This window comes from Arachis stenosperma, chromosome 8 (assembly GCF_014773155.1).
Source record: "Arachis stenosperma cultivar V10309 chromosome 8, arast.V10309.gnm1.PFL2, whole genome shotgun sequence".
Lineage (NCBI taxonomy): Eukaryota > Viridiplantae > Streptophyta > Magnoliopsida > Fabales > Fabaceae > Arachis > Arachis stenosperma.
The window spans coordinates 31,915,035-31,987,123 of NC_080384.1; the positions used below are offsets into that span (position 1 = coordinate 31,915,035).

Here is a 72,089-nt window from a genome sequence, read left to right on the forward strand (position 1 = left end):
ATAATCGGTTCAAATAATTTAAAATTATCTTATTTAATATTTATTTATTATAGAAAGCATTAAACAAAATCAAAAATAACAAATTTTGATTATTTTTCATTAATATTTTTTAATTATTAAACATCTCATCTATTCTATCTATTCTATTATGAATAATTCTCCACATACAATCATTTTTTTATACAAGTCTTTACAAGTCCTTTATATTAACGCGTTTCGAACCGTTACTGTACGTTTTCACTACACTTTCTTCTTCTTCTTGGTGCACGTTCTTCTTCCTCTTCCTCTTCTTCTTCTTCTTTTCTTTCGTTTCTTGCATTCTCTTTCTCCTTTTTCATTTACGTGCTTTTCTCTCTATTTTCTTTCTTCGTTATTCTCGATTTCCATTGTTTTTTGACATCAAGCTCTGAAATCGTTTTTGAAGAAGAAGAAGCAGCAGAAGAAGAGGAGGAGAAAGAGAAAGATTTCTGAATTATGCATAAAGTGTACTTCAACAAATTTTAGGTGTATTTCTTAAATCCTTTGGGTGTAGTTTTGTAATCATTTGGATGTATTTCTGTAATCCTTTGAGTGTATTTCTATAATTGTTTGGGTGAATTCCTGTAACCGTTTGGGTGTATTTTTGTAATTCTTTGGATGTATTTCTGTAATCGTTTGGGTGTATTTCTGAAGTTCCATTATCTTCAAATTTGGCAAGAAATTCGTTTTCATGGAGGAAGAAGAAGAGTCGTTCATAATGCATGGTGAGTAGCGCGCTTTGGAAACAGGAAGTGGTTGAATAACATGCGTTTATTTACTCTTGAATGTGGGAGTGTAATGCGTGTGTTTTGTTGGGCTTGTGCCAACTTGTAAGACTTATAAGCCAAAAAGACTTGTATGTGTAGCAAGCCTCTTCTATTATATAAAAATTGAATTTTTGGCACTTAATAATAAAGCTGACATGACATACTCTTGAGAGTGTTTTCTAGTTTATTTCTTTAATTCATTAAATACAATTCATTACAATAACTTAATTATATCAACTAATTGATTTGATTAGATATTTAAGTATCACACAATTTAATATTATGTATATCAATTAATTGAATATAATTGTTAGAGTATAATTAGGATTAATTAGATCAATTAGCATTATTCAACATATCTGAATATTTATTATAGGATATTACATTTTTATTATTTCGATTCTCTTATCACCTATAAATACATTTCTATATTGTATCATTCTACACAACTTGAATACTCACAAATAATTTTTTTATTGCTCCCTCTTCCCTTTCTAACATGGAATCAGAGTCATGGTATTCTCCTTGAGAAGAATAAGTTAATTTTCTTCTGGTAAAATGACCATACTTTTCATACTTTTCTTCTGTGCCATTTTTTTCCTTTGCTTTTGTCAATGCATTGATTCTTTTCTGACCTCACCGATTAACGCATCCACTACTTACTTATTCTCATGGAAAAACCATATGTTTTTCATCACCTTCTGATAGTTTGTTATCTTTTCGCACTTTGTCACTTTTCAACAGTTTTCAGGCAGTTCGTCATCTTTTTAGCAGTTTTTTGGCAGTTGACCACTCTTGCGGCAGTTCCGTCTGCATTCTATTCCGACAGTTCCGTCTGTGTTTTCTTCCAGCAATTTCATTTGCGCTTCCTTCCGGCAGTTTCGTCTGCATTTCCTTGTGGCAGCTCCATCTGCGCTTCCTTCCAGTAGTTCTGTCTGCACTTTCTTCCGATAGTTCTGTCTATGCTTTCTTCAGGCAGTTTTGTGTGCATCCGTTCTATCAGTTTATGCATTTTTTTATTTAGTTGTTTCAAATAAGTTTCAAACTCAAATTGTCACTTGAGTTTGAAGAGGGATGTTAGAGTATAATTATGATCAATAAGATCAATTAGCATTATTTAATATATCTGAATATTTATTATAGGACATTACGTCTTTATTATTTCGATTCTCTTAGCACCTATAAATTTTCTTTTATATTGTATCATTCTACACAACTTGAATACACACAAACCTTTTCTCTATTACTCTCTCTCTCTCTCTTACCCTTTTTAATAATAATAAATACAATTTAATTTAGTTAAAAATTCATTGTTTTATAGTCTTTTATATATATATATATGATAGAATAAAATTGTAAAAATAATTTTTTTTATCATTTTGGATATTTTAACTCTTTTTTTTTTTACGTATAATTTTGTTTTGCGTTAACTTTGTTTATCTAATGATAAAATATACTTATGTTAATTCTATCATATAATAGTTTATTTTTCTTCTATGTATTTTGATTTGTATAGTTATTATTGATTTTGTTATTTTTGTTTTCTTGAATTGTTCTTTATTTTTTTATGACTTAATAATTTAAATAAAAAAGCAAAGAAAGCAAAAAAACGATGGCCAAAGGCGGAGGCTAAAAATCTAAAACAGCAACATCATTTTTCAGCATTATTATTATTAATACGAAGAACTTTATTATTTCTTTTCTAACATTCTTTAATATAAGCTTCGTTTCTTTTTTATTATTATTATAAATACTTTTATTATTTTTTTCTCTAATTATAAATCTCTTTATAATAATTTTTTGATAGAATATTTTTTTGGTCTAATAGATTTTTTCCCTATTTTTTGTAAAAAATAATTTATATTAGGAAAAAAAGAAGATACAAATTAAATTTTAAAATTTAAATTTAAATAAGATGTGCAAAGGATAACTATTGAATTCATTTGGTAGATTTAAACTCTTTATATTATCGTCATTAAAAATTTCAAATACTATTATAAAATTCTAGATATTCTTTATCTTATTATTTTTAAATTATACATTATACCGTGTATTTGAAGAGTTTCATCTTTTTTGAAATAAGTGTGACATTATATTCTTTTTTGGATACAAAAGGATAATGAAGTTGAAGTGAGTAACAAAATTGATTATATAATTTTTAGAATTTCTAGCACAATTAAAAAAAATTAGTTTTAAAATAAACTTTTACTCTATTTTTTATCTTTTATTTGATTTTTTTATAATTTTTTCTTAATTTTCTTAATTAATTATGATTGTAATAATTTATCACAAATTTATATTTTGTAGAGAAAATTTATCAATCATAAAATACAGAAGACTTAACCAAAAAATTTAAAAAATATTGATTAATCACAAAATAAAAAAGTATAAATTGTACTTTAATTATGTTGTAAAATATAAATTGGGGCTATTTAAAATTAGTTTTTTACCATTAATGTTAATTTAAATTATAATAAAGTAAAAAGTAAAAATTATATATAATAATTTAATTTAATTATTTATACTATCAAAATTATTTTTTATTATATCCCATTTATTTTTATTCATTGGTGATCTTTAATTGTCTATTTTAAATAAAAATTTCAATGGATTGAATTGATTTTTTTCAAATTAGTAATATAATTATTGTGACATTTGCTTTACTCAATAATATTTTTTAATTTATTTTTAATCTGATTAATTATCTCTTTCTTATTTTATGTTAATTTAACTAATTAAAGTTAATAAATTTTAGTTATTTTAATTCTTGCAACTTTTTATTCTAATAATATATTTCAATTAATGTATTAATTCAATTTTAATATTTATATGTCATTAATAATAATAGTCTCATTTTAAAGTGTCGTTTTATCCCCAATATATATATAATATGTCTAATTGTAGAAAATTTACTATTTTTTTATACGATTGAATTAGACATATTTATATTCAATTTATTTGATTACTTAATTAGAATTAATTATATTAAAAGATCAGATTAAGATTATGATAGACTAATTAGATCGTTATTAATTAATTATATTAAAAGATTAAGATTATGATAGATTATCATCATTTTATTACTTTTTATTTTGATATTAATTCAGATATTTAGTTTTTTTATTATTGTTTTTATTCTCCTTATTATATGTGTTTATTCTCATAAATCTTACTAAATTAAACAAGGTACTGTATATCTTCTTTTTATTCTTCTTTTATATACACATAAAATTTATTAAATTATTTCACTTCCATCTAATAATTTTGTTTTTCTTCTATTTATATTTTTTTCTTTAATATTTTATTAGTTCTTATTTTTCTAAATTTTACTTTAATTTATGTATTTATTCTTATTACACCTAACATTTTTTTATTTATGTGTAATATACATTCTTATATATATTATAGAAATATGATTTGATTCTATTAACTTGCAATTTTTTTTTCAAAAAATCTAAAGCTAAAGCACAAAAATATATTTATAAGATATTTTATTTTTTTAACTAAAAAATATAATATTTTTTGTTATATTTGTTGAAATCCTAAATTAAATATGAATACTTATTTTTGAAATAGAATAAATTTATTTTAAATTTTTTACATTTAAAAATAATATTCTATCAATATTAGAATTATTTAGATAGATAAGTAATAGTGAATATAATATTATTTAGGATGGATAGAATTAAGTACATCTTTTTATTGAAAATATGAATTTAAAAATATTATATTCAATTCTCAATAATCAACCTCTTATTGAACCATTATATGTTCAAAATATTTTTGAAAAAATGAAATAATTTTAGGTAAATAATTTTTTGTAAAAAATTAATTAATTCAAGATATTTATTGTCGTTGATTAAAATAGTAAATTGAAATGATAATTTAATATTTTTATACTCTTAAAATATTATTTATTTATTTTTCTAGTATTTTTTATCATCCAATGATCATATTAATATAATTTAATTCAATAAAATTATTTATCATCATTTGATTGAATAAAAATTTTATTTTATCTTAAAATTTTAGAATTTCTCAACCTCAAGATCATCCATATTAAATCATTAAAAAATATAACTGAGAGCGTGGAAGCGTCCCTTCATTCAAAAGCATGATTGAAATCAGAGAGCTTGACTCTTGTGATTCTTTGATTTTCGTCAACCAAAATCATCTATATTTCTGATATGGCTAAATCACAACTTCACTGTGGAAAAAGAGCTACGGAGATGAGTTTGATGTGTTGGAGACCAAAATCCTGAAGTTATTATTTATATTTGAGTGTGACACTCATTAAACCCTAAACCTCAAATAAAATAGTATCTATGGTTTTAATCTCACTTATCCAAATCAAAAGTAATAATGACTTATTTAATTCAATATTTATGACAATAAATGAGATCATCGTTATATAAGCCATTTAATGTGAAATTACTTAATTTTGATTATAATTAATATATGTATTTTTCATAAATATAATAAAAATAATAATTTCTTAACAATCTTCCACTTAGACTATACATATATATTTTCCTGAGATAATCACATCTTATAAATTTTATGCGCACATCTGAATATTTTCTTGATTACTTTAATAATCTGGTCTGTCTTATATATTAGTTATGAAAATTTTTCTAATTACTTTAATAATTTGTTCATTTAAAAATAGACAAATTTTCTGTCGATAATTATTTTTTATGAAAAAATACTAATTTTTCTGACAGAATTATTGACAGATTCTTTTTTTCATCTGTAATTCATGCTAATTCATTTTTCTTTGTTTCCGATGAAAATTTTCTCGCAAAATCTATCTGTATTTCCATAGGATAAAATCTGTCGAAAATATTCGTCTGTAATAAGTAGTTTTCTAATAGTGTATTAATATCCATTGCTTCTCGAACCTGCATATTCTTTATTATTGTTCTTTTCTTCTCTTTCTTTCTGAGTTAATTATGTCGTAATCATTATGTAATTTCGGTTTATTTCTGAGTTAATTGTGTCGCAGTCAATTATGTAATTTCGGTTTATTTCTAAGTTAATTGCATCGTAATCAGTATATAATTTTGGTTTATTTTTTAGTGAATTAAGGTGCATTTGGACTTGTTGTCCTGCACAATTCAAAAGTCTTTCTCAAGACAACTCAAAAGTCTTTCTCCTCACCTTCTACTGCAATAACAACAATAACAACAGCAATAAAATAATGATGATGAGGAGAAAATACGCAAAGAAAAAGAAAGAGAAGGAGAAGGAGAAGGAACGCAAAGAAAAAGAAGACGACCACTAACGATAATGTGAACATAAATGACTTGGTTGTAAGAATAAGGTCAAAAAACGTTAATAAGCCATGGTGACCAATTATTTACACAAATCCTTTAAAGGCAAATCTGGTTCATATATCAACCAAACCACATTTATATGTAGTTCGAATCACCTAAGCTCGAACTGCGTTTACATATAATTCGAATCATGCTGATTCGAATTATATAATAACTCACATGCACATATAATTCGAACTCACCTGGTTCGAATTACACACCAACAGTAATTCGATCAAGATTGATTCGATTTACTCAAGAACATGTAATTCGAATTACATGATGTACAGTTCGAATAATAATAATAATAATAATAATAATAATAATAATAATAATAATTTGAATTAAACCAATTCGAATAATAATAATAATAATAATAATAATAATAATAATAATAATAATAATAATAAGAATGTTTAAACATACTTTATTATATTAGGTTAGATAAAAATTAAATTATTTAAATAAATAATTCGGTGTTTAAAAGTCAAGTATTAGAATAATTTTTTGGGAAGTATTTATCATATTATAAATTCATAATTATGTAAATATGTGAAGGATTTATTTTTTAAATTACGTTTTTAAATTAAATGGCTTTTAATATTATTAGATTGTCTTATTTTTAAATTGGTCAATTCATTTTATATTTATATATTGTAATTATTTATTTTGTAATGAGTATAACTAAAATTTTAATAACAATTAATGTATTCGTTACTAACCTATCACATAATAAAAAATTTTAAACTTTATAAAATGCAATTTTTTTCATAGACTAGTATTATCGAACTAATTGAATTCGATTTAGTATTGGCTCCATATAGATATAATAGTTGGTGTATTAAAATAATTACATGGATTAGATTTATGCTATGAAATTTACATTCAATTAATATTTATAATTTTTTTATACTTTACTACAAAAAAATTGTATTTTATAAAGTTTAAAAGTTTTTATTATGTGATAAGTTAGTAACGAGTACATTACAAACTTTTATAGTACTCATAGTAACAATGTTTAATTTAATAATTATTAAAATTTTAGTTGTACTCGTTACAAATAAATAATTACAATATATAAATATAAAATGAATTGACCAATTTAAAAATAAGACAATCTAATAATATTGAAAGCCATTTAATTTAAAAACGTAATTTAAAAAATAAATTCTTCACATACTTACATAATTATGAATTTATAATATGATAAATACTTCCCAAAAAATTATTCTAATACTTGACTTTTAAACACCGAATTATTTATTTAAATAGTTTAATTTTTATCTAACCTAATATAATAAAATATGTTTAAACCTTATTATTATTATTATTATTATTATTATTATTATTATTATTATTATTATTATTATTATTATTATTATTCGAACTGTACATCATGTAATTCGAATAAACTTACTTCGAATTATATGGGACGCGGTCTTCTTAAATAAATCGAATCAATCTGGTTCGAATTACTGTTGGTGTGTAATTCAAATCAGGTGAGTTCGAATTATATGTGCATGTGAGTTAGGGTAAATCACAATAATAAACTAAGGGGATCAAAATTTTACACAAATCCCCAAACCAAAATCTGTTTCGTGAATCAACCAATGCACATTTATATGTAGTTCGAATCATTAGGATATTACAAATTTTTACGAATTTGTAATATATGGTGATTCGAATCACCATATAATTTAGGAGTACTATAAAAATTTGTAATATATGGTTGACTTAGGTTATTATAGAAATACTTTACATAGTCAATAATAATTTAGATCTTAAAGAAAAAATATTTTTATCATGTATTTACCTAAATCACTAGAATATTACAAACTTTTATAGTACTTATAACATTTTTTAAGCCATTTTTTAAAAATTTTTTTGTATTAGAATAAAATATATTTTTTAATTGTTTTGTATGGAATAAAATATTTTCTTTCATTTCTAAATTATTATTGACTATGTAGAGTATTTTATTTAAAATTTGAGTACATGGATATATTTACCTAAGATATTAGAACATTACAAATTTGTATAGTACTCCTAACATTTTTTAAGCCCTTTTTTAAATTGTTTTGCATAGGATAAAATATTTTTTGTAGTATAATTTAAATAAATTTATTAAAAAATATTCATGAGCTATTAAAAATAGACAAAAGAGTATTGTATGGAATTCGAATTGATAAATCACAAATATTTTAAAGAAGTCTCGTAATTAAATATTTTGTTAGCTTTTTTTAATGTATGAAATAAAATATATTTTTTTAATTTTTAAATTATTAATTTTTTAATAAAATTTTTTTAATAAATTATTAATTTTTTAACAGCATAGAAATTACTATGTGTGTAATTCAAACCAAACTGGTTCGAATTAGTGTGTGCGTGTGTGTTGTGTATAATTCGAACCTATTTGGTTCGAATTATGTAGAAATGGAGTTCGAATCAAGTTGGTTCGAACTACATATAAATGTGCATTGGTGGATTCACGAAGCAGATTTTGGTTTGGCGGATTTGTGTAAAATTTTGCTCCCCTTGGTTTATTATTGTGATTTACCCTGTGAGTTATTATATAATTCGAATCAGCATAATTCGAATTATATGTAAAGGCAGTTCGAGTTTAGGTGATTCGAACATATAAATGTGGTTTGGTTGATACATAAAACAGATTTGTTTTTGGCGGATTTGTGTAAATAATTGGTCACCGTGGCTTATTAATGTTTTTTGTCCTAAGAATAATATATAGGATTTTTTTAATGAGAGTAATTTTTGTTGATGTTAAATTTTTTTTATTGAACTTAGATAGCAATATTGTTTGGATGTATAACAAATATGTATTTTTTAATTAGACATTTCATTTCTTCCTAAACTCAACATAGTGCATGACCTACCATTTATTACTTCAATTTTTAACCCCTAAGCTTTTATGAGTGATGAAGTGATAAGAACAAACTCTACTCGTTCTGTTAGCAATAAAAACACACACCTTAAATATGCTGAAATTATGTAGTTACTGTTTTGACTTTTTCATGTGTTTGTTATAATTTGTTAGAAATAATACTAAATTAGCTGGACATGTATAATGGAAAACTTGGAAATGAAGTGAAAAACCGGAAAATATGAAGAAAATTAAATGAATATATAGGACAAAAGTACTTTGGTTCATGAGTGAAACATTAAAGATCCGTATTGTATGAGGGTTTAATTCATAATTATTACTTGGTCAAGTTAGTTGTACTTCGTATCAGAACCCAACTATTCTATACGTGTTTGAGTCTCAGTCTCCTATACGGCTATACCTAATTAGTCTTCAAAATCGTTGACTAACGTACCCTATTTTCACTAGGGTTTTAATTAACTAATTACCTTCGATTTTTTTTTTAACAATGCGCTTAGAAAAATATATTTAAACTAGTTTTTCTAATTATTAATGAAAAAATATTTTCTTATTAATATTCAGTATTTAGTCATCATCTTTGTAAAAACTGTTTATGACCAAAATTATACCTATATTTCAATGGTTACTTCATAGTTGAGTTTGAGATGTCCAATGATTAAGAACTGAACTATAATCAAGAACCATAAACCACGAGAAAAATAAAATCAGTGACAAAAAACTTTAATAATGGGGCAAAAAAATTGTGTATGTATACTAATCAGTATTACATAATTAAGGGGGCTTAATATACAACTAGACTACAATAAAATACCCCATTGTAAGTTTATCGTTATCGGAAGACTTGTATCTTTCATGAAATCTTATTAATTGAACTTCTAATGAGATTTTATAAATCATGCTTAAATTTAGTAATTTCGTAATATATTAAATAATTTAATTAAACATATTAAATTATCTAATAATTATCTATTCATCTAATTAGTAAAAGAGTGGTATGCACTAAAAATAGAAAAGGAATAAGAAAAAGAGATTGAAAAGGAGGAAAAGATAGTTATAAAAAGTGAAAAGCTAAGAGAAGTGTTGAGTCTCAAGTCTGAATTACCCTGTTTTGTTGCCGAGTCCAAATGCATCATTTACTATGACTTCACTCTCTCTCTTCTTATATTCTTCCATTTCCCATTGAACTTCAATTCATGGCTGTGGACTCTCCATTGATTCAGATCCATTCACCGCAACCACCTTATGGATAACACCACTCTCACCACCACCACCACCGCCACCACCACCAATTCACTTAAGCCCTTCCAAGTCAACCTCACCTGCTCCCTCCACCACCATGACAAGAGACCTCTCATTGATGAACACGACTTCTTCTCTGCCTCTGCCTCTGCCTCTGCCCCTCCTCCTCATCACCACCACCACAACACCATGAATTCTGATATCTTGGATTCCAAAGTAAACGTAAGTATCATGCATACCAATACCGTGTCTTTACTTCTGAATTACGCATCCCAACCTTCTCAATTTTCATTCATTCTTTCAGACTGGTCTGAATCTTCTTACTACCAACACGAGCAGCGATCAGTCCGTTGTTGACGATGACATCTCACCGAATTCACACCAGAAAAGACCCGTCCCTGATCAGACGGTTGTTATTCTGGCGGAGCTGGAGCGAACGAAGGCGGAGAATCAACGGTTGAGAGAGAGGCTTGATCGTGTAACCGCGGAATACAAGGCCCTGCAGATGCAAGTGGTGGCTTTGATGCAACAACACAAGCCAGAGGAGGAGGAGGAGAAGAAGCAAGACGCAGCGCCAAGACAGTTCATGGATCTTGGATTGGCCACTAACGGTGCTGAGACGGGGGAGGAGGCTTCGCTTTCTTCGTCGGAGAGGTCGAAGTCTCCAGAGAGGAAGAATGGAAGCAGTGATGATCACGAAAAGAATAGCAGAGAGGATAGTCCCTTGGCTCCAAGAAATGTTGATCAAGCTGAAGCCACTATGAGAAAAGCTAGAGTCTCTGTTAGAGCTAGATCAGAGGCTCCAATGGTATGTCAAATTAGTTATGTTATTGCAAAAGAGGGTCGTGTGTTAAAAACATAATGAAACATGTATCTCAAATTATGTGTCAGATGACGGATGGATGCCAATGGAGGAAATATGGGCAGAAGATGGCAAAAGGAAACCCATGTCCAAGAGCATACTACAGATGCACCATGGCTGCAGGTTGCCCTGTTAGAAAACAGGTACTTTTAATCATTTTTTTCAAAGTAAAAACCTAAAAAAATGTTTGTTAGGTGATTACACCTTATGTACTTCTATTACAAAAATTAATTACAATGAAATATTTGATTGGATGGGATATGATTTGTACAGGTACAAAGGTGTGCTGAGGACAGAACAATACTAGTAACAACATATGAAGGGAATCACAACCACCCTCTGCCACCAGCAGCAATGGCAATGGCACAAACAACATCTTCAGCAGCAAGAATGCTTCTCTCGGGATCAATGTCAAGCAGTGATGGCCTTATGAATGCTAACTTCCTAACAAGGACACTCCTTCCTTGCTCCTCAAGCATGGCCACAATCTCAGCCTCAGCACCATTCCCAACTGTCACTTTGGACCTCACTCACTCCCCTAACCCTTTGCAATTCCCAAACCACCAAAACCACTTCCAATTACCATTCCCTCCTCACTCATCCCCTTCTTCATTGCTGCCTCACATCTTTGGCCACGCTCTTTATAACCACTCTAAGTTCTCAGGCCTTCAACTCTCTCAGGATGCTGATCCTTCTTCTCAGCCTCCCCCGCCGCCTCCGCAGCTCGCGGATTCAGTTAGTGCTGCCACTGCTGCCATTGCAGCTGATCCTAACTTCACTGCTGCTTTGGCAGCTGCTATTACTTCCATTATTGGAGGTGCACAACACCAAAACAATAATGGCAACACCAACAATAGCACTGTTGCTAATAATGGCAACAACACTAGTACTCCCAACAACAATACCAATGGAAGCAATAATAATATCAACAGTTCCAATTTCTCATCAGAGAACTAGTTAATCACACTTTCAACTTTTTTTTATTTTAATTTTGATTTTATTTATTTCTCCTTATATTTGGGAACACATATATTGAGTTTTGGTTGTTACTTTTTTTTTGTTAAGTTCGGTTGAGGGGTATATTATTGTTAGAGAAATAGTTTATATCCTTTTATTATGTCTTACTATAAGCTCAAAATTTGTATTTAAAAAAACAAAAATGTCATAAAGGATGAGAAAAAGAAAAATAAAATTGTAATAGAGTAATATTGTTTTGTCTTTGTGTTTGTTTGTTTGTGATTTTGTAAGGTAAATGCTGAGTATGCAAAGAGAGAGAGGGAATTGTAGATACGTGTACCAAATGGCAAAAGAAAAGAAAAGAAAGGGAAATTGGGGATTCAAGAAAATGGTGTTAGAGTGGTTGAAATACAGTACGAGACATTTTGAGACGCGTTAGTTGATGGGCTATTGATATGAAAATATCTATATTATGAAGATAAGAATTAAAAATAATTTCATAATTTAATATATTTAATTAAATTATTTAATATATATATTTTAACTATTATTTTTATATGATTTTTTTTTTTATGTGAGTAGCATAGAAATTATTGTGTTGTATTGTGTGACAAAAAGGATGAGTAGTGAAAAGGGACATGTTCAAGTTGTTTTTGGCCATTCATGGACCCATCACTTGGCATGCAACTAAGTGAAGATATTTGCCTTTTTCAACACTCTCCTTCTAAATATGTTTCTTTTTTTTCTTTGATTTTAATGTTGTATTCTTCCTTTTGCTGAAAATATAGAAATATTCAATATTAACTTTGTCAAGTAATAACAAAGGCTTTTTTAGTAGTATCAGATTTAAGTTTTAGATATTAAAAATAAAATAAAATAAAAATCTATATTATAAGAAAAATGACAAAATAATTATCTTTTGAACCTTCTTTCTGTTGGCGGCGACGGCTGCATGTGAAGGAGACACAGTAATTCTACAAATCTCTAGACATGTCAAGTTCTGGAAACATAATTAATGCTCTTCCAGTTTCACATTGATGTTAGGCCTAGCTTTTAATTTTCACAAGTTGTTCAACCAAAAAATGTTAATTATTATTATAATAAATATAAAACTATATATTGGAATACATATATTTTTAAGGGTAAAAGATAAATAGATATTTGGCCTTTTAAAACGAAGACATTTTCGTCTTTTAAAATTGAAAAATACATTTCGATCTCTCACGTTTTAAAACGGCTGACAATTATACCCCTTCGTCTATTTTGGATCAAAAACGGCAACAGAGCCAGCTGACATAGAGGAGTAGAGAATGACGTGTCCGTTTCACTTGCTGAAGTGGATTGAGACAAATTATTAGTGGACAAATCCGTCCCTTAAGTCCAAAATGACGCCGTAAACATGAGTGAGCCCTATTTCATCAAAATGCAAGGTGGAAGCCATGGTCGCTGCTTGTGCGATCGTCCATGACGAGTGAGGGGGTTCTTCATGCACAAGACCTGGAAACACTTTGGGAGGTGTGGCTCATGCTAAGTCCCTCAGTCGCCATAGTCTCTGTCGTCGCTATGCCATCTCAGTCGCCGCTCGCTTTTTGTTATGAAACCACTCATCCCAAGAGCCTCTCTTGGGTTTGCTTGATTTTCTATTCTTTTTCACTTTTGGGGTTCTCCAAAGATCGAACTCTTGACCTTTCGGACATAGAGCTCTGATACCATGTTATGAAACCACTCATCCCAAAAGCTTAAGCTGATAGGAGAAGGTAACATTAATAGTTATATCTCTAACACTTTTCCTCTATCTCTGTGTGCCTCTCTGGTTCGTTTCTTTCTTCCTCTTAATTTGTCGTAGGTATTTTCTTTTTTGTTATGGTTTCTCTTGATCTTATCGTAGTGTTCACGGAAATGATAAATTGATGCGTTTGGTCAATGTATTTTTTCTTGACATGGCTGCGTATAACATGCTTGATGAAATGTCCCAATAACAATTAGGTTCTTTCTGTTATGTGTTTTGGTCCTTTATTTGCTACTAAATTGCACCATTAGTTGAAAGGTGTATTTACTTATTCTCTCTCGATTGTTTATGGTGATTATTGATTATTGTATGGACTTTTCTTTTGTTATGTGAGTGGGTGAATTAATAAGAGTAGTGTTTTATTATGAGGTTGAAGAAAGAGGATTGAGAATTGGGATTAGATCATAAATTGTATGTTCACATTTAACTTGTGAATAATTGTTTCTGTGTTAATTTCAGGTTCTCGAGGAGATCGATCTTTAATTTTGGCGGTTCTAAAAGATAGATTCGACGAAATATTTGTGTGAGTGGACAATATTTTTATGGTTATTTTTAATGTATTTCTTAGTGTCTAATAATCTGGCCTCTATTGTAGCTGCCAAGATGGGACAACCCAAAATCCCAGCTGCTGCCTCTAAATTCAGACTCAAGTAGACAATCAGAAGGCTCCGAACAAGTACAAATCCACCTTCAAATTCATCACCAAGTCCACTCCCAGATAACCCCAAACTCAAAGCACCAGTACCAGTGTGGCACCATCAAAAGAGACCTTCAAAGTAGTTGGCAGTGAGACCACAAGAATTTTTAATTTCATCCCAACTCCTGGATCCAACAATTAGAAGAACTGAACACTACTAAATAAATTTCTATTTTTTGTCCTAGTCTTTAGTATGAACTGAATAACATTGTCTATTTATCGTAGTTTGACAAACTTATTTACATGCCAACCAGATGTTTTGTTATTTTGTGACAAACATATGCTGTTATGTTTTGGATTAAGACAGATACATTGTTATTTCTATTTTGGTCATAATCTATGCAGAATTACTACCTTATATAATAGATGATTCATAGTATTTTTTACTTGTTCAACAATGGCAATTTTCATTAAATAACCAACAATGACAATTTTCATTACATCATCATTATTGTATATCAAATCATCCTCACCACTTTAATAAACATATAGCAAAATATGCCACAAACTCTTTTTTTTCCTTCTCAATACATAACAGTTTCCTCTCCAACTCTTCCATTTTTTTTCCAATTCCTAACTTCGCACCAGTTGATCTTCAACGTCTACCCCTCCAACATCATTCATAGCACCCAATGCTTGAGACTTCATGGCCCTAATTTTTTCAGGTGTTCATCAAGACAGACAAAATACCGGCAATACCGTTCTTTAATCTGGAACAAATTTTCAGATAATACTGTAATTAGACATGTTACAGTCTCATCCAACTACTAGCAAAATAGTCACTAACCTTGAAGAATGGACACCCAAAAAATATCCTATTGGGATTAGATGATGTTGTTGACTTGTAAAAAATGGCATAAACGCCGCAGAAGCACTTTGGCGCAATCCCATCTCGATCACATCCTCGTGCAACAGCGCATGAAGATCCTCGTCCAGGTCTTGTGCATAAAGAACCCCCTCATTCGTCATGGACAATCGCACAAGCAGCAGCGATGGCTTCCACCTTGCATTTTGATGAAATAGGGCTCACTCATGCTTACGGCGTCATTTTGGACTTAAGGGACGAATTTGTCCACTAATAATTTGTCTCAATTCACTTCAGCAAGTGTAACGGACACGTCATTCTCTATCCCTCTATATCAGCTGGCTTCGTTGCTATTTTTGGCCCAAAATAAACGGAGGGGTATAATTGTCAGTCATTTTAAAACGTGAGGGGTTGAAATGTATTTTCTAATCTTGAGGGATAAAAATGTCCTCATTTTAAAAAGTCAGGGACCTATTTATCTTTTACTCTATTTTTAAATAACAATTCTATAATAATTATTTCAGCTCTATCATAAAGTAAAATTCAATATCTATGATGCAAGTCCAACATATGCCAAACCTAACATTTGGGTATCTTTTGATCCAATTTCGTAACTCTCATACTCCTAGGTCCTAAATTATTAGCACAGATCTGGGAAAGTCTTTGGTCATGGTTTGTGGGCTTCATCATTTATTTGGATGCATGCCTTCTCCACTGGCAAATTGAAAATCGAAGTAAGAAAAATATTATAGGCTATGATTCTTCTTGAAAATGTCAGGCTAATTGACCCTTGTCCCGTGCTTCTGACTCATATGTTACTCAGCAATAAAAGTTACAACAATAAGAATGATATTGCTCTTCAAAATTATTTTGTGCAATCATAACCCTAAATTATAATTCTTCTGCTGCACGAGCCCTCCATGATCCTTCAATAAAAAAGTTATTACATTTCTCACGCTAACTCCATGCATATGCATACCTTATCAATAAATTTCTCCATTGTTTAATAAAGTATTAATGGGAAAATATATATTATTCTTTCATGATTCTAGACATGTTAAAACAATTGTAATATTCTTTAATTTCTTAGTTGGAAAATGAATTTAAACATTTTTTCTTTTACTAATTTTTTTAGAGGAGGTATCTTTACCTCTTGAGTTGGAAAAGAAATAACATGTTTTACTATTATGTTTTTATTCATATCTCATCAATAAGAATTGGACACATCACACATGTCATCTATTTAAATTTGTATTTATTATTAATTTAATGATTTTATAGATTATTTACAAGTATCCAATTTTTATTGGTAGAATATAAACGAAAATACGGTGGTATGACAATTCCTAATTATTAATTTATTGTGGCCTATGATGCACGGATATACATGGACACAGGACACGATATGACAGAACACGTCGACATACAAATTTTAAAATTTTATAAAATACGGGGACACACATACATATAAGATATAAAATTTTTTAAATTAAATCGTAATGATATTTAAATATTTTATTGATATTAAAATATAAATTAATTTTTTAATTATTTTTAATGTCTTATTTTAATTATATCAAGTATTTAAAATATCTTTTTGTTTTGATAAATAATAATATATACTATATCTAAATTTATTTTAAAAATATATATTAAGAATAAGACTGGACACACTAACACATGATGGTATTTATGTGTGTCCAAATGTGTCCGGAAAAAATTTTTTTATTTTTTATTAAGACATGATTTGACACAACAGACACGCGTATCGGACGAGTGTCGGTAAATTTTGTGTCCGAAATGTGTTCGACATGCTGACACGACAACTCAGCGAAGTATCTGAGCTTTATAAATTGTGGCTAAACAAGCTCTTCATATTAATGTTTATATTCTCTTGAGAATTAAATTAGGTAAACCATTCGAAAAATTTTGTCGTTGACAAAAATACACCTAAATTTTATTATCGATGAAAATGTTCTCAAATAATTTTAAAACGCAACAAAAATATCTAACATTAAATATGTATTCTCAAAAAATGCTTTAAAAATTGAATGTGATACAATTTTTTATAAATATGATTAAAAAAATATTTTTATCCTTAAAATTTGATAATTTTTTGCTAATTTGTATTTTTTTTGTCAACAACCAATGATACTTTTTAAAAATCACAAAAAATATATACTAACGAAAAATCACCAAATTTTAAAAATAAAACATCTCATATTCCTAATCATGCTTGCGAAAAATCGCATCAAAATTCAATCTCTAAAATATTTTTTGAGAAATACATATTAAATATTGGATATTTTGTCGCGGTTTTAAATTATTTAAAGGCATGTTTGTGAGAATAGATCCTCTCAATTTTTTTTTAACATTTGAGGAAGTAATGTGTAATCTCTCACCATTAATTTTTTTAAGTAGGACCAAGAAAGATGGCATGAGTTGAAAATTTGAAACCGTCAAACTTAAAAAGTCCACCTCACCCGCATCGCCTAATCCATGGGCTTTGGCGGGCTTCGGTAGGGGGGACGGGCTTCTCCGGTGTTTTTTTAGGGCTTTTTTTTTTACAAATTTTTATAATGTTATTTATTTCTAAGGAGATGAAGATGATAATTGAAGATGTTTTAAGTTATATTTTGGATTATGTTTTATATTTGATTGATTATAAACGTGAAGATGTTTAATTATATGTTTTCAATAATGTTTGTTTTGTTTTAGACAATGTTGGTTTTATTATTTTGTTTCAAAAAGCTTTGTTTATGATTATGTTTATTACATATTTATCATTATAAAGGCTTTAATGTTTGTGAATTTGTAAATTATAATTTTTTTACATCTTTAGAAATTATAAATTTGTTGAAATGATTGGTGAAATTATATATATTGTTTAATATTAATGGTTTCTAAAAAAAAATAAGAGATTTGTCGGGTTTGGCCCGCCAACCCGCCAGCTCGACCGCCTCACTAAGCGGGGCGAGGCGGGCTTTCCCATTTGCCACCCCTAGAAAGAGCATTGGAGAAAGATTAGAGATCATACTTTACTTTCTCTTTTTTTTTTTTGTAACAATTGAGAGGATCTATTCCCGTCATTTTCGTCGATAGCAAAATTCAAGTGCATTTTTGCGGCGAAAAGATTATTCAACTTTTATTTTTGGTAGTTTGCACGAATTGAATGTTAGGAAATTATTATTTTAATATTTTTTAATCTATTATGAACAATACATATATATATTAATATATATTTATCACAAATTAAACTATTTCACATTGTTAAATTAAGTGATTTCAGATTGAATGATTTATATAAGAGTGAGCTCATTTATTAATATAAATACTAATGGAATAAGTCATTATTACTTTTAATTTGGAATTAAATGAAAATAAAACCAAAAATACTATTGTATTAGAGTTTTAAAGTTTAATAGGTGTCACACTCAGATATAAATAGTAAATTTAGGTAGTGTTTGTTTTGAGGTACTGAAACGGAGACTGGAAGACTAGGATTCAGTATCATATTTATTGACCCAGAGACTAGTACTAAAATTTCAGTCTCTGTCTCCAAAAAATTTAATATTTCAGTACCTCCAAAAAGTAGGAATACATGTGACTGAAATTTTCGGGAGCAAAAATTAAAACTTTAATAACATTTTATACCTAAAATATCCTTATTTCAATTATATAATTTTAACGTTACCCTTTACACAAATTAAATTTAAGCTTCATTTTTATTTCGGTCTCTATCTCTCATTTATACTAAACACAATACCAAGTTTTTATTTCAGTTTTTCAGTTTCTATTTTTTTTCAAACGCTACTTTAGAGTTTTGATATCTAATACATCGAATCCGTCTCCAATTCTTTTTTTATCAGAGGAATTACGATTTAATCTTATTAAAAATATAAAAGACTTTGGTTGAAGAAAATAAAAAAAATTAAATTCTTTTATTTATACTCATAAATTTAAATACATTTTTACACTTAAATATTTCTTTCTAAATAATTTAATATGGACGATGTTATCGTTAAACAATTCTAAAAAAATTCCAACATTGAATTCATAAATCCTCTTCATGAGAGTACAACTTGCATTGCTGATGGCTGCCCTTAATTAACACTTGTAGATAATTATTTGTCAAGGACCACACAATTATATAAATTATATATGGCGGTGTGATTTAATATCAAAAAAATAAAATAAAATTATATGGTTGATTTGGTTTAGGACATATACAAACTTTATTTTATTTGAGAAACGAGAATGATGCAAAACTAGTAGCTATTGTCTGGATGATGGGAGAAAAAATATCAACAAAATTGATAATATTGTTAATAGCATAAGCATTCAGCGTTTACATTTGCTTCAAATCTTTGAACATCTGATTTCTCGATATTGACGTGTGTGTTTTATTTTTATTTTAGTTGAGACAAAATAAATAAACATGTCAACCACCACGTTACCTATGCTATATTATTGTATGTATTATATATTTCGTCATTTCTAATTTGTGTATAAATAATGATAATTCTAATTTTAAATTTGGCTATTTGATCACGAGAGAAAAACCCAGTATTTTATATAGTCGGATATTATTTGCAACCAAGTTGTTTTAAATTTATACATTGACGACCTACTCGAAAATACACTATATCATTAATCGTTATCCCTAACAACATTCTTTTCAAAATTAAAAAAAAAAATGCAAGTATAGTTATTTAAATTAAATTCATGTACTTTAAATGGGAATCTTAAAACTAAATGCTTCAAATAACGTTTCGGTTGATTGGATTTAGTATCAAACGTTTTTTTTTTTTTTTTTGAAAATGATTTAGTACAAACGTTATTCATTATATTAAAAATAAAATTATGAGTGGTCATATAAAAAATAGCGTAAGCAACTATGTGGCCTCCAAGCAGGAAGAAGGTTCAAAGTATGAGCATAGTGGGCCTGCTCAGCAAGCCCATTAACCTTTATACGGTTGCATCGGCCCAGTTTAATGGTCATGCTCGTAAGAGAAGTGTGATATTAAAAAAAAAAAAGATGGATTTAGGAGGTGATATAATTTTCAGTGTGTAACACTGTAGGGTGGTTGGGCCTCTAATCATACATGACTGGTAGTTGATGGTACAAAGATGTTAAATTGTTAATGATATTAACATGCTAGTATGCTACTATAATCTCTTGGTTATTGTGCTGGGACATCAGCTAAGATCCATTATGGTGAACTGGGCAGATTTCAGGTTTCTTTAGCCAGGACCATGTCAAGCTTGGAGATTTGGTTGTTCATAATCAGGTAAGTTTTTGTTGAATGTACATTTTTATATTCATCATTATACAAAATTGTACTTGGAACTGAAGACAAATATAAGACACTGTGTCTTAGGGTGGAGACATACATTTTCTACATTATCTGTTTCTGATTTCTGTATAATGTCCTGTCCTAACAACTAAATGCGGTTTTATAACCATAAAATACTTTGGGTGTGTGTGGTTGGAGTAATTATAAATAATTCCTAAGAATTTTAATATAGGAATATCATATTTTCATATTTGGTTCAAAGTTTGAAAAGCTATTTTTAAACAAGTTTGATTTCAGGGAATCAAAATACTATCATTTCAATTCACACCTTTCCCTTGGGTATCTTTGATTTTTATGGGAATGAAATGTTTGTAACAAAGTAATACTTGAACCACACATACCCTTTATGTATCTATCTAGTTAAGCACTTGTGACAATAATGACATGTGTGTGCTTGTAAATACACTTTGGATATGTTATAGTCCTAAATTATGTTTATGTAATTTAGACCATAGAGATTAAAATCTTCTATTATTATTCTTGAGATAGTTTCTTTTATTTTTTATTTTTCAATTTTTTTCTCCCTGCTCAAAAATTGATGTTACATGATATCACTTTTTTTTCCTATAAATTAACATGTTTTTTTAGAACTTTACATTTTTTGGCTGCTGATGGAGAGACAGAAAAAATCCAATAGAAATTAAGTGCATGAAGATAGATAAAATATCACACATAGAAAATTGATGAAATACTTCTAAATACTATTATATCTATATTTAATAAAATCAAGTTGGGTTGGTTTAGTGGTTAGTTCACTAGCCTATTTAAAGGAGTGTTGGAGATTCAAATCCTTCCTTGTGCATGCAGCAACTTATTAGCCAATGACAAACTCTTAAATGGAGCTCGTGGAAAACCAAAAAATATCTATATTTAATAAGTAAGATGCATGAAATTCTAGTAGTAAGTGACACCTTAAAAAGGTTAATATATATTATGCAATGGTGAAAATATTGATCTATCAACTTCTCCACTATGACATAACGAACCTTAGGTTCTATTGTTCTAACCCCAACTCTGATCTAATGAACTTCCAAAATCGTTTCCAGTGGCTAGAGAAGGATCTTGTGGACCCACTTTTGGAACCTTTACGCAAACTGTGGCCTTAATGAAAAATTGAAAAGCAAAAGTTTGGGTCACATATATTTTGGGTTTCTTTGTTTTTCTTTCTTTCTTTCGGCCTTGAATGTGATCCATTGACCATTTTGTCACACTAGTGTATCCGAATATTTTAAGAGGCTCCTACACAATGTTCTTTCTATGATTAAAAAAAGAAAAACAAGTGTTTTGAACTATTGGGGGGAAAAAAGTGTAAAAGAGAACATGGAATGAAAGCAGAGATTGGGTACTATATATTGCTTTATTTGTCACTTGTAACACTTGGGTACCTAGTGACCAATAAAAATAAGGCATGATAATTTATAATAATTATAAGAGTACGTAGAGGGAGGACAATGTTCTACTTAGGATCCCATGAATGTTTTGAAGTATTGGAAGGATAAAGATAAGTTGAAACTTGAAAGTAGAGATCTCATTGACGAGTGACGGATTAATTAGTAGTTTGTTGTAAATTGTACTTCAAGTTATGCAAAAAGATTGAGGTGACGTGAATTGCATTATCATATAGTATTGTGTGGCATAACACTATAAGTACAATGATGCTTACTCACACATTTAAAAACATTACTCTAATGTATAATCCTGTCCTATTTAACTAACTAACTTACATTAAAGAACTTGAAGTATAAGAAATTCGTTACTTGAAGAATTTGGTTATGGATATTATTGTTTGTTATAAGGTTTCAAGTAACAACAAGACATTTTATGTAATTGCAAATTATATATAGCAGTTTATTAATGAAAATCATCTGTTACTACTATTGAAAAGATTTCGATAAGTAACTAATTGAGAGAACACAAAATAAAAAGACGTCCAATCTAATTTAAACTTTGACATCAAGTTAATGGATTTTTTATTTTAAAAATTTATCACTTCTTTTTATTTTTTTCGATATAGAACTAATTTGTTATACTCTTCATATTTGCTATTTAACATTAGTAACAATAAAAAATAGTGTAAATTGTTATTTTAGTATATATTTTGATTATATTATTTTTTACTTAACGATTAGTTAAATTAAATATTTTTTTGGATTAAAAGATAAATAGGTTCTTGAACTTTTCAAATACGAATATGTTTGTCTCTCAAATTTAAAAAATATATTTAAATTCCTCACCTTATAAAATATATGACAATTATATCTCTCCGTCGAATTGAGACTCAAAATAGCAACAAAAAATGCTGACCTGGAGAGGTGAAGATTGAACTGTCCATTTTACCTGATGATGTTAATAGAAAACAAATTATTAATGGACAAATTGATCCTTCTGCTTCCATATCAACAAGTATATAGTAATGCCAAATTTCAGCTGCCATCAAGTTTGATGATGAAATCCTTCCTTGTGTTTTTTTCGTCTTACTGAAAAAGGATAGAAAGAAGAAAGGAGTGAAGAAGGGGCATGATGGTAAATTGGAATCTATTTACGCTCCATATATAATCATTGGCACTTTTACTTTGTGGGCGTGTGCGAGAAAGAGTGGTACACAGTTTACCTCTTTGAAGCAATTTAAGAACCATCATTCAGCAAGTGACAAACTACAAATCAAAAATTGGAACTGAAATTTTCCAAAATAGAATTTTATTTTTATTTTTCATAAATGGTGTTGTTAAGAGAATTTATTTAGAAAATTACTCTTTCTGTTTTGTTTAGTAGCTGGAGTTGGCACACTTGGCAGCAGAAGAATAAATCATAACGGAACGTCAAAGCAAAATAAACATGAAGAAGCGTCATTCTATAAACTCTTGTACTGCACATTTAAATTTGTCGGCTAACCAAAGTGGCAAAGTCCATCATTGCCCATCACTTTATACCTTTTTTGAGTTTTTTTTTTTCTTCAAACCTCAATCATAACATTGCATTTACCTTTATTTTTCTTCTTCTTTATTTTCATCCCTACTTATACTGCAAGTATTAATATTTATTTAAGAAAAATTTATATGTATAAGTACAACACAACCAATAATCAAATCGATCAAATTATTAAATTATTGAATTATTAATTTAACTGATATATTATATATTGATCAGTTGATTCGGTCAAAATTTAATAATTATATAAAATTTAATTTAATTTTTTATTTTTATAATAAATATTTTTTTATTTTATTTTGTACTAAATTAATTATTACTTTTAAATTTTAATAATTTATATTTATTATACTCTTTAAGTATTTAGAAAAAAATAAAAATTATAACCATAAAAATAAAAATATATTATAATTAATAAATTTTTTAATTTGTAAATATAATTTAATTTTATTTATATAATATATTTAATAAAAAATATTATGTATAACAAATAATAACTTTGTCTAGTTTGATAAAGTTTTACTGAATTTCATCAAATTGATTTATTCATTTTAATTAATTTTTACTAAATTTGACCAAATTTAATTGGATTAATTATTTAACCGATTTAAGTAATCATTTAACTAAATTGATAATCGGGTGACTGAATTTTTGGTTCGACCGATCAAATTGAACAAGATTTAATAACTATAAATATAATATTAATTATATTAAGAGAAAAAATTTTTAAACGGTCTCATAATTATTTTGAGACACGAAATTCTCAACAAAAAAATATTATTTTTGGTTTTTAATCTCTTTGTTTTGTGAGAATGATTAATTTTTTATTAATATCTTTTTTTGTAAAAGAATAAACTTACGTAACATATTAAACTATTAATTTATTTATTGAGAACTAATTAGAATTGATAATTTTTTTTAGAATTTCGTTGTATTTTGAATAATTGTTAGGATCATTTTAGTTTTTTTTTAATAACTTTTGTTATTTTTTAAAATATATTGGCTATTGCGTAAAATTATAAAATATTAGTGATTTTAAATTATTTTTATATATAAAAATTAAATAAAAAATATAGTAATCGTATTATATAAACATATTTTAAAAAGAAATTATTAATGTAAAAATTAATTAATCTCTAATATTAAAAAGGAAGAACCGAAATAAATATTTTTTGTTAGAAACGTAGTGATCCTTCGAAAAATTTATGGAGAGTCTAGATATCATTCACGCTTGTATTAACATGAAGATCTTAAGTAGCTAATAAGCTGCAAGTACTATATTGCATTGCAAATTTGCAATTGCATTGGAGCATTTTGGAGGCACATGGTGACGTGGAACGCTGGAGTCCTCACAGACGTATATAAAAAAACGTGCTATTAATTAACACGTGTTACGAGTTACGTGTTCATGTGGGACCCATTATTTGTTCTTTTTTGAGTTTTTCTGCCATGAATATGCGAAAATCCTTTTCACACACACATACAAACAGCGAGAATAGGACCACGTGACTTGCGTGTGACCTAAGCATTCTTGCTTCTCCAACACCATTTTTACCTTCCAACTCACGTCATTTACATTTGCAATTAATTCATCACTTTGATCAATATCAAGTCTTATCGAAGATGTAAACAATTTTGGTTTATTGTTTACTTTTGTATTCATTTTATTTCTTCAATTTTTTATCATTATAGTAATCTTATAGTTTGAGAATAAATACTTAGTTTTAATATGGTACAAAATAGACGTGTCATACATTTTTATTATTAGTTTATTATTTTTTGTTAAATTAAGAATAAAGTATTAAATTAATCTTTTATGTTTGGGACGAATTTTATTTTAGTCTTCAACATTTAAAGTATTCTATTTAAATTTAAAATAGTTTTGATTTGCATCAATCAAATCTGGCCATCAAGTGAGAATGAAATATTTAACGTCGTGTTCGATGTAGCAAACTGGAGAGAATAGGGGTTAATAGACGTGTAATAGTTCCCGCGTTGGTACAGAACGCATACTTACTCTACCACTGACTCTTCTTCTTCTTCTTGTGAAGCACAAAATGATAAAAAAAAAATCCACGAACCCTACTAATCGTCACTCAAGGGTTGCGATTCGCAGTTAGTGAGGTAACATTGTCCTTCAGTAACATTCATTTTAAAACCTTTTCTTTTCAAAAAAATATCGTATCAGGTATTTCTTTATCAAATCTACTCAACCCATTTTGTTGTCATCTTAGTGCATGTTGATATGCAATGATACTGTGTGTGATTGTTTTGTTTTATAGTTTTATATTTGTTTCTTGTTTTATTTTGGAAGTTTTTATTTTGCCTTAGTGATTGCATTTATGCCTTTCTATTATTGTTAATTAATATGAGAATTTTATGAAGTCTTTTATGTTTGTCTGATAGATTATTCGGAGAATGAGTTATTTTATTGTCAAGATACATCATGGGAGGAAATTTGGGTTTGATGGTGAACCTTTACACTACATGAGGGTGAGACTTCGAAAGTGGACTACTGTGATAAAAATAAGTGGAGTAGGTTCGAGACAACCGATATAGTGGTTGAACAAGGATATGTGGTAGAGAATATCGTTGCAATGTGCTATAAATCTCCGAAAAATAAAACAGATGTAGGATTGAAGATGCTTCACACAGACAAATTTATCACATCAAATACAATGTTAAATATTTCATTCTCACTTAACGACAAAATTTGATTGATACAAATCAAAACTATTTTAGATGTAAATATAACACTTTAAATATTAGAGACTAAAATAAAATTCACTCCCAACACAAAAACTAATTTAGTACTTTATCCTAAACTAAAATTGCCTTTAATAGTATTTTGAACAAGTCATAAGTGCACAATTTACATGCATATATAAACCTTACATTTAAAAAAAAATACAAAATAAAATATTTTTACACATACATAAAATTATATATTACTATATATCAGTAAAAATAATTATTTTTTTATAATAAATTAATAATTATATAAATATGTCATAAAAATAGATATAATTAAATGATCATATGAAATAGTTTATAAAAAATTAAACGATATTTTGAAATAAGATATGATAGTAAGTTGCCCTGTTCCAACCAACTGGTGTAGCTGGACAGTTATTGGGTAACTGTAGAGAATTAATATTTCATCTCATTATGCTTTTAATTTGCTGCGTAAATAATAAATAACACGTAACTGTTCATCCCCCTATTTTCTATTTTCAATTTTTCAACTTCCCCACTTCCACCTGCTTAATTATTTTTCTCTGATTTGTTAGCATGCAGCTACTTTAATCGAAATCAGTTACAACTTACAACCTCTAAGCACTTTTTAAAATATTTTCAACCTTTCTCGTTATATATAGCTTCTACTTCACACCACCAAATCCCATTTTGTAACGTAGGATGCCCGATTAAGTTCGTTAATTATATTAATTTAATAATATAAATTATTATTAATATTATATTATATATGTAATAACGTATTTCTAATGTAGTATGAGATGATAGTAGTGTGAGTGAGTGTGAGAGCTAACGTTGATTTCACGCCTAAGGTTGGACACCTGTGTTTCCAAACTCATCAAAGGTATAATTGGTTTCGTGAAGTTAAAGAATGTTGTTAGTGAATTAATGTCAAAAGTACACCCACCCCCTTTGGAATTCTAATGATTTTCGATTGTTTTTGAAATGACACCTTTTTAATTTGTAACATTATAATTGATTAGTAAAGCAAAAATTATATTCAATCGTCCAATCATCATCTCTTCTATATCATAGTTCGCGCTCCATACTCAATTCAAGTCATGAGTTAAATTGTTCATCAAAAAAAGGAGAACTAAGTTATGCTAACAAGTGTTTTAAAAAAAGGTACAAAGCCGAGGGAAAAAAATTGAAGGTTTAATACGTTAAAATCTAAGTTTTACTTTATTAAAGAAATTTTATTTTTTGTTTTTAGTTTTCTAAAGAGTACTTCTAAGACATATATTAATAATACATAAAAAAATTATAATATATGAAAATTTAAGATAAGTGATTTGTGTGGTATTAACTTTAGAAAAAGGAGTTTAAAAATATTTTTGAATTATAATATATGTCCCTTTCTTCTATTTTAAATGGTTTTTAGAATTCTCTATCCATTGGTACTTTCAATATTAATTGGTAATAGTGTTTGTTTTGCTTGTGTTATTCGAGATTGTAATGAAAGTTGGCAAAGGGGTGTTTGAGAATGATTGAGAATAATAGTATTCTTCTAAAAAAATTGTTTGCTATTTGAAGAGGATATCTCTTAGTCTGGGATATGAGTCAACGAGATGTTATTTGTGAGACGGATTGTATGGAAGCGTTTAATCTTGTTACTAATCACCAAGATGGTTTTGGGTTTATTGATCCATTGGTGCTCAAAATAAGAGATATCATGCATTGGAATTGGCGTGTTGACTTTCATTTAATTATGAGAGATGCAAATACAGTGGTCGACACTATGACAAAGATGGTGAAACTTCATTCACTTTTAGAGGAGTTTAACAGTAATCTTAAACAGGAGGACTGTATCTCTATTTAAATAATTTTTTTATTTTGTTTGTTTTGTTTTTCTTTGTCTAATTTATTTAAGTAAAAAAAATTTATTATAATTATTATACTAGAATTAAAGCTTGTTCTTAAACTCTTTACAAATATATATGTATAAATTATCATAAAAAAATCTCATATTGGCAAAAAGAAAAAAACTCATTTATTTTTTTTCATATGAGACCATTTTTTACTAGCTATGGAAATTATCTTTGCCTTAAAATAAAAACTGAGGGTACTCATTTTACTGTTTTGTGTCCACTTCTAAAATGATAATGATTACTTTACTTGGGAGATAATAATCCCCCATTATAACGGTTGATTTTGGACTTAACTAATGTATGTTGGATTGAGTTTCTAGAAGTAGGGCATGGAGTAAAATGACATTTGGCACTTTTGGATTAAACTTTTTCTGCTTACTAGGAACAAAAGCTTGATAAAGTTTTTCAACAACTTATAGGCTTGAAGTACGTTTCACTTTATTTTTATCAGCAATTATAATTGCAAATCAGTGGGAAATGGAAAATGGTGTTAGTTTAGTATTAAATTGACCAATCCAAAATTTTCGATTATTCTCACTTTTCATTGTGTATTATGACCCTTTCACTTTTTGAAAGCTGCAAAAATATCCATTCATCACATGTCACACCCCAAAAAATATCATCCCTAGAGATATTTGCTCATCTACTTTGAAAGACATTCTATACTTTATCATCGCATATGCCAATATTTGTTGTGAAGCTTCGTTCATTTAAAAGAAAAAGAAAATAAAATGCTTATAATTTAAATCATTGGAAAGGGAAATTAGATATGCTTACAATTTTAATCAATAGAAAAAATAAAATAAAATACTGTTTTGATTTTTAATTTTTTAATTAAGTTTTAATTTTATTTTTGAAATATAATTTATTATTTTAAATATTTTATTTCGTCCAATTTTAATTATTTAGTCAAATATAAAAAATTTTTCCAACGCTATTTTTTTATTATAGTTCTTTTTAAATAGTGACAAAAATTATAACTATAGTTGTCATAGTGATGATTATAGTGATTTAAGACTGAAAGTAGAATAATAATAATAATAATCTTAATAATAAAGGAAATGGATTTTTTTTAGAAAAAAATAGTTTTAGTCGAAAAATAAAAATAAAACAAAATAAAATATTTGAGGTAAAAATATAGTATTTTAAATATTAAGAATGAAATTAAAATTTAACTAAAATAATATTTTATCGTTAGAAAAAATAATTAGATATGCTTACAATTTAAATAATTAGAGAAAGGAAACTATTTCAAAGATAAGGATCAATTTATTTACAACTAGAGTCAACCGAAAAAAAAAAAACTATTTCCTCAATTTAAAAAATTTTGATCCAAATCAAATATCACCTAGTCAAATATGTGAAAACAACCATAATGCCAACCAAAATTAAAGATTGTTAAATGTTCTATAAATTATAATAGAAAGATAGAAACCACTAATATTATTGTTAGTGGAGGCAGATCAAAATTAAGCATAATAATTAAGTTACACCGAACAAGGCAAAATGAAATGAATATTTTCTCTTAATGGATTTTGACTTGTAACGAAACCATGCCCCTTCATTAGTTGACTAATACTCTTTGCTCAACCATAAAGACTTGTAATTTGTCAAGCTTAATATGTGTTCACACATTAGCACCAAGTTCCATTAAAAAACACAAAGAAAAAGATAAAACAATAGATACCGAAGTTGAACTATTTTGGTGGTTCAACCCACCCTATATTAATTTTTTTCTGAGTCTAGCTAAGTATGCAATACAAAGCAAGGAATCCAACCCTATTGATTGTCCATCTAAACTCACCTAACCAAAATTCTAACCTCACTAACCCCTTAAATTGCACCAAACTAAATTCAAATCCAAATCTGAATTAATTCACTGTTTTCACACTCAAAAGGCTTAAAAGCTTAAAACTTGTACACGTGCACATTATCCAAACCATTACCGACTAAGAAGCCCTTAGCCACTCAAATTTGAGCACGTCTTATACTCTCACTCCAAGGGATAGTAACCTAATATAAAAGGAACAAGAAAAAAAAAATTACAACTCCCGAGTTGTGTTATTTAGTGTACTTAATGTAACATTTGATTTTTTTTTCAAATTCTTTTTTTAATGTTATTAATGAGATATCAAGATTGAGATGCTTTAAATAATTCACTTTTTTTTAAATAATTTTTACTAGAAGCATTGGTTAAGATTTACAGTATTAAATTTCTTTTGAAATTTTTAGCGCATTGAACATTTTTTTACTGAAAAGCTTCTAGTTTTAAAATATTAAACAATGCATTTAACAAATTTTTTAATAAAAAAATTAGTCAGAATTTTAGCTATAATAAAAATGAATTGATCAGGTTCAAACAAAATTAATTGAAGGTTAGTTAATTATACAAATACTAGTGCTATGGATAAAATATATAATTCTTGAATAATACATGTCAAATAATATAAATTAGACTTTGGTTCAGTTTGGATAAACAATTTAAATAAATTTTAAAAAAAATTTAAAATATAAATTTTTTATTAATAATAACTTATAAATAAGTTATTTTGTATTTGAATTTTTAGTTATAGAAACACTTATTTTAAAATTGTAGCGTTTGGATATATGATTCAAAATATAATTTTTTACACAAGAGAATGAATATTAAAATAACGATAATGATAAATATCTTTTAATATTAAATGTTAATTTTACACAATCTAATCACTAAAATTACGATTAGATAATTAATTCTTTATTTGTTCTCTTATTAGCTCCAAGTGAATAAAGATGTTTTTATATGTGGTGAATAGTAATAAAATTTTAATTCACAATAATTTTGATGACAATGCCAAAGAAATTATTGTATAGTTAATATTTAGTGTTTTATTGTGTATGATATAGTAAGTGAAAATAAAAAATAAATATAAAATGTGTTATATATGTTTTGTTATTGTTTTTTATTTCTATTACTCTTACTAAAACTCCCTCCTTTTTTATTGGAGTGAAGAAGTTATTTTAACAACTATAAAAGAAAATTACAAGTTATATAAAAATAAAATCATATGAAAAAATAAAATTAAAATTGAAATTTTATATGACGCAATGTTAAATATAAATTTAATAATAAAAATAAAATAATAAAATAATAAAAAATACTTAAAAAAAATATAAAACAAGTGATTTAGATAAAATATTATGTGAAAATAATAGTGGAAGATTATAGATAAAACTCAAAGAATTATTTGTATTCATATGATGCCATATGATTACATGTCTTTACAAAAGACGATTAATTTAAAGTATAATATTTCATATAATTTGTTGTGGCTCCAGGAACATCTAAAATTTCATTTTCTTTTAAAACAAATTAAAAATATTTCTAAGTCTAGAGAGAGAAAAAGAAAGTGCCAACCAAATAACCAATTAAGTAAACCAACCAATAAAAGGACCCTCTTAACTTCAAAACTCGAAGTGCCTTCCAATCTCTCTTACTATATATAAAGGCTGCAATAACATTACCAAAGACTCTGCAGCACTCTGCACCAAAAACAGAGCCTCTAAATCCACTCTTCAATATTTTTTTTTCTCAATTAAAAAACACAAAACAGATGGAGTGGATTAGAGGCCAAATCATAGGCCAAGGCTCCTCAGCCACCGTATGCCTAGCTGGCACCACCACCTCTGCCGCCGTCTGTGCCGTCAAGTCAGCAGAGCTCTCACAATCACAACACCTCCAAAGAGAACAAAAAATCTTGTCCTCACTCTCTTCACCACACATAGTAACCTACAAAGGCTTTGATATCACAAAAGAGAAAAGCAAGCTCATGTTCAACCTCTTCATGGAGTATATGCCCCATGGAACACTCTCTAACCACGGTGGCCGCCTCCTGGAGCCGGCAATCGCACACTACACAAAGCAAGTTCTAAAGGGGCTAGAATACTTGCACTCAAGAGAGTTGGTGCATTGTGACATAAAGGGTAGTAACATCCTTGTTGGTGAAGGTAACTGTGTCAAAATTGCTGACTTCGGATTAGCAAAGAGCCTAAATGAGTCAGCCGGGGTGCCACTGGCTGGCACCCCGGCTTTCATGTCGCCGGAGGTGGCTCGGGGGGAGGAGCAGGGGTACCCTTGTGATGTTTGGGGAATTGGATGCACTGTGATTGAGATGGCCACTGGTTGTTCACCATGGCCTAAAGTTAAGGACCCTGTTTCAATGTTGTACCATGTTGGATATTCCGGTGAGGTTCCTGAGATTCCGGGGTTTCTTTCTGAAGAAGCAAAGGATTTCTTGGAGAAGTGTCTTAGGAGGAATCCAAGAGAAAGATGGAGTGCTAGCCAATTGCTGAATCATCCATTTCTTGGGGAATTCAGTTGCAAAGATGGTGATTGTGTTCTTGGGGAATCCAATAGTTCATCATGGTCTCCTACTAGTATTCTTGATCAAGGATTTTGGAATTCTGTGGAGGAATCAGAATGCCCCATTGCTGGGGATTTTGTTCAAACATGTCGTGTGCATTCCGCTTCTGATAGGATCAAGAAGCTGGCTTTGTGTTCTGGTGACCCCAATTGGAATTGGGAAAGTGAGAATTGGATCACAACTAGAGGGAATAACAATAACGAGAGTTCTTGTTCTTGCATTGGTGGATCAATGATAGCTTCAAATTCAGCTAGTGATTGTTGGTGTGAGGTGGAGAAAAGTAATAATAATAATAATAATAATGACGATGATAATGTTATTAATAGTAATTGTAGAATTAATAGTTGTTTTTATGAGGATTTTAAATGTAGGGATGTTAGGGTTGTAGTAAATAGTGTCAATTTTCAGAAAATGCATCCTTTGACATTAGATATTTTATAGTAATTCAATTACACATTGAATTGAACTTCTTCCTTTTTTTAATTCTCAACGTGCTATTAGATTTTAATAGGTGTTGCAGTTAATGTTCTACGGCCTTTCACGGCTACATGCCTAACTCTTTATTTTGTTTGGTGGGCATGTTGGGTTTAATCTCCTTCACAATTCACACCGTGCAAAATTCAATATATATATATATATACATTAAAAACGGAAAACGATAAAAGTGTTTTCACAGTTAAATGCTTTTTTATCTAATAATAGTAAGTGCAGAGAAAGTAAGGTTCATAGTTTAATTTAATAATAATAGAATTAGTGTCTGATAGACATTCTTTTCCGAGGTGGGGCTATAGAAATATTAGAATGGATAAAAAATATTTATATAATAAAATAAAACTAATAAAATTTTAAGAAGTGTTAAACTGAAATTTACATATAATTTATATTTATATATAAAAAATTAAAATTAGAGGAGTTATTGTCTTCCTTTGCCAAACGTGGCTCCGCCCCTGATTCTTTTATATACATATAAAATGAGTATAGAGATTAAAAAATATATTTTTAATTAGTCAACTTTTTATTATAAGATAAATTTTTAACCCTTATTTTTTGAATAATTTAAAATTTAAAAAAATTGATTAATCGAAAAAAATTAACCCCTTACACGAACTCATGCAAATAATATATATAGTGTTGATGTGAAAAACAAAAAACAATTACATCATTATCCGATTAAATTCCCTTTTTTTTAAATGATAACTTAAGCAGACACAGGAGTAGTTGAGTCCATAGTCTAACAATTATCTTTTGTATATCTCATCTGGGGTTTTAATTTATATTTTTCTCTTCCAATTATTTTTGATATAGAATGCATTTCTATTGGTAGTATATAAATGAAAGTTTTTCAGTTGGGTGAAATAGTTAAATGGTAATAATAATAATGAGAGAAATAGAATATGGTGGGCAGGGGAGGCCACACAATTGGGTTAGCTTTATAGCATACTATACATGAGAATTAACACACACAAACCTAATATTCTTTATTTGTGTTGGTTGATTCAATGTGACATTAAAACTTAGGGAACCAAGGTTAGTGCAATGTCCCAATATTTGTTCCCATTGGTGGTTCTATTTTCTCTTTAGCCATCGTGAGGACACTATTTATCAGCCCTAGGCACTGGCACTTGGTGAATGGTGGGTCTATAATTAATCTCCAAACCTTCCAATTAGTTAGAAGGTAAATCTACTCATGAATTTGTGCCTCCTTCTCTTACCAAACCTGCATTACACAACAGGTCCCAGCTTTTAAAGCAAAGCGAATATGCATCAAATATTACGTTTGGTGGGTTTTCTGTCAATTCCAATACACCAAGATAATGCTAATAATAATATTATTATAAATTATGATAATGCAAATAGGACAAGTTGAAAAACTTTGGGGTAGTGTGATTTGGTCAACCCCCGCTAGTCAATTGAAATATAAATCAAACTTTTGATCTCTGTGTGGTTAGAGAATAGATACAGTTGTTGTAGTTGGCCACGATTTAAAATTTGTGAATGTTAGTTTGGTCAATCAAGGCACTTTCAAAATTCGCATTCTTGTATTTTTAACTTTATTACCTAAGGCTTCTATAAGACTATAAGACTATAATATTGACACTATATATTGTGATGCCCCTCTTCGGAAGCATCTATGCCCAACTTTGGGCTCAAATTGTTGAGAATTGAAGTTGTTTTTGTTCTTTTAAGCACATCCATACAAATAAGCTCAAGTTTTATTTATTTTTCTGTAAATGATTAGGATTCTTATGTTGATTGTCAGATATGGATATGGATATGGGAATTCTAGATTTGTAGTTGTAAGTGCGTGTGCCAGAAATGAATATGTGGCAATTTGCTAGAGAGGTTACGCAATAGAAAAAGTAAAAGAAAAGAGAACAATTTTGAACCGCATGGAGATAGAGGTGCCGAGAACAAATAGGTAGAATCTGCTTTAAGCATGCTTCAACCTTATAAATTTGTAGCCATAAAAAACACAATGGCATACCCAGCCAAATGGTAAATTAATTTTTTTTTTTAAATGAACGATCTATTTTGAAGTCTCATGCATGATTTACATTTATCTTTGGTCAAACCTACATACTTTACCAAAGGAAATTCAATATTAACTATTATTATTATTAGTAATTTGGTCAACTTTATTATTATTATTATTATTGTTATTATTATTATTATTTGTCAATATGGATTACCTTGTTGATTTATTTTTGAGTAAAAAAGCAAAAAAGGAAGAAATAGTTATAGGGAGGTGAGCAAGGCTACACAGAATGACAGAAACAAGATACAAACTAATGTAATTTATATGACAAATTCTCATAAACTCTGATCATCGAATTCCTATGACTATAGGTACCACAAAACAACACGATTTTGAGTCATTGATAAAGAAAAACTAAGTGAAGTAACCATCTGATTCAAATTATCCAAAAACCATCAACCAACATTGTCACAGTTGAGAACTCGCATAGTATTTTCAAGTTATGTCTTTATCCATCTCAAATTCTCAATCACCCTTCTTACCTGCTACACAAAGAAATTACAATACCACGTGTTTACTATTAATTTCTTTACTTTTCTTTTTAGTCTTACTACACTCACCCACACTAGAACTAGAAAGGATCCTATTTTCTTCTGATATTTGAACTCTGGTACAGCTTGACAAGAAACGTACAAATCCTCTCTATCTGTACCAAACCTCAGCTGTTATTAATTTCTTTGCTTAAAAAGAGCATCAATATTTTTTTTAGTCAGTTTATATTCAATTTGGCCCACTTATTATGCCCAATCAAAACTAATATATGTTGGGTCTTATAATAGGCCTATAATCCAAAGCCCGTATTTTATTTCTGCGCTGTATATGTCAACACAAGAGTGATTTGAACATCCAGTGGAATAGATGGCTAAGCAAGAAACTAATGAAATGAAAACTTCCACTAAAAAACGCATAACATACCATGATTTATAAACAAAATTTTGAATACATTTATACTGTACTCAAGTATTCTAGTTCCCTATATAAATAGCATGCGCCTTACAAAAGGAAGCAGCCAAATCAAAAGGAGAAAAATTGCTTTGCGGCATTCATATTTGGACATTCACATTCACATGTTCTTTTTGTTATCAACATGGGAAGAAGTACCTTCCAACTGACTCCGAATATTCTGATTATCTTCCAAGAGGCGATCATATTCCAAAAGTAGACCCTCAGATTGCTTTTTAAGAGCCTCTACCTCACCTTCCAAGGCCTTCACCCTGCTTCTTTTCGCCTCGCATTCGGATTCCAATTGCTTTACTTCGAGTCTCATTGTGGCGATTTCTTCCATCAATGCCTTTTGTTCCTCTGCACGGGCAGTTTTACCTTCCTCAAAACTCCGATTCTGTTTCTTTGCAGCCTCCATGGCCTTCCTAAGTACACGAAGCTCTCGAATGTAATGGTGCAATCTGTCTATCATTAGGGCGAGGAACAGCACAAACCCTGCACACATCATTTACACTAAAAATCATCAACTAAACCGAGGGCTACTTTTGGTATCCATCACTAGCACTGCGTTTGTTTATAAAGATAGGACACTAAAACATAGATACAGAGACACAAAATTGTGTTTCACAAGTGAGACATGGACAGAGACCTTGTGTCCTGAGACACAGAATTAGTAAATTTTGTGTCCTGAGACACAGAATTAGTAAATTTTGTGTCCTTTTGTTTACATAAAAAACACAGAAGCAACTTATCTTTTTATTTTTTTTCATGATCACTATCAAATTTTCATGATTATATCTTTTATTATTTTATTTTTTATTCTAAATTTTGTGTGAAGAAAAAAGAAGATAAATTAAACTTTTTATTATTTGTTTTATTTTATATTCAGTTTAACAAAACACAAAAACAGTATGTTTGTGTCTTTGTCCTTTGTGGCCTGTTCTCACTGTCTTATCTTATCATGTTCTCAGAACTAAACGCAGTCTAACATAACACCAAGACATCAGAAGTCACTCCTTTAAGGGTGGAGCTTTATTATTTAAATTTAACTGAACCCTGGATCCAGCAATTCATTCAGGGAAGAATACCACCAACTAAAGCAAAACAACCAATGGAAACTGAACTTCAAAACACTGAATGATTCAATAATATCTACACAGAAGTATAGAACCAAAATTCAACAGCAATCAACATATGCAAAATTTTGGCTATCCCAAATTGGCAAATTGTTCCGCTCAAGAAACAAAAAATCAGAATACGTTTTAGCTAGATTGTAATTCTAACACTAAACCATACCCACAAAATACCCGTTTCATAATTCAATTCCCCAGTAAAAAAGATCAAAAGACTAAATTCAGTGAGAGAGCATAGAATAAATAGGAATACCCATGAGAGAAGCTTCTAGAATGTGTTTTGACAAGAGGACTTGGTCGGTGGGGTTGATGACGCCAGCTTCAAGATCAAACATGCGGCTCCTGATCTCAGATATGCTGTAGAGAGAGGAGGCGAGCACCACAGCCACGGTACCCGCCACCGTCTTCACCACAACGGGACCCCTACCGCGCTTGAGACGATCAAGGGTGACGATAACAACCTTCCTCAGTGGGGACTTGAACAGAAAGCTCAGTATCACAATTGCCTCTCCCAATATCACTCCATATAGAAGGTGCAACATCTTCTCTCTTTTGTTCTGTTAAAACCCTAGAAAACTTCCAATTTCGGATTCTGAGGATCAATTGAATTTGGCAACGAGTAGATTCTCAATTATTAACAAGTCATAGGAGCAAATTCTACTATAATACGCGGAATTAAGAAAAAACACGCGTCAAATATTCAAATGTTTAAATATTGAATTTTTTTTGTCTCTTTTAAATCAACATTTAAAAAAAAATTAGTGTAATAAAATTAAATAAGTCCTTATTCAACTTGTAGCATTAATAACTATAGATTTTATGATTAAAAACTTTGTTAATATAAATTTTGTTCCTCGAATTAATAAAATAAAAGAAAAAATAAAAAAATAGCATGTAAGAATTTTTTTAATAGTATAAATAAAACTTTTTTATTTAGAATATCAACTATTGTAAGTTATAAATAAAAAGAAACAGTGTTTGTATTTTTTATATATTTTTATAATTATGATATATTTTTTTATTTTTATCAATTATTTTTTTATATATATATAAGTGGGTTGCATAAAGTCACGGAAAAAAGGTCGATCCCATAATGGTACACGGTACACTCGCCTTGTGTTGATGGGTTTTTAATATCATAAACTAAAAATACAAAAAAATGTTTTTATTATTATTTTTTATGTAATATTTAGCTAACTTATATCCTAAAACGACATATTAAAATTATAAAACAAAAAAGTTTTTATTAAAGATATAAAAAAATTAAATATTTAATATATTTGTTTTGTATTCATTAAAAAAATTACTTAAAAACTTTACTAATAATAATTTAAGATACATGTTAACTAAATCTTTTTAGATATATTATTTTGAATTTAATTTTGATACAATATAAAAAATTTTACATACTTATTTAATTACATCTATTCTTTTAAATACTATTTACGCAATTAATGTGTCAAAAAATTATTTTTGATAATGTATTATTATATAATTAGATGTACTTATAAAACTGTTTTATATAGTTGATACATTAAAATTAAATTTTAGTATTTTATAGTATAAATTTTTTTTATATTTTCATTTTTTTAATATTTTTATACAAAAAATATAATATATAATATAAATAAATAATTATTAGATGAGTGTGGTTTCTCTTTGGGTTGTCTAGAACTCTGGATGAGTGGGGGTTAAATGTGTTGTGTTGTTGACTAGCAGTAACTAGTTTCAAAACTACTTGCATAGTTGCAGTACATTCTTAATTTCGTATTTGTTTTTAGATATTAGAACTGAGATTTGAAATTTGGTATTATATTTAATAATTAGGAATTGAACTAAAATTTTAATTTTAAAATATAAAATTTTAATTTCTTATTACATTCTTAATTTTGTATTTATTTTCAAATATTAAAACTGAGATGGAAGGATTGAAAATCAGTATTATATTTGATAATTAGAAATTGAACTAAAATTCACAAAAAATTAAATTTTTAAAGATAAAAACTAAAATTTTAATTTTTTTATAATAATTATGAATATTAAATAAATATTTTTATTTTATTTTATTTTTATATTTATTTTAAATTAAATAATATATTAAAAAATAATTTAATTTTTATATTTTATACCAAATATAATACTAAAACTTAATTTAATCTCAGTTTTTTATCTGTGGCTGGCAGCCTAATAGACTAATACCTATCTTCCCAGTTCCCGCCCTCCAAAGTCCAAAGTCTAAAGTCCAAAGTCCAAAGTCCCAACTCTCTCCTTTCTTCTTTATTATTATTTGGACCAATATAGAACGACCATTTTCCTTTCGCAGTCGGCATGCTATGCATTTTCTCTGGTTTGATCTAAGTTAACTGTCTAACTGTCCGCATAGGAAAAGATGCGGAGTTAACTATGTACGCAAGGAGTGGGGATAGTAAAATAAAACAAATTGAAGCCACACATGGCAAATTTTCTCCCACACAGGGTTTGACAAAACAAAATAAAATAAAATAAAAAAACAATTATATTGAAAAGCAAAAGGATAATCAAACCATTCAAACAATGAACTAAATCAGGATCTCTTTAGTCTGTAATATCTGACGCAAATAACGGACTCATGGGGATAACAAAAAATCTTCTGGCGTGAATATGCTTTACGTTGAAATTCTGAAAATTATTACAATTGGGGCCCCGTTATTCCACGGGGAAGATTGAATTAGAATATTGAGAGCTTCAAAATCCCCACTGACACTCGACGGCACACTGCCGCATTTACATGGGCAGAGGCAAAAGGCACAGCGGAGAAATATGTATACCCTATCATGTGTATTTACAGCTAATGCATTTACATTGCCACCATAAACTTTCAAAAATAATCGGGTTGCCACAGAATGCATGGCATAATTGTGGGGTCTCATAATTTTTCTACCTAAAAATTAGTTCTGCAAAATGGATAGCAGGAAGGCCTTCAACAAATCCTCCTACCAAATTAGAAGCCGGCACCTACCTATGTACCAAATAGGAATTTCAAGTCTCCCTCCGTCAGTTTTCCCAGAGCATCAGAAGAGCCACCTATAATCCTGTTAACAGAGGGAGAAAAAATTAGAGATAGTATGTTACAAAATGAAGAAACTTCTACACCATTTTACATCACACTTACCCTTCAAACACTAGTTCCTTCTTCTGTTGCAGATTCAAAATCCTCTCCTCAACAGTGTTCTCAATTATAAATCTCACAATTCTATACATGAAAATGGATGTCAGAGACCATTCAGAAGAGGACGACACCAACCTATCTGTATTTCATTCATTTTTACATTTTCTGATTGGGAAAAATTAAGCGCAAGGAGCAATACCTTATAGGTTTAAATTGTCCTATTCGGTGAATTCTGTCTTGAGCCTGACGCTCCGCAGCTGGGTTCCACCAAGGATCCATAAGGAAAACCTGATCGTGCCCAATTAAGCCACAAATTAACATAGGTTTAGCAAAGACGAAGAGAAACAGAGGATGGATAAAATGACCCTAGAGAAAGTCCAAAAACCAACAGAACAAAAATGCCACATCCATCAATTACAAGATAATTTAAAGAACTATTTTAAAAGAAAAGTATAAGGAAGGTAGAACTACAACGCACAATGTCAACCATGTAAAACATCACAAAGGGGGATATCAAAATGAGGAATAGCTCACATGTGATGCTACAGTCAAATTGAGTGCAACGCCTCCGGCCTTCAGGCTCATGAGAAAAATCCTGCAGTCTGGATCATTGGTAAACCTCTTAATGGCAGCATCTCGGGCAGTCATTGTCATATTTCCATTCAATTGAACACAAGATACCCCAGACTGTAATTAACACATCATGTTATCATCCTCTGATGTATTTTCGCTAATAAACAGAAGGAAACAATTAAATTCACCTTATTCAAAGAGAAGTTTATTAGATCCAAGAATGATGCGAACTGACTAAAAACAATCCCTTTGGCAGAACCATCCCTTTCGACCATAGATCTTATTTCTTCTCGCTGCAACCATTCAACTTATTCCGGGTCAATATAATATAAGATTGTAAACGGTAAGCATAAAGCAGTCAAATTAAGATTGAACACTAATTGTTTATCCAGCAACTATATAAGCATTCTTTCTGCCTCCTGGCAAACTAGCCTTTCACACTTTCTCCTTCCCTTCCCAGGCAACATAAGAAACTTAATGACCATTACTTTCAGTAGATTGATCTTTCAGTAGACATATGCACAAACAATTTTCTCAAAGCAAAAAAGCATATAACCAAACCAAATCTTATTCTAACAAAAGTAACAACTAACAAGCATGCTACAATTGAATTTTCCTCAGCAGCACAAACCAATTCAGCCCTTTCAGATTGTTACTTCTCATCAATCACCATCATATTCATCGTATGAAACCACCTGGCAGGCCAGCATTACTTGTACAGCCCTTAACAGTCCGAAGGTTACCTTATATCCTAATATTCGAGTTCTAGAACATGAAACCAAAACATTGATACAACAAAGCCGATGCTAACTGAAATTTGAAAAGAAAACATTACATACCAAAGCCTCTATTTTAGTACTTGTCTGAAAGTTCTCAAGCTGAATTCTGTTTAAAATGCTTGAGGATCTGAATCCCTTAATAGTGGTTTTATTTGCCTGGTACCCAACATCCTTGTGGGAAGTTAAATCAACAGTAGGTAATTGAGAGCATGAAGGGCATGATACTTGTCCCAAAGCAGTAGAGAAATCTATCAAGCATGTCTTGCAAAATCTATGCTCACAAGAGGTAACCTAAAATGGTGACAAGTACCATCCACACACTAAAATTAGCAATAGTTACTCTTCTAAATACAGAACGAGTTCAGAAAAATAAAGTGATAAGAACATTAAGAATACTTAGAAGAAAAGACAAACTTACCACAGGATCTTCCACTGGTTCATGACAAATGCCACATGCTTGTTCTTCAGCAGTAGAATTACTAGCCACATGGCCACCTTGTCGTGCCGCAGCTTGAGAATATACCACAAGGTATGGATGATCAACAGCCTGAACATTTATGCAATATTAATACTAAATGTATCCGTAATTTTTCAACAAAGACCAAGAGAAGATTCCCAATATTCCACATGAAATATAAGGTCTGAGGCAAAAAATGAAAAGCATATAACATTTATTTTTTTTCAAAATGAGTAACCATATATTAATTATTCTTTCAAATAAATGATTAATTATACTTTAATAACGTTGAACTGATTTTTGATAAGATATTTCACACAAGTCATTCGCAGATTAAAATACTTAATGCAATATCACAGCACATTGTCCTTTTTACATATTATTGAGATTTTTTGCAAAAAAATTGACTAAATGTTATCTTGTGATGTTCTAGAAGTGTACTTTACAAAAGTTTTTAAGTTAAATGCTGATTAGAATGATTGGAAAAAGTCAAAACAGTTAGAGAAATTTAAAAACTCAGATCTATGTGATTCAACATAGAGAATATTATAGTATGGCATGATCATAAACCATATCATTCTTCTACATACAAAATAGGGAATACGTAACATGCATCACAGTGATCAAAAGAAACATTATTTTTGCTTTGGTAGAGTAGTTGTTCACCTGACGCAGCCGTGTGAGAAGATCAAATATATGAGCATAATTATTCATCAGTGTATTAGATTCGACATACCTGAAATGGAGAAAGCATACCAACAAAACTAAGCCGAGATTACATAGGCAAACAAAAAATGAAAATATTTGGTTAGGAGTTAGGACTTTTGGAACTGTATTCCGGATTAAAATAGAAGGAAATATCCTATTTTAAAAGAAGAATTTTACTGAGACGAAGAGAAGAAGAATGTGACTCACGTATTAAATTGTGCCTGACTTTCATTGTATAATGACTCATAATAGTCTTGCTCTTTTATATCCAGAAAATCCCTTCTCAGTGAGACCTGCAAAGAGAGACCATGAAGAAATAAACTTACTCCCTATCAATGGTAAAAATTCAAGAGTTAACCCCGTGATAAAACAACTTACAATTCTAGGAGGAAGTGCAAGATCAGCAGCCCTGCCTATTTTAGTGCGCCTTAGTAGTATGTTCTTCAGAACTTTGTGTTTAAGCAAGACCATAGCTCTATTACCCCGCCCATCATAGCTACTTAGAGAGGATTGAATTGGTGTGGAAACATACTAATCAAGATTAAAAGTAAATAATACAGAACATGTCAACTTTCTACTGAAACACTTTCTACAAAATCATGGACTTGTTTTCTGTCAGTCTTATCCTTTAATATGGTGAGCACAACACAGACTAATGAAATGCAGAACTTACTTTATTCCACCAACAGAAATGTCTAACTGAACTGTGGCTGCAGTCTGGACATTGTTTGGAGCTGTACAAAGGCATCAGGATAACAAACATAGTTGATCTTTTAGTAATAAATCCAGATAACTACATATAAGTCTAACCACTATACACACCTGTGATCAAGGGTCCTGCAATCACAGTCCATGCACAAGTAAAATGAATATGGAGTTATTTGCAGGAACCGTACCTGTATACATGGCATTGCAATTAAGAAATTATAATATCTTCAAAACATAAACTTGATCACCGAACTTTTATAACAAAAAAAGGACCGCAAACTTACCAGAGAATACAGTTCTCCAACACGGTTCTGAATGGGAGTGCCACTTAAAGCCCATTTGTAGGAAGACTCTAAAGCAAGAACTGCTTTTGCTGTGTTACTATGTCTGGACTTTATGTAGTGTGCCTATTATTTACATATTAAAAAAAGTCAATAAAATAGCAGAGTCAAGCCTAAGTGAAGTTCGGTTCATTGCAATCAAGATTACAGTTAGTGCTGGCAACAAATGTCAAATTATATTCTATATAAAAGTGACGTTACAAAATTGAAAAATTTTGCATTACGGCTTCAAGCCATAACCATATTTTCTTCATTTTTTATTTTCTATCAAAGAATAAGTCGGCAATAGTCAAGAACAGAGAAATTAGAAACAACAGAAGGATATAAAATGTCTCGATAGATTTTAAATGAAAAATTACCAGGAGCTCTAAAGCATAACACAATACAATTTGCAACACAACTGACCTCGTCCAATATAATCCGCAGCCATTTAACAGCATGAAGAAGTGACATACCCCTGTGTGTGGCATTTGCATCTTCTGCGTCCATGCTCAGTTCATTTTCACTACAAGACATCTTACTCACACCTTCTTTGTACATCCCTCTAGTGACTTCTGTTTTCTTCTTAACTTGCCTTGATTGTTTTTCCTTAGGAGGCATCATAAACTTCCTGTACTCAGACTCAACAGTAGAGTACGTAGTTATCACAAAATCATAATCCAAGAACTGTTCAATACTCTTCCCTCTCCTTGCCCCATGATAAACGAGCACCTTGGTGCTTCCTTTGATGGTAAACCGATCAATCTCATTAACCCACTGAGTAACAGCGACAACAGGACAAATGACAAGTGTTCCTTTGATCGCAGGCAAGATTCCAGATAAAGAAGGTGAATGCGATAGTATGGGTTCAGCTGGTGCAGAACTACTTTGCATCAATTCACGTTTGGCAAGGACAAGTGCTATTGCTTGAATCGTCTTTCCCATTCCCATTTCATCTGCAAGGATGCCACCTCTAGTATCAGAATTTTCCTGTTTCAAAGCCCAGGCTAACCATTCCTTTTGGTACCTAAGTAAAGGCATAGTCAGATCAGAAGATGCCTCAGCAGTTTCTGTCAATACTTCATTCTGATTATCTAAGTCAGCATCTTCTGAAAAATTCTCATCAATCCATCTTTCTTGGTCATTTTCCCATACTTGCCATAGCAGCTTTGGCTTTTTCCCTTTTCTTTTTTTTCTATTTTTCTTCTTTTTCGTTCCAGTCAAATCATGGGGAACTGATTCCTGCTGAGTCATTGAGCATTCATTCATATCTGCATTGTCCACCACTCTATCAACATCATTTGGTCCTCTATTTTTCACGTGAGAACTTCTTGCATTACTGAACTTTGGCTTTTGCCTTTTTCCATGCTCATAATAATCAGAAGTGTCACAACTGCTACTACTTGACCCTGGTTCTTGATTGAAGTTATCTAGCAATCCTGCATGAAATTTTATTTATTGTTTAAGACAAGCTATCAGGATTAATATCTCATTGCAGTATGTAAAGTCTCCGTTTTTGTTCAAAAGATTCCAGGAAATAAATTCCTTGGAAACTTTACTCTGGTTTCATTCACACTGTATCCAATTCCATTGTCAAAGGTTAAACCATAACCTTATGCAGAGGTACACACCATCTCATGGAAATTCATGTGTAAAGATCCTCAAACATTTAAGTGGCGTCATTTTGCTTCAAAATAGAGGAAGTTCACATTCGAAAACCAAGCAGCCCATATCATAAAATGAAAACATTCACTGATTTAACCAGACGAAGACAATATACCTTCGTAACTAGAATTTGAATATACAATAGAATCAGAATCAGAATCAGAATCAGAATCAAAATCAGAAGATATAGTGTGAATATCTGCATAGTTAACACTGGTGCCTCGGCCATCAGCTTCAGCTTCAGCTACAGGCTGCTGGTCGTTCCCTGTTTTACCAATTCACACACAACAATGACAACCAATCAGTGTTACGAAACCAATCAAACCATTTAACAGCAACAAAGCTTGCTGGTTCAACAAAAAAAAAAAACGTTAACATCAAGCACCTTTCATGTTCTCGTTTTCAAACTTTCCATCGCCAAAATTATTTACCAAGAATATAAATAACGCACATTCCGCGTGAAACAAAGCAAAAAAGAAACAAAACAAAAAAGACACGATACATATTCAAGAAACGAACAAAGAAGAAAGGCAAGAGAAAATGACGTCAAAAGTTCGGAACATTCACTTTATTCGGTCACTTTCTCCCATCATCCAGGCACTTTTCTCAGCAAATAAGACAGTCGCAATTCGAAAATCTAAATTCAAACCACACACAGTGGAAAGAAATGATACGAAATAGAAAAACGAAAATCGCGAGAGATAAAGAATATAGGAAACTGTACCATTGGAACGGCGTGGACGAGGATGAAGCACCATTAACGAACGCGACGGAGAGAATTAGGGTTTCGAATTTGAAGAATTCTCAAACGATCAATAGAGGGAGAAAACGATTTGAGCAGTGAAAAAAGAACGCCCACTTTGTGCACAGAGAATGCTGGCAGCGTTTCGGTTTCTGTCACTTAAACGGCGGGAACTAAGTAAGTGCCCTTTTTTTTAACAACTACTAAGTGGCCACTGGCCAAGCGTAAGGAGTTCGGTTCCACTGCGTTAAGGACTACCAAAGAGAGTTTGAGTTGGCGCGCTCCGAGCCAATGATTTATTTGACTTTCAATGGGGGCACACGTTGTGAATGAGGGTCTGCGTTCTTAACGGTTAGGGTCTGTTGGTTTTATCGTTATGTACTGTGTGAACGGTGGGTTTGCTTTTCCACGTTTTGTCTCGTATGGCGTCGTTCTGATGCATCATCGCTTTTATATCTCCCAACCTCTTCCGAGTTTTAATAATTGCCATATTTGAGTATGACATTCAAATTGTGTGACAGTGCGTGACTTTTCTCTTTACTGCCCTGGTATTTTAATAAATTAATTGCTTAATTAATTACTCTTTTAAACTCCATATTTTCCATTTTGTAATGAGAAAATATTTTATGTATAAATCAATTTTACATTGTTGCCCAATTGAAATTCAATATAAATTAGAAATGACAGTAGATAAGCGTTGTTTTGACACTAGATAACCATGATAGTATAGATCATTTTTCCTTATTTAAAAATTATAGTTTCAAATTATTTTACACTAGTATTTTTTGTCGTTGACATATAAATATACTATTTTAATTTTTAAGACTGGTTTTTAACAAAATCGCACTCCATTAAACAATTTAAAAGTTATTTTAAAAAATGCTTTTTTAAGCATAGTTATTTTAACAGTGTTGATGATTCATGAATCTGAAAATAAAATTAACAATTCATGGGGGCCTATGGGAAAATAATTAATTATCATGACGGATTTTCAGCAAATAAATAATTCTATTTTCATACATTTGTGGCAATATTTAGATTTTTCCAATAATTGTTTGCTTGATATAGGCAAGTTTTACCTTAAGTAATGTTCTCCTTTATAATTTGTAGCGATATTTAGATTTTTAAATAATTTTTTTTGCTTTATCTAAACAAGTTTAGCTGTAAATGTTTTTTTTCTATGATTCATGAAATTTTATTAAATTATTATTGTTATTCTAGTGTATCACATAGAGATAGAGATATTCATACATACACATATCCATCAGTTTTGAAGAAAAAGAAAAAATTTTAATAAAAATTTAAAAAATGAGTAGAAAAAATCTAACATCATTAGTGTTCTTGTTGTATAGAAAAAAAAATTATGAAACAAAAATGTGTATAATAGTATACTTAATTTGAAATTTAATGTAATTCATTATAAAATAATTTATAATTTATTATAGTTAGAGTTGATCAAGAAAAAAATAATGCATTTTTCACGGTATCTTTCAGTTCTCGAAAAGTCAAAGTCTAATCTGCAACTGAATTCGATTTAAAAATCTTTTGTTAGTCAATGAATTGTTATATACACAAAGAGAAAGTATAGGAGAACAATATTTTTTCTAAACAACGATAAACGATAAGTTAAAAACAAGTTAATTTTAATTTTAAAATTCAAATTTTGAATTAATTAAGTTTATTCATGTTTAGTGAATTGAAAATACTTAGAATATAGTCTATGGTCTATAATTACATTGTTCACAATCTTCCTTATTTACCTAAGGAAATTGACACAAAATATAATTCAAACCCTCAATTTAAGTAATGACTACTTGATGAACTCAAATTGATTGGATCAATACATATCATAACCCAGACACGCACGCACAAACTTTTCTTAAGTTTGAAATTATGGTAAAGTATTATTCTATAATAATCATATCATGAGCTGATGAACTAATATTTTGGTCGACTAAAAGATAACTTGTTAGATTTTGGGGTGGGGCAGGGGGATTGAGGCGATGAAGTGAACTAGTGAAGTAAATTGCAATATTTCATTAACAAGTTTGTTTCGTTTTGGGATCTATAATTTGACGAAGAATTTATCAAAGAAGTATATAAAAACATCCATTGATTATATATAATTCAACAAATACTAATGTCCTGGCTGCCGCAGATTTTACAATGAGTAAGAGAGAGCAATCATAGCATAGCAACATAGATATAAGATGGTACCAAAGAAATAAGGCTTGAGCTAAGCCTTGAATGGAAATGAATAATTTGTTGTTGACTATGATCTTAGATATTATTAAGGGTGGCTATGGCCTATAGCCCGGCCACAGAGCAAAGCATTACTTGGTATAGGGTACTCATCCCTCCATGAATTTGCAGGAGAATACACACGAAGGTAAAATTGCTGCCCCAAATATTGACGAGCCCAATTCTCTGACCTCACATTCCACATTCCTACGTTGTCCAAAGGTATGTATACTGCACTCCATGATTTGGGATACACCTATACATAATCACAAAAAATTGAATTATAAAATTGTGCATAATCGCCTATACATAATTTTTACTATGATATACCTGAACTGTGCATCTAGAAATTGTGTCCCTCAAATTGTAATTTAATCTGCTTGCAGCTGACCACTGACCTCCATCCATTCTGAATGTTGTATATTAGTAATTATTAGTACTGTTGTTATAAAGAAGAGAATATAAATGGTATCATATTTGCAGAAACAGAGAAAATGAAGTTAGTTGGACTTACCCTACAACAAAGAAGTTGTGGCCATCAATATGCCAAGATTGCACATTGTCTTCAGGATTCTCAAACACAACCTCCACATAGCCGCGAAAATCAGCAGCCATGACAGAGGTCTGGAGGTAACCCCCGCCGCCTGTGGGATTATCCGGGATGCTTCCGAGGCTGAACACCCCCGAGATCTTGAAGTAATCCGCCAGCTTCAGTGGCGTATCGGCGGGGATGAACGAAACACTGTTCACAGCATATCTCTGCTTCCCATTGATAACTGGTGCAGAATTTTGAAGCCTAATTGTGCGGGTTGTGTTTATCATACCATAATGATAAGATCCTTGTGGATTAGGCCTTGGTCCACTTGCTGTCAGATTTCGCCTCAGAGAGCGAGCTTGTTCCAGGGACCAATCAATTTGAGTTGTTAGTCCAATAGTGGCAGGACCGGCAACAGTTCCGGCCGAGTTGCTGTATCGGAAAATGGAGGTAGCGTTCAAGACTTGAGAGGTGAATCGAGAGGTGACAACGATGTAGTAGTCTTGAGGTGGTTGATCGGCAGTTACCAACACCGACATACTCTGCCCCAAATGGATGTCAAGCGAGTCATACGTGTTCTGAAGAGTGTGAATGCCTTCCACCTCAACTAGCAGCATCTTATGCCCTTGGATTCTGAAATTGATGGAAGTCCCAATCCCCACGTTTGATATCCTGAATCTGTAAGTTTTTCCTGCCAATCAAGTAAACCAATAAGTTTCTTTATGTCAAGTCTTTTTTCTGTCAGCTTAAACTTTTGGAGAAATAGTTTTTATACCTTGATCAACTGTAAAGGTGTATCCATTGGAACCGCGACCATTGATGATAAGACCGTCAGGGAAAGGAAGGTCGCTTCCGCCGTCTAAAATTGCTCTCAAATCCTGCAAGAGTCAATACAGATATAACATTACATCGAAGACTTTTTTTTATCTGTTTTAACTTGATGCATTAGAGCTGCTTACAGTGTGATTTCTCTTGTACCAGTCTCCTGCCAATACGGTGAAATCCCCGGCTGGAGGATCAAATGGTACCGGAATGACAGAGCGACTGTTAATTTTGAAGCCGCCGTAGCCGCCGGCCGCCTTGTGGAATGCGAGGGAGGGGAAGTAGAAGTAGCTGCCAATCTGATCCTTTACTTGAAGAACATAAGTAAAGTTGCTACCTGGTGGGATTGGACAATTGGTACCATACACTCCATCCTGCCATGAATTCCTTCTCTGCTGCACTCCATTCCTATATACAAATATCACACCATCTTAATATACGAGTGTCTGTTGTTAGTGTGTGTTGTCAGTGTCTCTGTGTTCTTTCTGTCAAGATGAATACAAAATACACTAATTTAATGTATTTGTGTCTCTGTATCCCTGTCTCAATGTCCTGTGCATGTAAATAAACGCAGCCTAAGTTCATGATGATGTCCATCAATGCACAGCACCATTTAGTTTTAATTTCTTAAGTTATTTTCTCTAATCTACAAGAGAAAGCAAAATAGTTTATCCATTTTGCCATCACAAGTGCAAATTATTTTCAACAATTTTATAAGTCAATCAGGTTAAAGAACTGCTGTTTGAATCTGAGGAATCAATCAATAACCATAAATCAGATAAGTAAGATAGATAGTTTTAGCAGTTATTAAAATTGAATTTCACTTGCTAGATCTAATACTAAATGGGGTCACGTCACATGGCATGTTCACCTAATCAACAAACAATGATACATTTTTCTTTTTTGTCCAAAATGGGCATCATTTCAAACTAACTTTGCAAATGTACTCTCTCAAGGTAATCACAATAATTTGCATCAGAAAGTAATTACAATAATACCAACAAAATAATTTAGAAGACTAGTTATCCATATCTGGTTATCAAGAATGGATTAAAGAAGAAAAGTTACCAAGAGATAAGGAAAGGTTCATCTAAGCTATTGTAGACATTGATGATCAAATTATCATTAGTGACAGATTCAATCTGCGGCCCTGGGAACTGCCCATTTATCAATATCCCCTGCCATTTCATTCATGTAACAAACGATTAACAACATTCTTAAACTAACAAAAACAAAACAAAGACTTGCAATAATACATAAATAAAGAAGAAAAATGAAAAAAAGGGTACCTGTTGTTTAACACCAAGAGGATAAATATCTCCATAGGTAACATTCCAAGTGTAGAACCTATAAGGATCTTCACCAATTGAACATGTCACAAGAATCTGCACCACTAACAAGAGACACCACACTCTCATGAAGCAACCCATTTTTTTCTCGCTCTCTGAAAACCTCTCTCACTAAGATAATGTAACACTATTTCTCAACTTTGAAGTAATTGAAACCAACAAACAAAACAAAACAAACCAAGCAAGCACTTTTCTTTTGTTTAAAATAATAACACTTCTCTTTTTCCCTTTTGCTTTGGAGCCTAGAGCTTTTCTCCAAAGAAGAAGAGAAAAGAAGCAAGCGGTGTCGGTGAGTGTTAGCTTGTTTTTGAGCAGAGAAGTAATGTAATGAAATAATGAAGCAGGGCTAGTTGATGGTTATGTTTATTGAGACTCAGTCTCAGACTCAGAGACTGTTGTGTTGTGCTTTTGTCATGCAATGTAATCTATGATATATGAGCTGTATCCACCATTTCAATATTCTTAAAAAGAGTGTCAGTTCTACACCGAAATTATTGACCCTTGTATTGCACCCATGTTGTTCATCAACAATATTGAAATTGATATCAAACCTGCAACCAAGATAAGAAATAATAATGCATAAATCCTGACAATGATTACTTTTTTATCTAAAAACATAGTAACTCAACTAATATTTTTTTGTATATAAGTAATATGATATGATAAAAAAAAATATTATTTTTATTGATATTTATTAGACTAATTCCTTAAGAAAAGGAAATAAAATATATCAATTTAAAATCACTTAAATAATTACCATTTTGATTAAAGTTACGCTTTCATATATTTGTTAATAATTAATATACAAGAGAAAATCAAATCACAATTGAAAATATCCCTAACATAATGAACAATATATACTTCAAGTATATTTGTCTATTATTTATTTATTTGGCTTTTATAAAAGATTTCGCGTATAACGAAAACTGTAAAATTCCTATAACGATGCAATGATATATATGCCACGGACAAGGAATGACGGAAAGGCACATGCTTTGTTTTGGATGGATGTACATAACTACATATATGCAGAACTTTTGTTCTTTCAAATATATAACAAGGGAAAGAAAGAAAAGAGGGGGAAAAAAATGATAGGGAGAGCTTAAAAATATTGGAACTAAGGAATTGGATGCTTCTGCGAATCTAATCAAATGTTTAGCTTTATTTCTCAATTTTTTAATTTATATTAAATATAGTATACCTGCTTTTAAATGGATAAGTGGACGCACCAGCTTGATTTATATAACTGGCACTAGTATAGCATGCATATGATTATAGTAACTCCAAATTCGGATTTCTTTCACTAAAAAATAATATATGCACATTGCACATTGGAATCAAAATAAGAGGAAATATTAATATAGTTTTTCTTATTTATTAGACTTATTGATTCGTATTAAATTAAATTATAAAATTAAGCATAGGTCCATGTGCAGTCATTGGGGCGACAAATCTCTGTGACAATGACCGTACCATATATTTACTTCATTTCACACGCTTATTTAATGGATCACCTAACCTAAGCTCTTAAAATTTTTTTGAGAAAAAATCCTGAACCCGCCTCGTGATTATTCTAAAACACAAGGAGGCTCTTAATATCTTTTTTTTTTTCGTAAAATTAGTTAGTTTTTCCGTTAATATTTCTTTAAATTTTATATTACATAACAAGTTAAATTATTAATTTGTTTATTAAATATTAATTAAAATTGACAAATTTTTTTATTAGAAATTTTGTTATCTTTTAGAAATAATTATCATGAGTCGTTTGTGATTTTTTTTAATTTGTTGTCTTTTTTATATTAACTAAATTTAGTGTGTAAAAATCGAAAAATATTAATAATTTTTAATTCTTTATTTATAAAAAAACGAAAGATATATTTTTTAATGTTTTTGTTGTTATTTAAACAAATTATTAAGATATTATATTATTAAGTTATATTAAGTCTTAAGTATACCTAATTTAAATTAACCATTATAATCATATAAATTTATTATTATCATTATTATTATTATTATTCTCATAAATTGATATAATATTTTATCTAAAATAGATACAATAAATAAAAATATTTATATTAACTAACTATGTAAATATACCAACAAGTTATAACTTAAATGATATAATTTTTTTATATTCACTTAGAAGTCGCAGGTTTGATTTTGTCAATGAAACTATATAAATCGAAGCTAATGAACTTGATTTATCCTTCCTCTATGTAAATCGAATAAAAATGGATTCGATTTAGTCATAGTAGTAATAAATCGAAATAGATAGATTCGATTTACTAGGATAATATGTTACATTATACAAATCAAAATTAATAGTTTGATTTACCATATATGAATTCGATTTATATATATATATATATATATATATATATATATATATATATATATGGGCCAATGATAATAAATTGAAGCTAATATATTTGAATTAGCTATGAGCCTGACCTATATAAATACAAGTAGAAAGTTAAATCCTCATTAAAGTGTGACTCACAATGGCTAGTGGGGATATAATTTTTTAATTCTTGTGCATTATATAGGAATGATTAAGAAAAAAATGCGATAGGGAATAAAATTTACTGATAAAAATCCGTTGAGAGTATTTATTAAACCTTCTATGAGTTTTGTAGAGTTTCAGAATACTATAATAAAAAAACTGGGTCTGCATGACTTGAAACGAGTGACGAAGTTATTTTATAGAATTCCTATTTTATGTTGTATGAAATGGTGTGAAGTACGACTTCTTTGTGATAAATAGTGATGAAGATATACAAGTTTTGTTTCACTGTCGTTGTTAGTTTTTCGAGGTGAGGATCCATGAGCTATTGACCAAGTTTGGAGATGTGGTTTGTAGTTCAGGAGGATCGAATCGCAATCCTCAATCTTTAGTGATGCCATGAGCCTCTAGTTCAATGTCTGCTGGTGCCTCTTCATCTGTGCCTGTCATTGCACGTGAGACAATTTTGGTGGCATCTCCATTTTTCACGGCTGATCTAAACTGCAATGGTGATTGACAAATAGGTGATAATAGATCTTTTCGGTCAGCTTGCTATTACGATGGCCGATACTCCTGATATTATTCTGATTTTTGGGGATGGTGGAGAACTAGACGGTGTCGAAGATGTACTGCAGGATGATGATGTGGAGTCCACCATAATTGATGAGGAAAGCAATGATGATCTAGGGAGGAGTGCTCCAGTTGGGGGTGGAGGAGCATCTAGTTCAAGAACTCAGCAATATCTCTCATATTTTTCTATTTTAGACTTGGAGGTTATGACATAACATCGGTTACCGAATGTAGCATTTGGATTTTGAACCAAAGATACACAGGATACCGGAGGTCTAGCTGGGTTCCAAGTTAGTCAGCAGTTTCAAGATAAAGAGGAAGTTGTCTTAATCATGAAGGCTTATAGCCACGGTGTTGAGTATAGAGTGCTAGAATCTGATCATGTCAAGTACCATAAAAAAGTGTAAGGAGTTTGACAACGGCTGCACATGGTTGATTTGAATCACTTGTTGCCAACGGAAGAATACTTGGGAGGTAAGACGGTATAATGGAACTCATACACATGTCTAGCCACGTCGATATCTAGTAATCACAGGATGCTTGATTATCATGTTATATCTGCTTTCATACTGCCTATGATAAGAGTTGATGCTGCCGTATCGATCAAGGTACTACAGAATGCAGTAAAGACACATTTTGAATTTATACCAACTTATAGAAGCTGTAAATTTGGATTTACAACTTTCATACTAATTTGAATCTTATTTATTCAATTTACTTTGAGAAGGTAAAAATTGAATCTAACATATAAATACAAACAAGACAGTTTGATACGGAACGTAATCCAGGATAAGTTGGAAGATCAAAGAAAGGGACTCATCTACCTCAATTTGATTTCCTGATGCAACAGCTAAGGGAATCACTCTACTTCACCTGTTTACACCCAAGTTTCTCAAAAAAACTCAAAGAAGTTTTCATTCATCAAAATTAAAGGAAAAAGTTGCTACCAGATTTTAGAGGATTTTTATACCTCTTAAGTTTAAAATCCTAACTCATAAGTTCACTAGAATAAAAAAATGGGCCAAATTATAACTGTGTCTAAAACAAACAAAACAACAGAAATAAAATAAACATAAATTAAATTCTAAGAAAGTGATGTCTTTTTAATTTATCTTTACTAATGAGAGACTTCAATGCATCTTGTAAATAGTAAGATGTTTGACTTTTGATAATCGTTAATCATTGTCTTGCCCAATTCTTGATGCATCTCCTGAACACATGATTTAGCCACGTTTGCAAAACCTTTTTTTATTCTCTTAGTTGTTGCTCTTGTAGTTGGACCAATTGGCATATAACAGTTCTCAGTTTGTCCCACAGGGCTCATATCATTCCTTCCATCCTAAAAAAGATTTGTCCTCGAATCTGCATCCAAATCAAAAGGAGATAGGTCAGAGACATTAAAAGTAGCTGATACATTATACTCACCTGGAAGGTCAAGCTTGTAAGCATTGTTATTGATCCTTTCGAGCACTTGAAATGGACCATCACCTCTAGGGTCTAACTTGGATTTTCTTTGAGTAGGAAACATCTCCTTTCTCAAATGAACCCATACCAGTCACTATGTTCAAAGACAAGTTATCTTCGGCCTTTATTCACCCGTTGAGCGGTAAACTTATTTTTCTTTTCAAGCAACTTGTAACACCCTACCATACAGAGTCTTATGCTTAAGTCATAATTCAGAGATGGCAAGGTATTACGAACTCTAAAATAAAAATTTAGTACGTATAGTAGTATGAATAAGGTTTATAACTAGGAGCCTTTACAGAAAAAGGGGTAACCAAAAATCGAAATCCTAAAGCGTAACACTCCGATCGATAACGTAACGAACAAGGATAACCAACGCGAGATTATATATATACAAAGGAGTGTCAAAAACAGGAATATCAAGACTCAAAATCCGGCTGCGAAGATAACCGGTTCGAGCATAACAATATATACATATGATAAAATAAGGAAAATCCCAAAGGAAACCCAAACGGACACAAATACATAAAACCTATTCTCCAAAATCTCCCATAAGAGGAGTCATCACAGTTTGTATTATTTAATGGAGATAAAAGTATCTAAGCAAAACATATAAACTAAACAAAGTCTCCAAGAACAAAGGATCTTCGCTAAACCAGAAGTCTCCAGCAGGCCTCAGTGAGAAACCTCACGTCCTGCATCTGAAAACCACAAAATCCGCATTGGTGAGAACCAGAGGTCCCCAGCATGGTAACAGCTTCCACATATATAATACATAACAATAGAGGAAATCCGAAGGCAATCCTAGAACTTCCTCCAGATAATTCAAGAGCTTATAAACAAGCTAAACCAAAAAGGGCATATGACTAAAGATCCTTCAGTCTAACTAATACTTCCCTCTCCAATTCCTTCAGACCTCCCAACCACCAGCAGGAGTATAATGTAGCAAACACAGTTATATCAAACAAGAAATATACAAATAGGAACAGATAAGGCATTTAGACAATTAGCAAGTAATGTGCAGTCAAATAGGCAATCTCAAACAATTCATATAGTATGCATATGATGAATGCCTGTTCCTAGTGGCTGATGATATCATCTGTCGGTTATAGAGCCAACCCGACAAGTCCTGGTAGCTAACCATTGGACTGTCCCTCTATCGTGTCTCCCCAACTCGAGTTATACTCAATATAAACTTGATCATAATCATGATCCATATCCATCACCCTCACTGGTGAATATTTATGGGGGTGAGCTCATCCGGGGCTTTCACAGTGTCCGGCCACCCTGACGACATAGGGTCAAAAGAGTTTCAAGTCTCAACCTGGAGCACGTGGTGGCTAGCCACTGCTTTCTCCCAGGGAAACTCTCATCTCCGATAATGGAAGTGCAACATTCACAATTCATTCAACAGCATATATGTATGCTTTTATTCTTAGCCATAATCATGGCTCCGCCGTAACACGGCAATAATCCAGCCTTTCGGCTCACGGTTAAATCCATAACCAGCCATCTGGCTCACGGTTAAATCCATAACCAGCCATTTCATTAACAATTATGGCCTTTCGGCCCATGGCATAACAAGCACTTCCACCGCCATCCTCCGCCTCTCACATAATCATCTTTGATCCTCATTGATCATTCATTTTTCCCTTGCTTCACTCGCAAGTTACCACATCCCCTAGCTCCTTTTCTAATTGCTAGGCATATCATAATGATCTAAGACATAAGTGGTGAGATCGGAGGCTTAGAAGTATGAGATTTGGCTTTTAAAACTCAAAAATCAACTTTGGGATGAAAACAGGGCCATGCGTACGCGCACTCCACGCGCACGCGTGGATGGCCACAAAACTCATTGACGCGTAAGCGTCATGCACGCTAACGCGTGGATTGAAAACTAGCAAATCGACGCGCACACGTCAACCACGCGTACGCGTGGGTGCTCTCGTGCCCCAGGCACAAAACTGGCACAGTTCTGGCACAACTCTCTGGAAAATGGCTGGGCATTGGGTACAGCCCATTCGGCGCGCCCGCGCACATCACGCGCACGCGTGGATGGCGTTTTCGAGAAGAACGGCGCATACGCGCCAAGTGCGCCTAAGCGCGGGGGATCATTCTGCTAAAAATTTTCTAAGTTAAAAACTGCAGAATTCACAGATTTAAACCCCAATCTTCCGACGGACATAACTTCCTCATTTTAAATCGTTTTTCACCCGTTCTTCAAACGGCATAGACATCCCGGATCCAATTTCATTTCTAAACAGATTTGGTACAAAACAGAGATCCGTAGTCCAAGTTATGTCCCGTCAAAGTATGCCCAAAAACTATATTTTTATACAAAACCACAAAGTGCCATTTTCGAAACAAGCCATTTTCAACTTTTTGCAAAATCAATCAAAACATGCCAATTTCATCCCTTTTCTTTGAAATCAATCAAAATATATCAAATTCAACATCGAGCCTCCTCAACTCACACATTGACACTTTACCACAATTCACCAAAATCACTATCCCATCATTTTAACCCACTTCACCCAAGTGGCTCAAACTCAAACACATTGACATATCATATACTCTTCCTCATGCCAATTTTCAACAACACCAATTCTCATAAATCATTATTGTACACCATCAATATCATACTCACCATCAACATGGTTCAATCCACAATTCAACCATAACCAATCATCAAGCATATATCACAACATGCATATTTCTCATACATCATACCACCAAGGCATCAATAATCATCATCACATATATGACCACATCATATATCTCAATCATTCAATAACATCAACCATTCAATGCCTATCTTAGGACCTCTAGCCTAAGTATTTTCTACCACATTACATATTAGATACGGGAAACCGAAACCATACCTTAGCCGATTTCCCAAGCTCAACCGGAGCACTTCCAAACCACTTTTTCTCAAGCTCTCAAGGCCTTAACACCTCCAAGAACAGATTTTTCACCACCAAAGCCCTTTTCAAGCTTTTCAAAATCACCAATCAAGCTCCAATATCCATATATACACAACCTAAGCCACAACCATCATATCCATACACAACATCTCAAAACCCAAACATCATAGAACAACAAATTACACTAAGATTGAGAATCTTACCACACCCAAGGTCCAAGGAGACAAGATTAACCTTCTCCTTCAAGAGAGTTGGGTCCTATAACATCAAAGAGCCCAAAATCTCAACATTTTTGCTCATGAAACTCGAAAATAAAGCTGAAATTTCGAAGAGAAAAACGTGACTTACCTCAAGATTGATTGTATGGGTTTTATAGAGCTCTTCGCGATGAACGCGTGGCCGTAAACGGAGCGGCAATCGGTGCTCTAGATCAAAAATTATGGTGGTTTGAAGATCAAGTGAAAGAAAGAACTTGAGAGAGTGTTCTTCCCTCTATGGCCTCCATTTCCAACGTGTGAGTGTGTTTAGTGAGGAGAGAGAATGCTGAAAACTAGGGTTTTGGTTTAGTTATGTTGGGCCAAGGGCCCACTTTGGGTTCGGTTGGCCCGGTTTGGCCCGTTCGGTCCAATCTTGGTCCGAATTCTATAAAATTGGTACCAAAATTCTCGTCTCAATCTCCTCTATCACATTAAGCCATAAAAATCACATTTTAGGCTTTCTAGAATAAATTTTCATTTATGGGTTAATTAGCCGTTAATTAACCGTGTTTTACATTCTACCCACCTAATTGGGAATTTTGCCCACAAAATTCAAATGTAATTACCTGAGAATAAGTGCGGATAATCCATTCGCATCTCCAACTCAAGTTCCCAAGTGTGTTCCTCAACACCGCCTCGACTCCATGCCACTTTGACTAATGAAACCTCTTTTCCACGCAACCGTTTGATACTAGTATCATCAATTCTGACCGGAGCCACTAGAAGCGTCAAATCTTCTTTTAACTGAACCGACTCAGGTTCTAACACATGGCTAGCATCAGGGGTGTACTTCCGAAGCTGCGACACATGAAACACGTCGTGCAGGTTTGAAAGATGAGGTGGTAGGGCCATCCGATACGCCACCGGTCCAATCCTCTCCAGGATCTGAAATGGACCAATGTATCGAGGATTCAACTTCTTTGCTCTAATCGCCCTACCTACTCCCGTGGTTGGAGTAACCTTAAGGAAAACATGGTCTCCTTCCTCAAATTCTAAGGGCTTTCGCCTCTGATCGGCGTAACTTTTTTGACGACTCTGCGCTGTAAGCATCCTATCTCGGATTTTCTTGACTTGTTCAGTAGTCTCAGCTATCATTTCCGGCCCCAACAAGCCTTTCTCTCCAGCTTCATACCAACATAGCGGAGATTGACATTTTCTCCCATACAAGGCCTCATACGGAGCCATTCCAATGCTCGCATGATAACTATTATTGTATGCAAACTCCACTAATGGCATATACCGATCCCAACTCGCCGGTTGGTCCAAAACACAAGCTCTCAACATATCCTCTAGTGTTTGGATCGTCCTCTCGGATTGACCATCTGTTTGAGGATGGTAAGCCGTGCTCAAGCTTAATCGGGTTCCAAAAGCTTTCTGAAATGCACCCCAAAACCTTGAAGTGAAACGAGGATCTCTATCAGAGATTATAGTAGTAGGTACACCATGAAGTCTCACAATCTCCTTTATGTATAACCGTGTTAGCTCCTCAAGGGTGTAAGTCATACGAATGGGTAAAAAGTGAGCTGACTTCGTCAGTCGGTCCACAGTCACCCAAATAGCATCAAAACCAGCCCTAGTCCTTGGCAATCCCGACACAAAGTCCATTGCAATACTTTCCCACTTCCATTGTGGAATCTCTAAAGGTTGCAACATCCCGGAAGGTCTTTGATGTTCAATCTTTACCTTTTGACAAGTTAGGCACTTTGATACATATTCTGCCACATCATTCTTCATACCCGGCCACCAAAACATCGCCTTTAAATCATGGTACATCTTAGTACTTCCCGGGTGAATGGAGAATCCGCTTTTGTGTGCCTCCTTTAAAATATCTTGCCTCAAAGTGCCAACATCCGGCACAATGATCCTACCCTTGAATCTCCATAACCCATCTTTTTCTTCCGACACTCTCCACTGTTTCCCTTGCTCAATAGCCGGTAACACCTTCCATAATGCTTCATCATTTTGATGAGCCTTTAGGAGTTCGGACTTAAAGTCACTTGAGATTTCTAATCGGCTCAAACACAAAGTTCCGGATACTTCTCGAGCACCAATTTTCAGACTCTCGAATCCCTTGAGCAACTTCTCCTCTTGAAGCATCATCCAAGCCGCATATAACGACTTCCGACTTAACGCATCCGCCATTACGTTTGCCTTTCTCGGATGGTAATTCAACTCAAAGTCGTAGTCCTTCAATAATTCCATCCACCTTCTCTGTCTCATATTAAGCTCTTTCTAATCAAAGAGGTACTTCAAGCTCTTATGATCAGAGAAAAATTGGAACTTAACCCCATAGAGATAATGCCTCCACACCTTCAAGGCAAACACAACCGCAGCGAGTTCCAAATCGTGCGTAGGGTAACTAACCTCGTGAGGTCTCAATTGTCGTGAGGCATATGCCACCACATTATGGTGCTGCATCAGCACGCACCCTAGACCCTTCAATGAGGCATCACAGTACACCTCAAATGGCTCATTCGGCTCAGGTAACACTAACACCGGTGCAGTGGTCAACTTTTTCTTCAATGTCTGAAACTCTCCTCGCACTCAAGAGTCCAAACAAACGGAGTGTCTTTGCGGGTTAACTTTGTCATTGGCAAAGCTATCTGTGAAAAGCCCTTGATAAACCTTCGGTAATAGCCAGCTAAGCCCAGAAAACTCCTTATCTCCGTTACGGTGGTGGATTGCTTCCATTCCATCACTGCCTCCACCTTAGATGGATCAACTGCTATCCCCTGTTTACTCACTACATGCCCCAAAAATTTCACCTCACTCTTCCAAAACTCACACTTAGACAGTTTTGCATAGAGTTTCTTCTCCTTTAGAATCTGCAACACGGTCTTCAAGTGTTCCGCATGCTCTTCTTCAGTCTTGGAATAAATCAGTATGTCATTAATGAAGACAACAACGAATTTATCCAAAAACGGACGGAAAACTCTATTTATGTAATCCATAAACACTGCAGGAGCGTTCGTCAATCCAAAAGATATCACAGTGTACTCGTAATGACCATAACGAGTCCTAAAAGCGGTCTTAGGGATATCCTCACCCCTCACCCTTATCTGGTGATAACCAGATCGCAAATCGATCTTGGAGAAAATTCCAGCTCCTTGCCACTGATCCATGAGATCATCAATTCTCGGCAATGGGTACTTATTCTTTATTGTGACCTTGTTTAGCTTCCTGTAATCCACACAGAGTCGCATACTCCCATATTTCTTCTTTACCAGTAACACTGGCGCACCCCACGGAGAGACACTTGGTCGTATAAAATTCTTTTCCAATAAATCCTCTAACTGAGACTTTAGCTCGTTCATCTCTAACGGTGACATCCTATAATGAGCGCTTGAGATTGGTCCCGTCCCGGGCACCAACTCAATAGCAAATTCAACCTCTCGGTTAGGTGGAAATTCATCAATATCATCGGAAAACACTTCCGGAAACTCACACAACCGGAATCTGTTCTAACCTTGGATCATCACCCGAAACACCCGCGGTTAACAACAGGATACCCTGACATTTGATTCCAGAACAGTTCACCATCATCGAATTCAAGTAATAATTATTCACCACGACCGGCCCTTTTGTATCTTCCGGCATAAAGTACACTGACTTTGTAGAACAATCAAGCAGGACATGGTTCTTAGATAACCAGTCCAATCTCAAGATAAGATCAAGACCGATCATCAGTAAGCAAATTAAATTATGAATAAAATCACGCTGCTTGAATCTAAAGGAAACTTTCGGGCATCCTAGCCTAGTTACCATAGCCTCATGGGTAGCATTATACACTTTTAGGTCATAACCTAAGGTTACGATCTTCAATCCTAACTCATGGGCTTTCTCAAATGCAATGAATGAATGCGATGCTCCCGAATCAAATAAAACATTTAAAGTTTGACCAGCCATTTCACAGTTACCTCGGATGAGTGTCTCGGATCCCACGACACCTATAGTTGAGGTGGTGAACATCCGACCAGTCTGTTGTGCTTTCCCAGCACATTGTTTCTGCTTCTCTGGACAGTTTGGGACCTTATGTCCCACCTTACTACAGTAATAGCACAAACCCCATCCGGCCATACACGGGGCTCCCGGATGGTGACTTCCACACCTAGCACAAGCTCGCTCATTCTGTGGTTGCTTCCCAAACCTTTTCCCTTGGAAGTTGTTGTTGTTGGGCCTCCTGAAAGAACTTCCCCACTTGAAAGGCGGACCTCTAGGTGCAAAGTTTTCTCCTCGATTCTGTGGGAATGGTCCCTTGTGATTTCCTCTCTCAGTGGCTACCTTCCTCACACACTCTTCAGCAACCATCACAGAGAAAGTTCTGACCTCTATTGGTCCCTGAGCTCTATTTCTGTTGTTGTCATGATTGTTTATCCGTTGACCAAGAGCTTCAGCAGTGGCTTGCATCGCAGCAGCCATGTTTTCCAACATAGTCATAAGGTTCATCGGGTCATTAGGGTTAACCTCCGGTGCACGAGCTTTAGTACGACCTCTACCACGGCCTCTATCGCGTCCACGAGGCGCCATCTGGTTCCTATACACACCAAACAATCGATATTAAGTTGATCAGTCTCAATATTGGAAGTTTAGTGCTTCAAGTCCCAAATGCATGCTCATGAACGTTTATGCCAATTATATCAAGTAGATATACTAATAGCACATAACACACATACAGAGAATGCACAGAAGTATAATCAGTTCATCCCTCAAGCTCTACAGGAACGAACTGCTCTGATACCATAATGTAACACCCTACCATACAGAGTCTTATGCTTAAGTCATAATTCAGAGATGGCAAGGTATTACGAACTCTAAAATAAAAATTTAGTACGTATAGTAGTATGAATAAGGTTTATAACTAGGAGCCTTTACAGAAAAAGGGGTAACCAAAAATCGAAATCCTAAAGCGTAACACTCCGATCGATAACGTAACGAACAAGGATAACCAACGCGAGATTATATATATACAAAGGAGTGTCAAAAACAGGAATATCAAGACTCAAAATCCGGCTGCGAAGATAACCGGTTCGAGCATAACAATATATACATATGATAAAATAAGGAAAATCCCAAAGGAAACCCAAACGGACACAAATACATAAAACCTATTCTCCAAATCTCCCATAAGAGGAGTCATCACAGTTTGTATTATTTAATGGAGATAAAAGTATCTAAGCAAAACATATAAACTAAACAAAGTCTCCAAGAACAAAGGATCTTCGCTAAACCAGAAGTCTCCAGCAGGCCTCAGTGAGAAACCTCACGTCCTGCATCTGAAAACCACAAAATCCGCATTGGTGAGAACCAGAGGTCCCCAGCATGGTAACAGCTTCCACATATATAATACATAACAATAGAGGAAATCCGAAGGCAATCCTAGAACTTCCTCCAGATAATTCAAGAGCTTATAAACAAGCTAAACCAAAAAGGGCATATGACTAAAGATCCTTCAGTCTAACTAATACTTCCCTCTCCAATTCCTTCAGACCTCCCAACCACCAGCAGGAGTATAATGTAGCAAACACAGTTATATCAAACAAGAAATATACAAATAGGAACAGATAAGGCATTTAGACAATTAGCAAGTAATGTGCAGTCAAATAGGCAATCTCAAACAATTCATATAGTATGCATATGATGAATGCCTGTTCCTAGTGGCTGATGATATCATCTGTCGGTTATAGAGCCAACCCGACAAGTCCTGGTAGCTAACCATTGGACTGTCCCTCTATCGTGTCTCCCCAACTCGAGTTATACTCAATATAAACTTGATCATAATCATGATCCATATCCATCACCCTCACTGGTGAATATTTATGGGGGTGAGCTCATCCGGGGCTTTCACAGTGCCCGGCCACCCTGACAACATAGGGTCAAAAGACCTTCAAGTCTCAACCTGGAGCACGTGGTGGCTAGCCACTGCTTTCTCCCAGGGAAACTCTCATCTTCGATAATGGAAGTGCAACATTCATAATTCATTCAACAGCATATATGTATGCTTTTATTCTTAGCCATAATCATGGCTCCGCCGTAACACGGCAATAATCCAGCCATCCGGCTCACGGTTAAATCCATAACCAGCCATCTGGCTCACGGTTAAATCCATAACCAGCCATTTCATTAACAATTACGGCCTTTTGGCCCATGGCATAACAAGCACTTCCACCGCCATCCTCTGCCTCTCACATAATCATCTTTGATACTCATTGATCATTCATTTTTCCCTTGCTTCACTCGTAAGTTACCACATCCCCTAGCTCCTTTTCTAATTGCTAGGCATATCATAATGATCTAAGACATAAGTGGTGAGATCGGAGGCTTAGAAGTATGAGATTTGGCTTTTAAAACTCAAAAATCAACTTTGGGATGAAAACAGGGCCATGCGTACGCGCACTCCACGCGCACGCGTGGATGGCCACAAAACTCATCGACGCGTAAGCGTCATGCACGCTAACGCGTGGATTGAAAACTAGCAAATCGACGCGCACGCGTCAACCACGCGTACGCGTGGGTGCTCTCGTGCCCCCAGGCACAAAACTGGCACAGTTCTGGCACAACTCTCTGGAAAATGGCTGGGCATTGGGTGCAGCCCATTCGGCGCGCCCGCGCACATCACGCGCACGCGTGAATGGCGTTTTCGAGAAGAACGGCGCGTACGCGCCAAGTGCGCCTACGCGCGGGGGATCATTCTGCTAAAAATTTTCTAAGTTAAAAACTGCAGAATTCACAGATTCAAACCCCAATCTTCCGACGGACATAACTTCTTCATTTTAAATCGTTTTTCACCCGTTCTTCGAACGACATAGACATCCCGAATCCAATTTCATTTCTAAACAGATTTGGCACAAAACAGAGATTCGTAGTCCAAGTTATGTCCCGTCAAAGTATGCCTAAAAACTATATTTTTATACAAAACCACAAAGTGCCATTTTCGAAACAAGCTATTTTCAACTCTTTTCAAAATCAATCAAAACATGCCAATTTCATCCCTTTTCTTTGAAATCAATAAAAATATATCAAATTCAACATCGAGCCTCCTCAACTCACACATTGACACTTTACCACAATTCACCAAAATCACTATCCCATTATTTTAACCCACTTCACCCAAGTGGCTCAAACTCAAACACATTGACATATCATATACTCTTCCTCATGCCAATTTTCAACAACACCAATTCTCATAAATCATTATTGTACACCATCAATATCATACTCACCATCAACATGGTTCAATCCACAATTCAACCATAACCAATCATCAAGCATATATCACAACATGCATATTTCTCATACATCATACCACCAAGGCATCAATAATCATAATCACATATATGACCACATCATATATCTCAATCATTCAACAACATCAACCATTCAATGCCTATCTTAGGGCCTCTAGCCTAAGTATTTCCTACCACATTACATATTAGATATGGGAAACCGAAACCATATCTTAGCCGATTTTCCAAGCTCAACCGGAGCACTTCCAAACCACTTTTCCTCAAGCTCTCAAGGCCTCAACACCTTCAAGAACCGATTTTTCACTACCAAAGCCCTTTTCAAGCTTTTCAAAGTCACCAATCAAGCTCCAATATTCACATATACACAACCTAAGCCACAAGCATCATACCCATACACAACATCTCAAAACCCAAACATCATAGAACAACAAATTACACTAGGGTTGAGAATCTTACCACACCCAAGGTCCAAGGAGACAAGATTAACCTTCTCCTTCAAGAGAGTTGGGTCCTATAACATCAAAGAGCCCAAAATCTCAACATTTTTGCTCATGAAACTCGAAAATAAGGCTGGAATTTCGAAGAGCAAAACGTGACTTACCTCAAGATTGATTGTATGGGTTTTGTAAAGCTCTTCGCGGTGAACGCGTGGCCGTAAACGGAGCGACAATCGGAGCTCTAGATCAAAAGTTATGGTGGTTTGAAGATCGAGTGAGAGAAAGAACTTGAGATAGTGTTCTTCCCTCCATGGCCTCCATTTCCAACGTGTGAGTGTGTTTAGTGAGGAGAGAGAATGCTGAAAACTAGGGTTTTGGTTTAGTTATGTTGGGCCAAGGGCCCACTTTGGGTCCGGTTGGCCCGGTTTGGCCCGTTCGGTCCAATCTTGGTCCGAATTCTATAAAATTGGTACCAAAATTCTCGTCTCAATCTCCTCTATCACATTAAGCCATAAAAATCATATTTTAGGCTTTCTAGAATAAATTCTCATTTATGGGTTAATTAGCCGTTAATTAACCAGGTTTTACACAACTCACGTGATATCAAGTGCATTGCTTTAAGCTTTTCACCTTTACCTTCTGCATCCAAGCTAACAATATCACTCAAAGGCAAAGCTAATAAGTCCAAAACAGTTAAAAGATTAAAATCATACATAAGTTCAAAAGGAGAAAAACTAGTAGAAGAATGAATGGATCGATTATAAGCAAACTCAATAAAAGGTAAACAATCTTCCCAAGTTTTTAAATTCTTACCAACAACAGCACGTAATAAGGTCCCTAATGTTCTATTTACTACTTTAATTTGACCATCAGTCTAAGAATGACAAGTAGTAGAGTATAATAATTTTGTGCCTAATTTACCCTATAAAGCTTTCCAAAAATGACTCAAAAATTTTACGTCACGATAAAAAACAATAGTTTGGGGAACACCATGTAAGCGCACAACCTCTCTAAAGAACAGATCAGCAATTGCCAAGATATCAGTATCTTTCATTTCATACTCAGGAGTATAATAAGTCAATTTATAATCTTTAACACCAGCTTTGAACCCAACACTTGCTTTAGTCTCTGTTTGTGGTGACATAAATCCCTCCCTACAACTCATGAATTAAGAATTATCGCAACATCATCAGTTTTATGGCATGCAATAAAATGAGCCATTTTACTAAATCTATCCACCACAACAAAAATTCCATCTCTACTTTTTTTTGTTCGAGGCAAACCAAGAACAAAATCCATAGAAATATCAATCTACGGATGCATAGGAACAGGTAAAGGGGTATACAAACCATGTGGTAAAGATTTATATTTAGTCTGTTTACATGCAATATACTTAGCACAAAATTTTTCAACATCTCTACGCATGCATGGCCAGTAAAAATATTCAGATAACACATCCAATGTCTTATGCACACTAAAGTGACCCATCAAACCCCCATTATGTGATTCAAGAATAAGTAAGTCCCTCATAGAATAAGGAGGCACACAAATTCTATTACCACAAAATAGAAAACCTTCATGTCTATAAACTTTGTTAAATGCACTATGTTCACAAGAGACATAAATAGCAGAAAAGTCAGAATCAGTTGCATATAACTCCTTTAAAAACTCAAATCCTAACAACTTAGAAGTAAGTGTAGTAATCAAAGCATACCTCCGAGATAAAGCATCAGCAACGACATTCTCTTTACCTTGTTTAAAGGCAATCACATATGGAAATATTTCAATAAATTTCACCCATTTAGCATGTCTTTTTATCAAGCTTACCTTGTCCTTTTAAGTACTTCAAAGATCCATGATTTGTGTGAATCATAAACTCCTTAGATAAGAGGTAGGGTTGCCAAACCTCCAAAACCCAAACCAAAGCAAATAATTCTTTGTCATATGTTGAATATTTACACTGAGCTAAATTCAACTTTTCACTGAAGAAGGCAATGGCTCATTTTTCCTGCATCAAAACAGCACCTATACCAATTCCAGAAGCATCACATTCAATCTCAAAAGTTTTATCAAAATTAGGTAAAACAAGAATATGAGCAGAATACAAACAGTCTTTTAGGGTATAAAATGTAATTTCTTGTTCCCTTTACCATTTAAATCCAACATCCTTTTTTATAACATCTGTGAGAGGCGCAGCAATGGTAGAAAATTTTTTTGCAAATCTTCTGTAAAACCCAACTAACCCATGAAAACTTTTTACCTCAGAAGCATTCTTAGGCATTGGCCATTCACGAATAGTCTTTACCTTTACCTTTTCCTCATCAACTTCAATTCCACTCGCACTCACAACAAAACCAAGAAATATAATTCGATCAATACAAAAAGTGCACCTTTTAAGATTGGCATGTAATTTTTCTTTTTGAAGCACTTCCAAAATAGTTGAAAAATGTGACATATGGTCATCCAAACAAGTGCTATAAATGAGAATATCATCAAAATAAACAACAACAAATTTACCCAAAAATTCTCGCAAAACATGGTTCATTAGACGCATAAAAGTACTAGGTGCATTAGTTAGCCCAAAAGGCATTACTAACCACTCATATAACCCATATTTTATTTTAAATGCAGTCTTCCATTCATCTCCTAGTTTCATTCAAATTTGATGATACCCACTTTTCAAATCAATTTTAGTGAATATGCATGCACCATATAACTTATCAAGCATGTCATCTAACCTAGGAATAGGATAACGATACTTTACCGTAATTTTATTGACTGCACGATAATCCACACACATTTGCCAAGTACCATTCTTCTTTGGAACTAACAAAACTGGTACAGCACATGGACTCATATTCTTCCAGATGTGACCTTTGGCTAATAACTCCTCCATTTACCTTTGAAGTTCCTTTGTCTCTTCGGAATTACTCCTATAGGCTGGTCTATTAGGAATGCTAGCACCAGGAATAAAATCAATTTGGTGCTCAATCCCTCATAATGGAGGCAAACCACGTGGCACGTAAGTAGGAAAGGCATCGGCAAATTCCTGCAACAAAGAGACAAAGCTATTTGGCAAATTTGGGTTAAGGTCAGTGTCAGAGAATAAAGAATCCCTAAACCGAACCATAAATAAAACTATCTTGCCTATTAAAGCACTCTTTAAATCTTTCTCTTTTGCAAAGAAACACAATTTGCTCTCAACGTTTTCAATTTTCTCTGTATTTGCACTACTCTCATGACATGGACTCGTTTCTTTCTTTTCACTCACCTTTGGACCTTTTGCTATATTCTTTTCTCTCATGGCCTCTTTTCTCTTAATTTTTCTATGATCTCACATCCCATTTTCCCTTTGGTATCCTGTTGAAGCTTCAACTGGTCAAGGCAAACCTCCTTAGGTGATAAAGGAGCAAGAGTGATCTTACGACCATTAAAATCAAAGGAGAACCGATTCGTGTGACCATCATGAAATGCTCGACAGTCGAAATGCCAAGGTCTCCCCAATAATAAATGACAAGCTTGCATTGGTATCACATCACACAAAGCCTCATCAACATACTTGCCAACAGAGAATGCAATTATCACCTGCTTGTCAACCTTGATCTCACCACTGTCGTTCAACCATTGTAACGTATATGGTTTAGGATGTCGAATACATGTCAAACCCAATTTCTCTACCATAAGTGTACTAGCCACATTAGTCCAACTTCTGCCATCAATAATCAAACTACACACCTTTCCACCCACCAAGCATCTAGTGTGAAAAAGATTTTAGCGTTGTTCTAGACTATCTTCTTTCACCTGTAAATTCAAAGCACGCCTAACAACAAGAGATTCACCATGGACTGCATACTCAACATCACCATCAAAATAGTCCTCCAAATGTAGCATACTATTATGATCAGAAGCATCACCATGATCAGAATCAAACACAATATCATCTCCTCTAATAACCATCAATCTCCTGTTTGGGAAATCACTAGCATAATGACACATACTATGACACTTGAAGCATTTAATATCTCGATGCCTAGAAGTAGTAGAAGAAGAGTTAGAATTACCTTTCTTCTTCGTAGCATCAAACAACGCATTAGGTTCAATACCCTTAGTCTTTGTTGTGTCAGCACTACGAAACTCCCACTTTGGAATAGCATGAGACAATCCTCTTGGTGCTCTTCTTTGTTGTTGCCTCTCCACTTTCATTGCCATACTGACTAAATCCTCCATCTCCGCATAATGATATAACTCCACCACATCAGTAATCGCTCTATTCAAACCACCTACAAATCGTGCCATAGTAACCTCAGTGTTCTCTTCTATGTTGGCAGTGATCATAAGCATCTCCATTTTCTTATGGTAGTCTTCAACGAACTTGGAGCCTTGAGTCAGCCGATGTAACTTCTTATGCACTTGCCTGTAGTAGTACCAAGGCACAAATCTTTTCTTCATGAGGCGCTTCATAAGATCCCAAGTCTCTATAGGGTGATCATCATTCCGCCGTCTTGTCTTCACTAGTTCATCCCACCAAAACAAGGCATAGTCAGAGAATGCAATGACTGCCAAACGAACCTTCTTTGCCTCAGAGTAATTATGACAAGCAAAAATTCTTTTCACCTTACGTTCTCACTCCAAATAAACTTCATGGTCATTTCTCCCTTTGAATGGTGGTATTTGAATCTTGATGGCATTGATATTAATATCTAGACTTTTATGTTGAGGTGTTATAACCCCATCAAAGTCATCATCAGAAGGCACATGATTCGGACGCCGATTCTGAAAAGGTCCTTGTTTAATGTTTCTGGACTGTCTCTGTGTCACCTCTTGCCTCCATGCTTCCAATTCAGTCAAGCAAGTAGTTAAGTGTTGAATGGCCCTTTGTATCAACTCCATGTCAACTAAAGTATCTTTGGAATGAGCCACCATAACAATGAACCTATAACAAAAATATTATAAAAAGGACCTCACAATCACTCTCTCACGTATTTCACTCAAAGATGGACACTTATGTATTTTTAAAATTGATTTTTACTCTCTATTGAACTTACCACTCTTAAATCTCTTTCACTGTTGCATTTTAGAAAGCAAATAAAATAAGGAAAGTAGAAAAAATTCGACACAATAATAAGAGGTTAAAAAAAGGACCAAAACAAAAGGCAAAAAATACATAATACAAAAATAATAAAAATAATAATAATTTTTTTTCAGGAATTGCTTGTTTGAGATTGGTGTGTTTTTGTTTCTGTTTTTATTTTTTATTTTTTGTAACACAACTCTCTTTTTTTAGTTGTTTTGTATTGTTTTTATGTTTTTTTTTATGTAAATGCTACGAGGTAATTTTAATTTTTTTTATAAAAAAATAAAAAACTTAAACTGT

General features: G+C 32.3%; 5 protein-coding genes and 1 pseudogene across 5 annotated transcripts; 2 read left to right on the forward strand and 4 right to left on the reverse strand.

The window, feature by feature from the left end:
• Window positions 1–10,096: 10,096 nt before the first annotated feature.
• On the forward strand, window positions 10,097–12,306 carry LOC130943727 (probable WRKY transcription factor 31). The gene is made up of 4 exons (XM_057871728.1): window positions 10,097–10,460; window positions 10,543–11,046; window positions 11,130–11,243; window positions 11,374–12,306. The coding sequence occupies exons 1-4, from the start codon at window positions 10,242–10,244 to the stop codon at window positions 12,055–12,057; spliced, it is 1,521 nt and encodes a 506-aa protein (XP_057727711.1). The 5' UTR covers window positions 10,097–10,241; the 3' UTR covers window positions 12,058–12,306.
• A 19,436-nt stretch (window positions 12,307–31,742) lies between these two features.
• On the forward strand, window positions 31,743–33,143 carry LOC130945172 (mitogen-activated protein kinase kinase kinase 18-like). Its single transcript, XM_057873866.1, has one exon. It carries the CDS (start codon window positions 31,849–31,851, stop codon window positions 33,097–33,099), a length of 1,251 nt encoding a protein of 416 aa, XP_057729849.1. The 5' UTR covers window positions 31,743–31,848; the 3' UTR covers window positions 33,100–33,143.
• A 2,926-nt stretch (window positions 33,144–36,069) lies between these two features.
• Window positions 36,070–37,912, reverse strand: LOC130945352 (uncharacterized). The gene is made up of 2 exons (XM_057874081.1): window positions 37,523–37,912; window positions 36,070–36,631 (listed from the first exon to the last, which is right to left on the reverse strand). The coding sequence occupies exons 1-2, from the start codon at window positions 37,809–37,811 to the stop codon at window positions 36,258–36,260; spliced, it is 663 nt and encodes a 220-aa protein (XP_057730064.1). The 5' UTR covers window positions 37,812–37,912; the 3' UTR covers window positions 36,070–36,257.
• Window positions 37,913–39,842: 1,930 nt separating this feature from the next.
• On the reverse strand, window positions 39,843–46,766 carry LOC130944062 (DNA repair protein RAD16-like). The gene is made up of 16 exons (XM_057872198.1): window positions 46,352–46,766; window positions 45,743–45,892; window positions 44,389–45,401; window positions 43,927–44,049; window positions 43,757–43,830; window positions 43,608–43,668; window positions 43,313–43,465; window positions 43,142–43,227; window positions 42,893–42,962; window positions 42,188–42,316; window positions 41,830–42,060; window positions 41,179–41,283; window positions 40,952–41,104; window positions 40,617–40,705; window positions 40,421–40,501; window positions 39,843–40,340 (listed from the first exon to the last, which is right to left on the reverse strand). Exons 1-16 carry the CDS (start codon window positions 46,383–46,385, stop codon window positions 40,268–40,270), a joined length of 2,625 nt encoding a protein of 874 aa, XP_057728181.1. The 5' UTR covers window positions 46,386–46,766; the 3' UTR covers window positions 39,843–40,267.
• Window positions 46,767–48,452: 1,686 nt separating this feature from the next.
• Window positions 48,453–51,723, reverse strand: LOC130944986 (L-ascorbate oxidase homolog). Its single transcript, XM_057873616.1, has 7 exons — window positions 51,257–51,723; window positions 51,036–51,145; window positions 50,105–50,375; window positions 49,921–50,023; window positions 49,125–49,836; window positions 48,941–49,019; window positions 48,453–48,866 (listed from the first exon to the last, which is right to left on the reverse strand). The coding sequence occupies exons 1-7, from the start codon at window positions 51,395–51,397 to the stop codon at window positions 48,660–48,662; spliced, it is 1,623 nt and encodes a 540-aa protein (XP_057729599.1). The 5' UTR covers window positions 51,398–51,723; the 3' UTR covers window positions 48,453–48,659.
• Window positions 51,724–67,277: 15,554 nt separating this feature from the next.
• The window catches only part of LOC130945806 (uncharacterized), a 10,019-nt pseudogene continuing 5,207 nt past the window's right edge, over window positions 67,278–72,089 (reverse strand).

Excerpts from the sequence above, each read along its gene's own strand:
- LOC130943727 (XM_057871728.1), top strand. The coding sequence starts at position 10,242 with ATGGATAACACCACTCTCACCACCACCACCACCGCCACCACCACCAAT. Across the intron at positions 10,461-10,542 it reads TCTTGGATTCCAAAGTAAAC|ACTGGTCTGAATCTTCTTAC; the intron begins GTAAGTATCATG and ends TCATTCTTTCAG. Across the intron at positions 11,047-11,129 it reads CTAGATCAGAGGCTCCAATG|ATGACGGATGGATGCCAATG; the intron begins GTATGTCAAATT and ends ATTATGTGTCAG.
- LOC130945172 (XM_057873866.1), top strand. The coding sequence starts at position 31,849 with ATGGAGTGGATTAGAGGCCAAATCATAGGCCAAGGCTCCTCAGCCACC.
- LOC130945352 (XM_057874081.1), bottom strand. The coding sequence starts at position 37,811 with ATGTTGCACCTTCTATATGGAGTGATATTGGGAGAGGCAATTGTGATA. Across the intron at positions 36,632-37,522 it reads TCTAGAAGCTTCTCTCATGG|GGTTTGTGCTGTTCCTCGCC; the intron begins GTATTCCTATTT and ends TGATGTGTGCAG.
- LOC130944062 (XM_057872198.1), bottom strand. The coding sequence starts at position 46,385 with ATGGTGCTTCATCCTCGTCCACGCCGTTCCAATG. Across the intron at positions 42,963-43,141 it reads AGTCAGGCACAATTTAATAC|GTATGTCGAATCTAATACAC; the intron begins GTGAGTCACATT and ends TCTCCATTTCAG. Across the intron at positions 42,061-42,187 it reads AACCAGTGGAAGATCCTGTG|GTTACCTCTTGTGAGCATAG; the intron begins GTAAGTTTGTCT and ends TCACCATTTTAG.
- LOC130944986 (XM_057873616.1), bottom strand. The coding sequence starts at position 51,397 with ATGGGTTGCTTCATGAGAGTGTGGTGTCTCTTGTTAGTGGTGCAGATT. Across the intron at positions 50,376-51,035 it reads GAACCTTTCCTTATCTCTTG|GAATGGAGTGCAGCAGAGAA; the intron begins GTAACTTTTCTT and ends ATTTGTATATAG. Across the intron at positions 49,020-49,124 it reads CACAACTTCTTTGTTGTAGG|AATGGATGGAGGTCAGTGGT; the intron begins GTAAGTCCAACT and ends TACAACATTCAG.